The sequence below is a fragment of the Rattus norvegicus genome, chromosome 11 (assembly GCF_036323735.1).
Source record: "Rattus norvegicus strain BN/NHsdMcwi chromosome 11, GRCr8, whole genome shotgun sequence".
In the NCBI taxonomy this organism is placed as follows: domain Eukaryota; kingdom Metazoa; phylum Chordata; class Mammalia; order Rodentia; family Muridae; genus Rattus; species Rattus norvegicus.
The window spans coordinates 30,706,425-30,778,513 of NC_086029.1; the positions used below are offsets into that span (position 1 = coordinate 30,706,425).

The 72,089-nt window shown below is 42.5% G+C and overlaps 1 protein-coding gene across 4 annotated transcripts; it reads right to left on the minus strand.

Annotated features, from left to right (window-relative positions):
* Positions 1-9,609: 9,609 nt before the first annotated feature.
* On the minus strand, positions 9,610-42,868 carry C11h21orf91 (similar to human chromosome 21 open reading frame 91). Of its 4 annotated transcripts, XM_039088457.2 has the most exons (6): positions 42,483-42,497; positions 41,942-42,075; positions 37,181-37,320; positions 16,785-17,300; positions 15,742-15,804; positions 9,617-14,478 (listed from the first exon to the last, which is right to left on the minus strand). In XM_039088457.2, exons 3-6 carry the CDS (start codon positions 37,215-37,217, stop codon positions 14,312-14,314), a joined length of 783 nt encoding a protein of 260 aa, XP_038944385.1. In that variant the 5' UTR covers positions 37,218-37,320; positions 41,942-42,075; positions 42,483-42,497; the 3' UTR covers positions 9,617-14,311.
* Positions 42,869-72,089: the final 29,221 nt, after the last annotated feature.

Sequence of the window (72,089 nt, forward strand, 5' to 3'; positions counted from 1 at the left end):
TGTTCTCTTCTGTTCTTTGGCACTACAGGAAACCAAGCAGAGGGTAATTGGATAGAGCCTCCATTTCCTTCTAATTGGCATCCGGTTAGTGGTAATGACTCAGAAGAGGGCTACTTATGCCGAGGGTTTCAGATCATCTTCAGTTGTCTAACAGGGCTCCCATTTCAAATTCATTAACATGTGAAGATCAAATTTGGCTTTTCTCTTAACTTGCTTCTTGCTCAGCCTGTTCAGCCCTCTCATTGGTTCCAGCATGCAGTATAGAAATGTCTGATCTCTCGCATGAAAAATACTTGGACAGTGAGGGGCTCAGGCTTTTGCACACAGCATTCCACTTTTGTGCTGTGATAGGAATCTTAAACACATCACACACAAAACTTCAAATATCCAATTAGTAACTATATCTCCTCTACTTTAAGGAACCAGTCAGAATCAACAGTCAGAATCAAAGTCAGAATCGACAGTCAGAATCAACACGCCATCACCAGGGAACAGCTACAGATGTTATACAGGTTGAAATTTCACAGCAATGCATTTTTCTGGAAATGGAGTTTTGAGGTAAGGAGGATACATATTTATTTATGCTATACTCCTGTGAACTCAGTCGATCCTGATTGTCTTCCAAATTAAAAGAATGTTTAAGATACCCCCTTGATTCACTAAAAAGTTTGCCTTGTGTATTCCTTTCCCAATTACCTGTTCTCTGCTGGCTTGTTCTGTGATCCATCAGAGTGCAGAGAAATTTAATCAGAAATGGCTCTTGTGAGACAAAAGCAGCAAGAAAAGGAGAGGAAGAAAAGAAGATAGGAAGGAGCAAAAGAAGGAGCAGAAAAACGAGTAGTAGTAGTGGTAGAAGAGGAGGAGAAGGGGAGGAGGAGGGAGAGGAGGAGGAGGAGCAGCAGCAGCTGTCTAGGTGTCCCGGTAAAGGCAGCATATGCCATGAAAGCTATAGGGGAAAATCAGGGAACTGGGGGTGTGGGCCATGTCTGTGACTAACAAAATGTAGACTGCACGAGTATTTGTAAGTACCTGAGGAATCAGTTCATTGGCTTCAGGTCTCTCAGCATTGTCTCAGGGAATCTTGGTAGCAGATGAGGGAGAATTGCTGAGGTAGACTTGAAGGAGACTTTGCCCAATTGGTGTGACCTCTTTCAGATCAATCCACAGCAATTCTGCTCTTACATATGTTCTGTTATTCTTGAAAGGGTTTGTTATATGATTATTGTTTGTTTAAAACCTCAGTGACTTCCTAATAATAATGCTTTGTAAAAACTTTTTGATTCCTTGTTAATTTCCCATCATGCTCTCCAATCCCATCCATTTTCCCATCCCTCCATATTTGCCCTCTGCCCTTGCAACCTCCCCCACACAAAAAATAAAAATAAAAATGAAATCTTCCCATGGAAGCTATGATGTGGCACTGTGTGTCGCACAGTTTATTCCCTTTCCCAAGCAGTTTTACTTTCAAATATGGGTCCTTTCAGCCCCGATTAGGTGGCTCTGAAACTAGGAAAGGCCGAATTTGACTAAGAATGCTAAGTTTCTGTCAGCTGTTACTGCCAATCCACTTCACACAAAACCAGAAAGAAGGGTGGAGGAGGTGCGTGTGTCTGCCATAGATGGAAACACATGAAAGATGAAAAGCAGTGTGTCGATGGTCTTGAAGCAGTGAGGTCCCTGGCTTCTGCTACACTAACAGCCCTCCTCCTCGACTCCCTCTTGATATCCTGTTGGTACCCTGTGTCATGGAGATCCTGTAGCTTTGGTTCTACAGGACTGGCTTCTTCATGTGGTCTAGCAGTTCATAGATAGAACAGATGTTGGGGCGAGCAAACTCAAAACCCTGGATCTGGGCTTGGGAGGTAGCTGAGTTGGTCAACCCATCAGTGCTCTTGTGCCTGCCCACACCATACCTGGCTAGCTCTCTCATTTGCCCAGGTGAAGGACAGGGCCAGATCTCTTGCCTGTGGCAGCCAGCAAGAGGCAAGACCAGCTCTCCCACACCCATGCCATTGGGGCCAGCTGTCCTGTACCCACACCATCAGGGCCAACTCTCCAGCGCTGCCCCAGCAAGGGGAGGGGCCACCTTCCCAGAGTGCCATGGCTGGCCAGGGGCAGGACCAGCTCTGCACTCTAATGTTCTTGGGGTCAATTCATCCCCATCCATGCTACCAGGGCCAGCTCTACCTTCATTCTGAGGTGAGGAGCAGGTGGTGTGATGGTGATGGTGATGGTGGTGGTGGTAGTTTGTGTGAGTGTGTGTGTGTGTGTGTGTGTGTGTGTGTGTGTGTGTGTGATCTCTTCCACACCTATGCTGTTGAACAGCCAAAGATGGATGAGGCTACCTATCCTGACTGCCGCAGGCTTCAAAGAGCAGGGCTAGGTTCTGCAAAGTCCTTGTACATCAACATGGCCCCAGGTGGTAGCCCAGAACAGAGACATCTGTATGGCCTTTGGTGGTAACATGGACCACAGACATCCACACAGACTCCTGCTGGTCCAGGACCAGGGAAGCAGACACAGTGCTCATTAGCAGCATGGGCTGAGCCATTATCATGGTCTCAGGTGGCACTGCAGACTACTCAGATCAGGCCGTTCCTCACCACCCTCTCGTCATCTCCAGTTCTGCCTCTCTTCATAGTGCACAAACCGGTCTGACTCTCTCTCTCTCTCTCTCTCTCTCTCTCTCTCTCTCCTTTCTCTCTCTCTCTCTCTCCTCTCTCTCTCTCTTTCTCTCTCTTCTTCCTCTCTCTCCTCTCTCTCTTCTTCCTCTCTCTTTCCTTCCTCTCTCTCTCTCTCTCTCTCTCTCTCTCTCATCTCATCTCTCTCATCTCATCTCTCAACCACATACTTTGCTTGTCATAGCATAGCATCGTCTGCACCACATGTGCCCAGTTTACGATTATTGTAACTAAATGTCTCTGCTAGAAAACAAGATCAAATTAATTCTTAGCTCTTGAGACTCTAGAAAGTCTTTCTCCATATCAAACTGCCAGCTCTGGTAGTCAGACCCACACACTGGCTTATTTTGTCTTCTGAGAAAAGATCCCTCTGGAAGGGAATCCTTTCGGAAGTGGACGAAGTGCACAATCATCCTGAAGGCTGTGGGTCTACGGCCTCTCAGTTTGTCCACACAAGTACGGAGCCAAAGAGGAAACAGAAGCTCGGGGCTTACATTTCTCTAGCTCGGCTGCTCCTCTGCACATGTGTGTAAGTGCAGGAAGCTTTTCAGTCTATGGCAGACACACATCCTCAACCCGTTTTTCTGTTTTCGTGTGAGGCAGAATGGCTGTAACAGCTGACAGAAACTTAACAGGAGGCCCAGATGCTGCCTTTCCTAGTTTCAGAGCCACCTAAAGAGGGCTGAAAGGAATAACAATTACCCCCACATCGAGAGAGCCAGCAATACAGTTTTTTTATCTTGTCAGTCTTGAGGACCACTAGTGGTCTTCCAACACCCAGGACTATGTGAATTAGTTCAGATTCCCCATCCCCATCCACATCTAGAGCTTGCATGGAACTCCTACCCTACCTCGTCTTCCTGCTAAGTTCCTGCCATGCTGTTTCTCCCATGTCAAGTCACACAAAAACAGCCTACCAGAGGTGGCTCTGCCTGTCTAGAGCTGGGCAAACAACTCTAGAAATGCCTTTACAGACTCGGCCAGCATTGTGCTTTACAGATCTCTCAGTTATCTTTCAATTCAACCATTCAACGAAACTAGTAAAACTAATCATCATAAAGATTCGAAACAAATAAAAAATAGCCAATAAACTAAAGGAAAATCCAAGCACCTTCCTGCCATCATCCTCTCCAGACAGAGCAGATGGTAGACAGTAGAGATGGTATTAGCCTAGAAGAAAAGACAATTGTTCTAAACCTGACCAAGTGCCTTTGCACTGCTGAGATGAAAGTGAATCCGCCTTTAGGGGATGTGCTCGTAGTGAATCAACTTCTTGAATAGTTACTCCACAATTGGTCCCACGAAAACATTCTTTTTCATTTGTTCTGCCAGACAGAGAAATGTGGAAGACTCACAAGGTGTTCAAGTCACAGACATTTTTTCTGTCTTTAACTTAAATGCTTTCAAATCATGCATAGAGAATCGCATAGCCGCTTACAAAGTAGCTTAATCTGGCCATCTTTTGCTTGCTTCCTTATAAAGGCTCCAGTTTCTTCTTGAATGACAGCACACTTCCTTTGTGGGTGCTCAGCTCCATTCTGCTGTGCACGCAGGGCCTGGGATGGTTTGCCATTTGTACTTAACATTCATCACAGCTGTAGGACACTGCATCCTTAAGGATCAAATTCACTCCCACTTTTGACAGGTGAGAAGACAAAAGCTCAAGAGAGGCTGATGGTTGCCCAGTAGTGGCAAAGGGGGCTTATCGACGAGCTTCTGAATGTCAGGTAGCAACCCCTCAAAACTCGAGCCCACGGGAACTTCCTCTTACTCCCTTATCACAGTTCAGTTCAGCTACCTTCTCCTATGAACTGCCTGTTCTTTGCTTTGAAACTACAGATATGAGACTTTGTGACATATGAGTTCCGTGTTGGTTATCTTTCACATCCTCTATGCTGACTTTTCTTATAAACCTACTTCATTCTAGGCCTAAAGCTACTGCATTCTAGGCCACAGACTCCCCAAATTTGAGAGAGAGAGAGAGAGAGCGAGTGAGAGAGAGAGAGAGAGAGAGAGAGAGAGAGAGAGAGAGAGAGACAGAGAGAGACACAGAGAGAGACACAGAGAATGGGTGCACACATGCATCCAAGGAGACAAGAGACAGAGAGAGAAGAAAGAAAAGAAAACTGGGCTGGCAACATGGCTTGGTTGGTAGTGTGGATTCTGCTGATTTTGTCTACTTAGCCCCCGATACAAAATCAAGAGTCTAGCTGTTGAGTCTAGCCAAGCAGTGAGCTCCAGGCTCAGTGAGAGACACTGTCTCAAAAAACAAGGTGAGACGGTAGACATTAACTGAGGAAAATATCTGAGGCCAACCCTGGCCTCCATGTGCACCCTGACACACATATGCATTCACATGAACAAACACACAAGTGCATATCCGTGAAAAAAAATAAGGGATGGAGAGATGGCTCAGAAGGAAGTTAAGAGTACTTGCTGCTCTTGCAGAAGACCTGAGTTCAGTTCCCAGCACCCACATGAAGGCTCATGACTGTCCACGTTCCAAGGGATCAGTGCTCTCTTCTGTTCTCTGTGGCACTGCTACAATGTGGTCTACACAAGCAAACACTAATACACATAAAAATAAATCCATCTGCAGAAAAGAATAAATTAAAGAACTCTCATTCCTCCCATATGGCATTTGCAGTAGCTTTAAAAGTTATTTTTTTTTATCCCACACTTGAAATTTCATCTGTTGAATAAGAGTTTTGTGAATTTTCTTCTTGAGAGACAGATGTATCAAATTTCAGATTTGTTCCAGTGGAGCTCAATTTAATCAGTTTACTTTACTTAATTATAAAAAAAACCCAAACCACCTTATGTGGTGAGAATCAGAGATCTACCTTACAGACTCCGGGCTATTTATTTGAACCCTCAGTCTCCTTGGCACTGTTTAGGGAAGTTGTGGAACCTTTAGGAGGCAGACCACTGTTGGAAGAAGTCCAGCAATGAGGGTTCGCTCTAAGCTTATATAGCCTTCTGGACTTCCAGTTCAAACTCTATCGAGCCTGTCAAATCCCACACTCCTTCGTTGGGATCGAACCCAGGGTCCTGTGCATACTAAGCGAGTATTCTGCCACTGACCTACATCTGCAGCATCGTGACCTATTTCTTTGATTGAAATAATTGAAATGGGAAACACGTGGATGTCAGATGAAGGCTTCACATGATCAAACCTAAGGGCCTTTGTTCTGCAGGCAACGTTAAGTAATCTTTCTCAAAGATCTTTGAGCTGAGAAGCAGCGTTATCAGTTATCACATTCCTTTGGGGAGAGAACTCTGGGACGGTGGAAAGCGTCTGACAGTAAGAAGCTCCGTGCAGCATCAGTGTCACATGGGAATTTGATAGGTGAAAAAAAAAAAACCCCTCCAGTTTCTCAAATGATTGAGAAACGATGGGGATGAGGCCTCACTTTGACAAAACTTGAAATTAAGAGAACCACCGATTTAGAGAATCAGTTTCCAGAGGCCCAAGATAGTCAGGGAGCTAGAGTGGAGAAGCCCTGTGGAAATAATGGTAGTGTGAGTGGCTACTATTGATTGTCAGCTAGACAGGATATGCAATTCCCTGTGCACAACTGAGAAAGGGTTTACCCAGACGAGGTTAACTGAGGCAGGAAGACACACCCTACCGGAGGGGGTCACCATGCCTTGGTCTTAAATCCTGAACTTAATCGCTACCAAATCCCACACTCCTTTACTGAGGATTAAACCCAGGGTCCTGTGCATGCTAACAAGTATTCTGCCACTGACCTACATCTCCAGCATGGTGACCTAATTCTTTGATGAAAGGGGAGAGGTAGCTGCATATAGAAGTTCATCACGTCCTGCTTCTTGGCTGTCGTGCACTGTGACCAACTTCCTCCTGCCTCCATGATTGTCTCACCACAGAGGACTGTATCTCTCAATCTGTAAGGTGCAATAAACCCTTCCTTCATTGAATTGTTTTTGAAAGGATGGGTAATTTATTACTGCAGCAGGAAAGGAAGCTAATTCATGTATTAAGCAGTCAGCTGAAGAGTGGCTTAGGCATTTTGCGTCTACACTTTTAGAAGACACTCAATCCTGGTTGTCTCTGAAATTTTTCTCTTATTCCACAGATACTCTACAAACTGGGAGCCATTTAGTTGTACCAAGGAGAACATAGGCCAATCTCTCCACAACCATTACTGGTTTTATTGAATCAGCCCTTTCCTGAGCTCAGAATGTAGAAACTGAATGGCTTTAGTTACTAGTGGATGTTGGTTTGTGTCATCTTGACACAAGCTACTCAGGTGGTAAGAGGGAACCTCAATTGAAAAAATGCCTCGGTAAGATTGGCTTGTAGTGGTGCATTTGTAAGATTAGTGATTGATGTGGGAGGGCCCAGACCATTGTGGTGGTGCCACCCCTGGGCTGGTGGTCCTGTGTTTTCTAAGAAGGCAGGCTGAGCAAGGCAGTAAGCAGCCCTCCTCTACAGCCTCTGAATCAGTTCCTGCCCCCAGGTTCCTGCTTTCCATAAGTGATAAAATGTAAGCTGAGACAAACCCTGTCCTCCCCAACTTGCTTTCGGTCATAGTGTCTTATCACAGAAGTAGAAAGCCTAACTGAGACAGCAGCAGGTCTCCAAAGTCCTCCTCCTGGTAACCAAGAACACCTTTAATGGTCAAACTGGCATACTCATCGTCAAGAGATTCAACCCCTTAGAAATTCCTGTCACTTTTACTTGACTCAACAAGTAGCCATGTAATCCTGAGCCACAGTTTACACAACTCCAGCGGTTCTTAGCGGTTTACTCTCAGAATAAAACAATTCCATTAAGATTTCTAAGTAGGAGAGTACCAGGCAGAAGGGACCAGAGGTAGGTGTAGGAGAGCCTCTGTTGTAGGGAAAAGAGTAGTAGTGTAGTCAGCACTAGTGGCTTTAAGGTGGGAAGAATTTAGGCACTGTAAGATCACCTAGAATGCTCAGAAGCACGGCAAGCCAAAAGTCAAGTGGTGAGTTCAATCAGATTCATAGCAAGGACTACTTAACAGCTGGTGGGAGTGGCTTATGTCTCGTTCTACTGCCTAAGGATGCCAGATGTTTCTACTGATGACACTTGTCCTGTAGGGGAATCCCCTTAGGCAGTATCGCTGCTTCAAAAGCTGGGGTGGGGAAACTTAGATGCAAAGTGGTCAGGAGAGCAAGTATCTAGAGATAAACTTGGTACCCTATGCCACATTCCTCCAAATAGCACAACAAAAAAGGAAATTTTACTGTTATAGAACTGCAATTTCAAGGTGGTAAGAACCTCAGAAATAATTTAGACCTGATTGTAAACGTGGAGCCTTTGAACGACTTCCTATTTAGAATTCATTTACATAAAAAGGGCGCCGCTCTGCCCTCAGGTTCCCCTCCTGTTTTATCCACAGTGTTTAGAGGTCCTTGCCAGGCTCCAAGACTTCTGTAAAGATTTCTAAGATCTAACAGGTCACTGAGGAAATACCGGAGAACAATGTCATAGCTAGTTCGAAATGAGGCAGTTTGGGCAACTGAGTACGAATAGAATTTAGTTAACTCAGGCTGGGAGAAGTCAAGATGAATTTCTTTTGATGTCTCAAAGTAGAGGCTAAACAGGAAAACTTCGCTTGTGGTTTAGTACTCTTCCTGGTAACTTTTACAAACTCCACTCTCTGTCTCTATTTTCTCTCCTGATGTAGTACTATGACTCAAGAATATTAAATATTAATTAATGGAGTTATCTTTTAGATAGTCTTATGTAGCAGTCTGGCTCCCAACTTGGTAGAAAGTCCAGGGATGACCTTGTGTTCCTGGGCCTTCAGCCTCCCAAGTGCTAGACTACCAGCATGCTTCTCTAAACTGTGTTTAGGGCTAGATTTCTGAGTCTTCCAAGGGTGATTAACATTTTCCCAACCCATTCAGTGTTTCAATTCTTAGATATTACTTACCGTGTAATCTACTTCTGATCTCTTAAACAATTGTGTTTCCTAGTTTTAAATTATCACCATATAAGCATCATATAAATTACTTTAAAAGTCACTGATGAAGGACTGGTGGGATGGCTTAGTGGGTAAAGGTAGACTGACTTCATAAAGCTGTCCTCCAGTCTCCACCTGCACACCACAGCCAGTGAGATTGGTCCTCTGCTCCTATTCAAGAGCCATCTCTTCAGTCCTAAGAAAATGCAATCATGAATGCGAAAAGGCTAATTTAATACTGATTCATTACGTTAACCACCAGGATGATGATGATGATGATGATAGTTGAATAATGCTGTTTCCTTGTTTCAAATATTCTTTAAAAAGCCAACCGAAATATATATGTTGTTTTATTCATTTTTACAAAATTTTTATTTTGTGTAAATGAATATTTTGCTTGCTTAGATATCTGTACACCATCTGTGTGCCTGATCCCCATGGAGGACAAAAGAAGGTACTGGGTCCACTGGGACCTGCAGTCACAGATAGTTATTAGCAGCCACGGGGATGTGGGGAATTGAACCTGTGTCCTCTGGGAGAACAGTCAGGGCTCTTAATGGGAGCCATCTCTCCAGCCCCCTAAGGTTTTATTCTTAGTAGCTCAACTTGGAAAAAAACCCAACTAAACTGGATAGAGAGTAAGATTATATGAAAGTTTCAATGTAGGCAAGCTATTTGATTAAAAAGAAGAAAGGAGAAGTGGGGAGGAGGAAGAAAGGGAGGAGAGGAGGAAGAAGGAAGGAAGGAAGAAGGCAGGCAGGCCTTTTAAACATTGACTGGGGCTGGAAAGATGGCTCAGCAGGTAAAGAGGCTTGCCGTCAAGTCTCAGAACCTGAGTTTGATCCCTGAGACCACATACTAGGAGGCCAGAACTGACTCTTGAAGCTTCTGATCTCCACAAGCCAAATGTGACCTGGTGCACCCCACCTCCAATAAACAAATGTAAGAAAAAAAAAATCAACCAAGGCTAGGAGATAGCTACCAAAATATTTTATTCTTGTAAAGTTAAAAATAGTAGACAGACTTATCTAGTTACAGTTTCAAAGCAGAATACAAATATATAAATTGCATATAACCCAGACGATGACTCAATAAATGGTTTTTTTTTTTTTTTTGAGACAAACTTAGCTTTGACCATGGCAGCTTCATTTTCGCTTTCTAAATGTCAGCAGAGTTCATGGACTGTTGCTTATGCAGCCAGGTTTAGAGCAACATTTCTCTCTCTCTCTCTCTCTCTCTCTCTCTCTCTCTCTCTCTCTCTCTCTCTCTCTCTCTCTCTCTCTTGCACGCACGCACGCACGCACGCACGCACGCACGCACCACTACTAAACACTTTTCAAAACCACGTCTTCTGGAGGCAGCAGGACAGAGAGAAGAAAAAAGGAAATCAAACCGATCCAAACATCAATGCTAAAGCCACTACACGTGGCAGCACGGGCAGCCGGTGCGGCTAGCTTTAAACAAGCACATCTCCAGGACACTTTTGCTTCACGCTGGTAAACTTGAAATTGAGGGAGAACTACTAAATAATTATAGCTTTATTCAAGCTAAAAATATCAGTGAAAGCATTTACAAACTAAATGTTAAAAATCTTAAGGTTCTGCACCCACGTGATTGGTTCCTATCTAGGTGGGCGTGGCTTGGGGTTGCTCAGGCGACCGATGACATCAGCAGGGGCATGGAATGAAATTAGGGAAATGCGAGGCAAAGGTCACAGTCTTTCTGGTCCAGCACGAACTTCTCTTCCCCACAGAGTCCTATTACTCCAGCAGACAAACTCTTCTATACCCGGCACCACAAAGCTTAACTCGGCAAGGGTGTTTTATTTAGGGCTCTGTCCTTCAGGGCTTTTTATTTTAAAAAAAAACAAATTTTCTCAGAAAAAAATTCCGTTCAAGGTAAAACTGGAATCAGACCCAAATCAAATCACATCTCCACTTTAAGGTCATATCTTAATAGAGGGTATATAAAATTTTCATACACAGGAAGTTTTAAAAGAGCCACACATCTTGCTGTAGCTTGAACAATGGTAACAGTTGTCAGTGAATGAACTTGCAAAAAGTAAAACAACTCCTCCAAACAGTCAAAACAAAACGTGAGGAAAGGAACATTCTACCATTAAAATAGGTCATGTCCATGTAATTATTTTGCATGGTCACACATCTGAACCCTTTAAAATCCTTTAAAGGGCAAGATCTTTAAGATTCCTACTGAAGTTTGGAGCACTTTCGTTCCACATGATGTTAACAAACATGTTAAGCACAAACTGGTACACATTAACACCTACTGATCCAAAGGATGACTTCAAAAATTAACAAAAACCTGACAGGTCTCAACAGAATAAACACCAGGGTAGGTTTCTATATAGACAAACAAAAAGGTAAAAGCCATTTCTCAAGGGTAGGCAAGAGACCAAGAAATCACAAGCTACCTTTCAAGAAGGCAACCATGTTTCAACTGTGTTTCCGAAATCACTTGCCAGCATGCACACATTTTGAAATATAATCATTAAATGTTTCTGAGAATGGGCACTCTAGGGCGAAACAAACATGGTGGGCACCTGGAACATAAGGGCTTCCCTTAGGCCAATACTACATGCAATAATCACACAGAGAAGAAAGTGGACCGTTTAGACCACCAGCATGGTGTGTCAAATGAATGCCTGTTCCAAAGGCCTAACTGAGAAATTAATACGAGAGTAAGGCGGTAGTTTCCGGAGAAATGCTACAAGGATGGACAATACGAAAACTGAAGCCAGCCATGGCAGTATACATCAACAACCCCCCACCCCCACCCCATTCAGACCTGGGCAACATGATAAAACCAATACCAGGAGCAAAACCTTTGTATATTTACTATGGTGACAGGAATTAATAGCCCAGGGCCTGATAGACGCTAGGCACATAAGAACACTACTCTTTAAAGAAAATAAATCGTGTTAAAATCACATTTGACTTCTGATTTTAAAAAAATACGCAACTTGTTTAACTATGACATCTAGTGTGACAAAATTTCACTTCGCTCCTCATAGAAGCCCTCAGATGTACGAGCTCACTAGCAGTACATCTTAAATTGTTTTTAAGAAATGAAATCATGTGTGAAGTTTCTTCTGAACTTGCCCAAAACACACAGAACTAAACATAGAAACCAGTACTTGTATAAGTTCATATTCCCTAAATTGGACCTCAACTCCAAGCCCATCCTTATTTTTGCATATCTGACAATTGCATATTCAATCAAGAGAGCATAGCAAGCTAGGAGTAGGAGATTACACCTGAATCACAGTACTAGATCTCCTCCTGAGGCAGGAGAATTGCTACAAATTCCAGGCTAGTCTGGTCTACAAAGAGAATGCTAGGCTAGCCAAAGCTATGTAGCAAGACCCTGTGTCAAAACAAGCAAGCAAGCAAACCACCACCAACAAAAAAAATCCAAACAACGGGTAGTTAAATTATACAAAGTAGTATACTCCAGCAAAATCCATGTGAATGAGTACTAGTGTTACCACCGCACCAGAGATCGACTTAGCACCATTCCTTTGGTGTTCCCAGTGAAATATCTAAAAGAAATGAGTCGGAGGTCCCAGTTAAGACCTTAGAGTACGCGGGAGAAACCCCAGTTATTCCAAACTCATTAGTAAACTAAATGTTTGCCAGAGAACTCCTTAAGAGATAAGCACACGTTTTTCTTTGGGTATCACTGGTTTTTAGGACTGCACCGTATGTCTCCTATGATAGAAATACACTGAGCACTGCATGTACCCAAAACTGAATGTCACACACTCCTATGGCTGCCCAAGAACGACCTTTCCATCATCCAGACAGCTGCTCCTCTTAATGAGTTATGCCAGGCAAGAGTACAGCGCAGTTAAACTTGAAAACAGGACAGTAACAACTGAGCACTGAAACGCTTACCGGCACAACCAGGACACGCCCCCTCAGGACACGCCCCCAGCTGCTACACGTGGAACCTTCCATATTGCACACGTTCAATTTAAAGCTTCTCAAAACTAAGGCAACGCACTCACCTCCGCCCTCCGGATTTCAAATTCATCTTGGATGGCTCCAAGAACTGAGAGAAGCTAAAAAGCATTTTTCTTTTTTCAAAAGCTCCTTCCAAAAAGCTTCAAAAGCTTCTTCGGACAAAGCAAAAACAACGGGATATTGACTAGCCAAGCTGGCTTAATACATCTTAGCATTAGGAAAGGTGCTTTTTCTACAGTGACGCAGTCATCTGTTTAGTCAAATATCATGTATGCTCCATATTAAAGTCTGACCCTTGCCCAGATACAGGCTGCCAACTTCAAGGCAGAAACCATCTTTACGTATGAGGCTTTCTTTCCTTAGATTTCTGCAAGCCAAAAAATATCTACCGCACAAATACATTCTAAGCACCAGCTAAAGAGTCCATTTTAACTTTGGACTAGTTATAGCTTTTATTTTATCATTAAAACTTATCTAACATTTTGAAATAACTTATTAGTTAAGAATCTGAAATCAAAGTAGCTTATATTATGCTTTTTACTGAATTGATTTTTTTTTTTTGGTTCTGTAATCTTCTCTCCCTTTAGATTTTAAAACTTAGAAAGTACCTTTAAAATGCTTTTTCTTCTTTCTTTCTTTCTTTAGTCTTTTATTTTTATTTCTTGGATCAACTTCAGTGATGTGGATGGCAGAATTTGGACAGTTAACAGATTATTGGAACTCCATGTGAAGTGACACGCCTAATAATTTTATCTCCCCCTCCCCCAAAAGGGGGACAGGTACAGTTTGAAGATCGTATTTACAGTGGACTGGGAGCAGAGAGTTGACCTACTTTGTCCAAAACTAACACATCACAGGAAGTCACGAGAGTTAAGAGGCGGGGCTTTTACTGTTACGGAGACTGACACATAAAAAATAGGCTAGTATTTTCCTCCTAAGCTAATTGAGCATTGCTTTCCTTAGAAAACAATAATGTGCTTTACTCATTTGGACATATGCTTTAAAGAGCAGTAAATTCCCCTTTCCTATGCTGTTAGTAGTGCAAACACCTCAGCTATGTAGATTGCTTCTCCAAATACTAGCCAGAACACATTTATCTTTGGAAAGAAAGACAACAGTTATAAAAACACTGTATCGCCAAGATGCAGCGATCTTCACAGAGGTGAACATATTCACACAACGAAGTGCAAATACACACGGCCATTCAAATACAAAATTATAAAGACGATGAAAAATACCCAAAATAGCAATTTTATATATAAAATTTTATATTAAAATATTGCTCATAAATAAGGTGATATTATGAATTCTATTTCCCTCTTTAAAATTATCTCTAGTAGTTTAGGCTAACGCAAGACCTTATTAATTAGGCTTCTGTTGTCTTGACAGCTGAGTTACAATAAAAAATTGGTCAATAGAAACACTGTAACAGTGGATTTAAGTAGTCAAACACTGTAAAAGTTAGGGACGGGCATTTAGTAATTATAAGAAAAAGCCCCCCGAATGTAGCCAAATGATTAACCCTGGACTAGAGTGATCTGCTTTATTAGATAAAGATAATGAATATTATCTTATGTTTTGCAAGTACAACAACCATGAAAATGGACCATGACGTTCTTCAAATGCTTTCTCGGTCCAGATGCTTAGCAGAGCGACAGAGATGAAGAGCGCGGGAGCTGTGCTCAGCTCAGTTGTTAGTGGATAGGTGTGGCCTTGTTCCGGTCCGTCCCACTTGGAGGCAGGGCAACTTGGAACAGTTCTTGAGGAGCTGCTCGATAGCCACGTGACGGACGTGGAGCTCGGATGCCAGGGAGTCCTTTTCTTGCACCTGGTGTGTCAACTCTTCAAAAACTTCTGTGAGGATTTAAAAGGCAGTTTCACTTTTAGTACGCGGAAGGCTAATGGCTATGACTCCATCTTAAGTAAACACAGGTATGAGTTAAGTTTTAGCAAGAAACGGATTTGATACTGAAGAAAACGGCTGTTTCCTTCTGAGCCTATCAGTGTTGAGCACTCTATCACACTTCCCACAGGAAACTGTGATACCCAGTGGTGTCCACCGGGTGCAAGTTTAGAAAGACTATAAGTACATACAGCAGAAAGAGTGGCCACCACTTGAGTCACGTCTCCATTACAACCTATAAATAGGTTCAATCAATACATAATGACCTGTGGCATAAACGTTCATTAATATCCAGGTCTAGAAACTCCTCAGAGACTTGGAACAGACTTTCAAAACCCTGGCCCCTACTGGTGGTTATGTGACGGCCTCAGACAATCCAGACCTCGGGCTTGAATTTTCTTTTACGGGTAAGATCAGTAATAAATGTGACCATCTCACAGAAGCACGGTCAGAGTTGAGTGCGGCCCCATTTGTGACGAACAGAAGGCCGCAGTGGGTGTGGACTGGGAATATCAGTGCCATGTTTAACGGTTTTCAGAAGCTGTGTGCTTAAAGCTTTGCACTTCAGTCTGCTACTGACTGATTGCATACTCTGCAAGCGACTTAAAGGCCTCCAAAGAATAACTATTTGTTTTACCTAAATGGACGGAAGCTGGAAGAAATGACAAAGGCAGACTTTGTTTTTTTTGTTTTTTTTTTTTTTTTTAGAAAACCCTCATGTATTTATGGACAAAACAATGTTTTGTTGGGGAATCTCAAAAATAATCCATGCAGTGTGCTGAGGTGGGCCCACAGGGATAGAAATGGGATATTTAGTAACAGTTGCAGCTGATGACCACAGGAAGTGGTCGGCACACTTGTCTCACTATTTTTTATGGGTTTCAAATGTTCGTAGTTTATGTGGATAACCAGGGGTAGTACCATGGCCCTAAGGAACTATCAGGATGTAAACCCCAGACTGCCCAGTGCTATGACTGGCCCTCGATGAAGACAACAGTGGCAAAAGGCAGAGGTTAGCTCTCCATTCTACTTAGATTACTTTTCCTGAAGGCCCCAAAGAGATCTACCCATTGCTGTTTTGGCTCCCAAACCTCAACAGGTCTCAATGTCTAATTCCCAGATTTAAACGCTGTAGACTCTAACAGTGTCCAGTCACAGGGGATGGGTGGTATCAACATTTTTACACATGACAAGCATTGAGACTGAGTCTTTACCCTGGATTTGCTGTCGGAGCTTTGTACTCAGTTGAACTACTTCAGCAAGCGTCATCGAATTCACTGAAATAGGAAAACACAGTAACTGTTACCACACACAGCCTTGGACAGCAAGCTGCTGCCAGGTTCTTAGGTAGAGGACGGGCAGATAATTCACCAATTCAACATTCAACAGAACCCCATTTCCTTCATTGGTTCTTAAAAGTGTAGCAAATCTTAACTACAAAACCCTCAGGCGAGACACATTTATACTAGCACTGTAACACCTCCATCCTCCACAGGAAACAGGGAGTTTGAACAAAAAAGGTAGAAGTACTAGTGACTTCTAGTAAGCATTAATTACGTCATGCAGTAGGGCTTTAAAATATCTGTCTAGCAAAACAACTTTACATGAAGGATCGAGGACCTGTCTAAAGACATCGTCAAGGCCCCTTCTGGATCTAAAATAATTTCATCTAAGCCAATCAGAATCACCTTGGTGAGACTTTGTAGGAAAGGGGCAGGCAAAAGTCATTTTAAAATTTAAAATAAATGCCCATGTTACACCTTTTAGCGTTCAGTAAATTGTCAGATGTCTGTTTTAAAATCGACTCCTGTGGCTGATTAGTCATATAAGGGGTTAGTAACATGACAGTGTGTACTGGGCAATAGTTCCAGTTACATAAGCAGAAAGAACCCTGAACTTTCAATTCATTTTGATGATTTCTGCTCTATTTGGTCACTAATAAGGGCAAAATAAATGACAGTGGCAATGAAATTTGGTGTGTAATAAATAGTATATATTCAAGAACCCTCCAAAGAAGTTTTTAAGATGTCTCACTATTGTTGAGGTCAATCTGTCACTTAAATATTATGTCCACCAAATCTGTCATCCTACATTGTAATTCTGAACACACACACACACACACACACACACACACACACACACACACACAAACGTGTGCATAGAAGAAAAAAAACCAGACCAACTACCACCCAACCTTCCCTCAATAAAGGTCAAACTATATACTTATTCTTCACCTTCATTCTCACACACTACTTACGCTCTTCTCGGCTGTAGCGAGGACTCTGGGTCTGCACACTCCGCTCCGGAACAGAGCTCGTCTCTTCTGTTTTCTGTGCCTGGTTGTGACTGTGAGTCCACAATGCATCCGCGTCTTCCAGGATACCAAGCCCGAAGTCCGTGTCCTCCCTGTGGTCCAGGATTCTCTGCGTATAGCTTGAGATGCCGACTGCGCTTCCTGCTAACCCCTTGGCTGAGTACTTGGGCACCTGAGAGTCAAACTGTGGGAGTAATTTCTTCTCTGGCTTATGCCTGAAATTAAACAGGTGATGCTGGGAAGTTTTGGAACACTCCGAGTCCAAATCCAGATTCTTATTTTGGGCATACTGCACAATCCAGTTTATCTTCTTACTCAGGATGGTTTTAACTCCTTCGTAAGTACTTTTGGAGAGCTTGGATCGAGAACAATCCTGGTTGGCAATTAAATGGTATTTTTCAAAGCAGTCTTTGTGGCCTCTCAATGATTTGGTGTGTAAAAGATTAGACTTTGGTACTCCTAAAATGACAAGAGGACAATGAAAACTCAAAAAGGGTTCACAGGTTCTTGACAAAACATCAGTGTAGTGAAGTCTTGATAGAATTCATTTGCAAACTTGAAGCCTGTAAATGCTAAATGTAGCCCGATCTGTTTCCGTTTGGCTTTATATCCAAACTGTTTTTATTGATTTGCTGTATTTGTGCATGTGCATGTGTATGTATGTTTACATAGACTAGCATGTGTCCTCATGGAGGCCCAAGTTCAACCAAGTGTGTCTCTCTTGGATTGCTCTCTGTTCCCACTTAAGACAGAATCTTACTGAACTTGGATTCAGTGGAGAGTTGGTCTGGCCCATGCCCTGCCCCCATCTTTGAATTCTAGGCACTAGTATCAGGTCCCCATACTTGACTGAGCCACATTTCCAGCTCAACAGCAATGTCTGCATGTTTAGAAAAGAGTTTTGAAAAATGTAATAATTCAATTGGAATCTTAGTCTAGTGGCATATGAACATACAATATAGAAATACAGAGCATCACTGTATCTTCATGAAATACATATTTACAAAGCTTTCATTTATAATATTCAATGTCCCGCGCGCGACCTCTCGCCAGCAAGGAAACACGCCGGGGCATACGAATCCTTGCTGCAGCCAAAACTTTTATTCAATCTTAAGGAGAAGCCCCGCGCGCCCGAGTATCCGGGACAAATGCCTCACCATCGCCGGCGCCGAAGGAGAGCCTCCATTCACGGAAAGGATCCAGAAGCTGCGGGACGCGGGTGAGACTCTGAGAGACAATGTTTAGCCTTGATCTGTTCCACCTCACTCCTCTGCTAGATGCAGCGGAAGCCTCTATGGTGGTTGTAGCAGCCCTCGGGCTTTCTCTATTGGCCTTTGAGCTTCTAGCTACCGTCAGAAGGCGTCAGAGGGGGTTGGGGATTTAGCTCAGTGGTAGAGCGCTTGCCTAGGAAGCGCAAGGCCCTGGGTTCGGTCCCCAGCTCCGAAAAAAAGAACCAAAAAAAAAAAAAAAAAAGAAAAAAGAAGGTGTCAGAGGTCACATGGGAGCCGCCCAGTTGTAACAGCAAAGCGGAGAGCGTTGGGGGAAGGGCAAGGCAGCATGTCAGAAACAGAGTGAGGTGAAAGATTAGAAGCTTTAAGAAGGAAAGGTGCACCTAAGAAAAAAGGCCCTTCCAAGGACCTTGGATCCGAGGAAGCGAGAGAGTGGGGAAAAAACGCCCCGGGAGAGAAAAAGGGAGGAGATAAAAGGAACACAGTATTTTGGGAGAAAAACTTTGTCTTTGTGCTTGTAAAAGGTGTGATTAGGCTCTGGAAGCCTTGCAGAGTCATACTGATCAGACTTGATAGAGGCAGACCGCCTGAAAATTTATTCAGGAGAATCAAACAAAAGGACATCTCAATGCCCATGCACAGCTTGATGGAGTTAATGTAATTGGGTTGTGAGTGAAAATACTCAGGACTGTGTTTCACTTCCATACCATTTGTGAATGTCAGTTGTGCTGCTCAGATATCCCGTAATATATCTCAGTATCTTACAGGAACTTGGTTTCAACACGTTGATGGACTAGTCCAGGAATTGAGACAATCCATTGTCCATATCGACTACACTCAAGTGCATAGTCACCATGGACACCATCTGGTTTTTTCCCTCTTTGTCTATTGTCTGTCCTTGGTGCACCAAGATATCCCCATGTCTGTCAGTTTATGTCTGTGGTTTTTGTTTCTCGTTGTTTAAATGTTTTATGTTTCATGTTCAAAAGAAAAAATGGTAAAAACTTTATCTGCTGGTCGTTCACACCTTGACTTGGTTTTAACTCGCTTCAAGAAGGGAACAAATGAATAAAAAACAGTTTCAATCAGGCCTTTAGAGCCCTGCACCTGCAGCCAGGAGTCTGGGTCAGCTGGAGAAGCTGCCCAGGAGCTAAGCGTCTGCACGAGCTGATCTTAAAGGCGCCAGCAGCTTCTCAGCTTCTATGGTAATAAAACTGACAGCTGTTTCTCTTAGAGAAATCCCTGACTTATTATTTGACTCAACAGGTGACAAGGTGCTTCTCTTAAAATCATAACTAAAAAGGTAAAAATGGTGTTTGGTCTAAATATTAAAGATATGTGTAGCCACTTCAATTTGTTTCTGATTGGTTTTAAATGTATAAATATGCTCTACTTGCCTTGGTCATAGATTGTTGGTTTTTAAGTTATTGGATATGGTTAAAAAGGTATAATATTGGTAACAGAAAGTTGACATAAAGCTGGTAATTTGGATGGAGTCATTCTAGACAACATGTGGCATGAGCCAACCTAGGGAAACAGGTCTAAATTGAGATAATATTTTTATGGAATTCTTATTCTAGAAACCAGGCTTCTAAAAGAATTTAGGACAATGTCTCTTTGTTGAGGTACTGGAGACTACACCATCGTGCGTTCATATGTAGGAATTGGCAGTCAAACTTTGTACTAGATTGTTGGAGGTCGAATTTTGCTTTCCTACTTGTGGTTTGCCCTGAAGCTATCTATATTTTAATGCTAATTCCACTGCTCCAAGAACAGCTGCCTAGTCATGTACTCAGAAGTCAGGTGACTTTCCAAAATTGTGACTGTGCTCTGGTGTTACAAGGAGAACTTAAAGATTGTGATTAAGGATTGCCAGTGTTACATTGACTAACTCAGACTTATTTTTAATTAAGAAAAAAATCAAACAGGTAGAGATTGTTACAAGATTTATGAAAGATTGATGAGGTTTTAGAACTTGTGAGAACATTACAGCCAAAACTTTTATTCAATCTTAAGGAGAAGCCCCACGCGCCCGCATGGCGCGGCTTATATACACCCTGGCGTAGCGCATCCACACCTGATTGGTCGCTTACCCATGATCTCATTAGGCACGCCCCGGAGTGGGCAAAGACCTGGCACGAAGGCACTCTTGCACATGCGCACAGTTAACTTCCTGAAAGGAAGTCGGCTGGCGCAGCAGAGGCCAGCGCCATCTTGTAATGGCGGAAGCTATCCTGGCCTTCCACGTGGGGCGCAGTGGAAGCCAGCGCCATCTTGTGGTGGCGAATGTTATAGCGGCCCTCTACAATTCAATGACAAAAATGCTTGTTCAATGACAAAAATGCTCAATGACAAAACCGTTCAAGGGTTGGGGAGATGCTTAGTGAACACGCGCAACCTAGAGTTCAGATTCCCAGAGCACACAGCGAGCTCTGTGCACATCAGGAGACCTGGCTTAGTAAACAAAGAGTGATCTCAGAAAACACAGAACATAGACCTCAAGCTTCCGCCTGATACACTTAGGAATCTGCAGACATGTGGACCCATGAACACAATTATATACATGTGCCTCCCCACCAAGATTCTTTTTTGTTGTTAAGTATAACAAAAACATAGGTTAACCCAGGTGGGGAGCTGGCCCTAGAGTTCGGAGAGTAGGAGAATTGGCCATGTTCGTCACTGGCTGTAACACTCAGGAGAGCAGGCCCTGCACCTTGCCCAGGCAGCATAGTGGTGCTGGCCCTGGTGTGGGTGAGGATGAGCCAGCCCTGAGAGTAGGAGATTGGCAGAGCTGGCTCTGCCCCTTGCTGTGGTGGCATTGGATGGGCCAGCCCGGGCAAGGCAGGAGAGCTTGCACTGGTGGTGTGTTTGTGGGAAAGCCGGTGGGACAACCTGCTCAGATAGTTCTTAGTTCCAAATCTAGGGCTTTGAATGGATCCACCCCAACATCTACCCCATTATGGAACTGGCTGGAGTGTGTGGAGTCCCACAGATTCAAAACTACACAATCTCCACGACACAGGGCAACAACAGCTTATCTGAGAGCCCCAGTGAGGTTTCAGTATTGACGGTGTAGCAGAAGCCAGAGGCCTCGTACCAGACCAGCAACTCATTGCAATGAATATTTGCAAGCAAAGAAGTGTGGACAGAAGAGCGCACTGCCACACTACACTACACACCACAGCTTCCACAACCAGATTTTTCCTTCTCTGTTGGAAGGGAGGGTGGGTACAAGGGGAGGGGGAGATGAGTGGACTTGGGGGAATGATGGGAAACTCACAAAGAAGCAATAAAAAGTTAAAAAAGAAAACTAAAGAGGAAGATATGTGTTAACCATATTCCTTATAAAAAGTATATTTTCAAATCCACACTAATGTCCCATTCCCTCGTTTCCAATCCCCACCCTCCTACCCCTATTCCACTATTCCTCCCCAAATTTTCTTTTTAAACTCCCGTCAAGCCCCACTTAGTACTTCTAATAAATGCGTGGGCATGGCCTTTCTTCATGTGAAGAAACGGCCTCTGCAGCAGTCATCAATTGCTAATAGTTCTTCCGCTATGAAAGAGATACCATGACACCGTCTCCCCTCTCCCACCCACATGGACGTTGGTTTAATCTTGTGCATGTTGTCATGGCTGCTGTGAGTTCATGGGTTGAACTCTTATGCCCCAAACCCACCAACCAAACAAACAATAAAAGAAGACAAAGACACCATTGTACTACAGGCATCCAGTACCTCTAGCTTTGACCCTGTTTCCATCCATCTTCTGAAATGATGAAATGATCATTGATTGACATGTGACGTAGACATCTCGCTGGGACTGAGATGTCTGGTCTCTTGCTCTCTGTATTCTGACAGGTTTTGGGTCTCTGGGTTAAACAAACCTCTCTGATGAGGGTTGACAGATTACTGATCTATAGGTAGAAAGGGGGGTCTAATACTATGTTCCTTTAGCAGATAGTAGAAGCTTCGCCTCTAGGACCTAGAATCTACCAGTCACAGGCCTATAACTTACCCAGCCACAGGCCTATGACTTAAGCAGTCACAGGTTCTTGGCCCAGGGTATGAGCTTTGGTACCAGGCATGAATTCTGTCTTATAATAAGGCAGAATTGTTACTCTAACAACACTACTGCCGCTGTTATAACAGTGGGGACCATCATGCCAGGGCAGCTGTTACAGCTGGACGAGAGTATTCAATACTCTTCTCCTCCAATAGCATGCACCGTGCCTTCTCGCACTAGGATGAGAGCCAATAGGGATGAAGCCTCGGGGTTGGTACCAGACGGATGGTAACCATATTCTACAACTCAAGTGTGTGTTATCTTTAGCAATGGCATCTTACCATCAAGGTTTTGAGGGTGACCAAGAGCAATGGCGATATCCTGTAATGTCTGAGGGTCTATAGGACTTCAATGACTAGTCACATTCTCAATTGGAAGATATAAACCAGAATCAGAATATATAGATCTCTCTCTCTCTCTCTCTCTCTCTCTCTCTCTCTCTCTCTCTCTCTATCTATCTATCTATATATATATATCTACATCTACCTTACTAATGTGCTGAACTGTTCAACTTACTTGTAAGAAAAACAAAATGTCTATACTTTCCACAGTTCAATTTAACACTTATTAAAACTTAAAAAGGTAACTTTATCTTCTAGAAGAAATAAGTCACACCCAATTATCACTTGTACAGCACTAAATACATTAGCTGGTATAAATTTAACTCACAGGTACTCGTGACACACTAAAAATAATGGAAATATTTTGACTCCCTTTCCAGAGGGTTTTTTTTTTTTTTTGTAGTTTTCTGAAATATAGGATAGGTTTTTCAAATTCAAAATGTGTTTCAAATTAGTCGTATATTTTTATAATTCAAGACATATTATTAAAGTCAAACAGTGCTCCCTCTCTCTATCATGCATGTGGAGTTTTAAATGAATGCCTGCCAGAATGCTTCTGTCTAAATCTGCATGAGAATAGAGTTGGGAGACCCACCGAGGTGCTAGGTTTCAAAACAAAAAATGGATAAAACACATTTCAAGAACCAAGAAAAGTTATGCTCCTTTGTCTCTCTGAAGTTCAAAAGCTCAAGCTGTAGCTGTTTGAATTGAACTTGAAAGTCTAGTGAGTAGTAAGACAATGGGAAGTTTGCGTTTCAGTGGTAAAGGACTAGAAGTGTAATGCTAGCCAATACCAGGACCTGATCTCCTCCATACCCTGAATACAACTTTTGCTTGTTGATGGTCCTGTAGGCTCCCAGAATTCATTGTGTGGAAATGCAACTCCTCTGCTTCCATTCTCAACACTTGAACCACACTCACTCTGGGAGAGTGGAAACCTCTGATTGCAAAGGAAAGAAATGGGAGCATTTGCCCTGAGAGCTGTGCCTGTCCCATGGTTAAACTCATCTTAAGGGGGTTTCCTCTTCCTCCTCTTCATCCCAAAACATCTTAAACCCTGCTTCACTATTGCAAACCTGGGGATTATCCACATCTCGCTATACCCCCTTCCTCTACGAGGCTTTCTCTAACCACCACGCCCTAGGTTAGCTTATTACATGTGATTTTACAACTGCCTCTTCATTGCTTTTATTTCTTGCCAGGTAAGTTCTGTGTAGAAAGGGGCCATTATCCAGCTTACTCATAGGCATTCGGAGCCTTAGTGTCTGGCACTCCATAAAACGTAGTTAAGTGCACCAGGGAAAGTTAAGAGTATTTAAAACGCAGCAGCAACAATGCTACCCATATAAGCCTAATTTCACCAATTGTCACGTATAGACTACTTGACTGCCGTCTTACCCATTTAACTTAAAGGGCACTGGGAAGTGTGGGCAGCTTACTCAGAGGACAATGAAGGGCATCTTTCAGTGAAGCCATTCCTATACTTAAGTCCAGGGGGCTGGCAGTCTAAGCAAGTAGTGAATGGCATTAACACACATACAGATTCCCATGCTGTCCGTCTGCCAAGGAAATTGGAAGGTTTACTTCATTCTACATTTTAAATAGCAACTTGCGTTAAGTTTACGACAAGGGCTGATTCACAGGCACTACCACTTATCCAGGGACGTCTGATCCTTTAACAGTTTAGGTCAAATTATAATAAAAAGTTAACGTCACCAAGTTTTAAAATTCGATTTGAAAATGTCTGTAAACTTACTTCAACTATCCCATTTAATAGCGAGCTGAAAAGTAAAACAATACCATGACTACCTTATACAGTTAATTTTTAATATTGAAAAATGTCTCAATATAATAGCAATATGCCTGCCATCTTAGATAAAACTCTTAAGTGATTATGTTTTTTCAAATTTAGCCTTTTAAATTAGCATCGGAGACGTAGTCATTTCTGTTGTGAGAAGTCTCAGGATTGAAGATGTCATGGAGAGAAACTGAGGCAGTCCTTTTGAAAGGCCACCGAGGCCCTTGGTAAAGGTATAACCTTGCTTGCAGTGGAGATCCCAGGATATTGGAGGATAGCAGGAAGCATGGAATGCAGTACTGCCCCTATGCACATTGGTGAAGGGCCATCTAACGGTGCATAGTCAACTACTGTCTTACTTAGGTTTTTACTGCTGTAAACAGACACCATGACCAAGGCAACTCTTAATTGGGGCTGGCTTACAGGTTCAGAGGTACAGTCCATCCTCATCAAGGAGGGAACATGGCAGCATCTGGGCAGGCATGGTGCAGGAGCAGCTGAGAGTTTTACATCTTCATCTGGAGGCTGCTAGGAAAATGCAGACTTCCAGGCAGCTAGGACAAGGGTCTTAAAGCCCATGCCCTCAGTGACACACCTCCTCCAACAAGGTTACGCTTCCTAATAGTGCCACTCCCAGGCAAAGCATAAACCATCGTACATGCTGTGGATGCAAAGTCGGAGAAGTGGAGCTGCCGAAGCCCTTTGGTGCCACGGTCAAGAGTGAGTCCCGGATGTCGGGCGCTGAGCTGCCAGGTTTTGGAATGACACTGCTGGACTTTGGTTTTACTTTGGGGTTTTCAGGAGCCCAAACTTAAAAGAGACTGCAATTTTAAAGAGAATCTGAACTTTTAAGTGATGGGAATTTATTTAAAAACAACAAAACAAAACAAAACTATACGACTTTTAAGGCTGTACTGTATTTTATACCATGATATTAACAAAAGATCTTGGGGACAAACAAGAAGGGAAAGGTTACAGTTTAAAGTGCTGCGTCAAAGCTGACAAGGAATAGGCTGTTACTGCTTCAGCTGCCAGCTTGACAGAGTTGACAAAGCAACAGAAAACAAACCACAACACAGAACTTTTACTTAAGCCTTTCTTCTAGGTTCTGAAAACTCTCCCGATAACCCATCTGGCAGGCTGTCCTCACAGTTACATCCTGCGATTCTCCCTTTAAAATAAAATTGCCCATATCAAAGCCCACAGAGGGCCCCAAACTACTCAAATGTGAGTATTTACCCATTGCTCTTAAATTTGAGAGTATCCCTGGGCTTTTATTTAATCTGCTTACTGTGGGAATACAATGCTTCTTTCTAACAGAGACAATTTACCAAAAGTCATTTTTTGAAAAGCCATAATTGACAAAGCTCTTTATGAGCTGTCCGTCCGTCCATCTGTCCATCCGTCCATCCACCCAATCCATCCTTACGTATTGCAGATCCTATTTATGGTTAACTCATAGTGAAATCAACTAAGCAAGTGGTCTGGGAGGTTTGCCAGCTGGCCCAGTCAAGAATCCTGGTCTTGTTCCCACAGCTTTTCCTCATGAATTCTTCAATCACATTATCTGTCCACCTCCTGCTCATTTATTTACCAACTGGACCCTGTTTTGCTTTTGTGGGGTTTCCTATTAGCAGGACTGTGAACTTTTTATTTTTCTTTTTCTTAATCAGATGAGAGAGTTTAGTAATGACTTAAGTTCCAGGTTACTAATATTCATTAAAATAATTTAAGCCTTCAAATAAAAACATCATTTGTGCAGTAAAAGTCAGTAGCATTGCTTCCAAATAGTTTTTTTTTTTTTTTTTAATGGCAGTTCATATTGTGCCCAGCTTAGATAATTTCCGGGATTTAGAGTGATTTGTTTTGATAAATTCACCTTGGTTGCTAAGAGAGAAGGGCTCGCACATGTTAAATAATACCATGCTTGTTTAAGCAACTGTTAATTATAAAGATGAGTGGATGTGCCTACAGTTGCAATAGAAGAGATTAGCATGAATCAAAGGCCACTTCTTTGTTTTTGAGGAGCAGGTAACTCTTTTTGATAAGTGGAATGGAAGAGAAGCCGTATCTGGAGAGGTAGTACACTCGGGGTCCACAGCACACACATTTTGTTTGGTCTCCAAATATCTTAAGGAAAAAAAAAACCCACTACATTCACATACAATTCCTGATCGCCGTTGTTAAATGAGGTCTCTCAGTCACCGGCTTATAGAGAAGGCAGGCAACTTCGTGGAAACAGAGAACATGTTCTTCAAATCAAAACAGTCCACACCAACGCCTGACTGGATTCACATATATCTGGGACCTCAAGCCAGGTGAGGTCACTTTAACGTATGTTACAACTGTATTTTTCTGGATTGACTGGTTAGAACAATGCTTTGACACACCTAGTCTGACTATATTGCCATGCATCCGTTGAGCAAGCATTGGGCAAGCTATGGTTCAAAAAGATATTACCATTTTATTGTTGCTGAGCACTGCCGGAAGTGGAGGGGTGTTCAGGCTGTCTATCCCGTCATGGAAAAAAAAAAGGTGAGAAGGCTGGCCTGGATCTGAATAGGTCCTTCCTTGGAAAGCTTTAGCAGTTGCTCATGGTGCCTGCAGAATAGTGCGACAAAGGACAACCCCACTCTTTGACCTCTCTGATGTTTAGCTAACCCAAGTGTCACTTAGATGACTAAATAAAGCCTGCCGTGTTCAAGGTCTTTATGTTTGAAAGCGAGGCAACCCAGCATCTCTGCACTGGGTGGCAGGAATTATTGGTGATCACGTTGAGTATCACGCAGATGGGCCCCACAACCGTCCCATGTATTTGAGAACCATGTATCTGAGGAGAGACATGTAACAGGTGGTCTTGTAAGGTAGCAGATTTCAGCTCAGGGCTGGCTACCCAGGCTCAAGTTCTTGTGCGCTAAGAGGATTAAGCTGACAATCGAATCAGCCTGCTTCAATAAACGAACTATGAGGAAGAACTCGAGCAAGCCAAGAGTTCAGAGAAGTCATGTTAAAATACACCCGCGACATCAAGTACCCGAGAAGCCGTAGCAGAAGTGCGTTCACATATTGACGGCATGCGACAATTTCAAAACCAAATCAAACAGAAAAAAATCCTCTCTCCCAGTGAAGTTTACTTTTTCATCTTAACAGTTGGGAAGTTAGGAAAACACACCTACATAACAACTGCTTATTACTAAAAGAGCACCAAAAAAAAAAAAAAATCCCATATTCGATGCTACTCTCTAATTTGGATACTTTTTTTTTTTTTTAACCAGTGACATCCAACAGATCTTTCTGTGACGGTGGTTTGGCTCCATCCAGGCTACAAAATAAATACTCTAACCACCAGCCACATCGATATTTAATATTAGAGATGAGGTTAGTGTGACCTGGGAACTCAACTCTGAATTGGATTTCATTCTCACTTATTGAAATTAAACCATGCTGGTCAGGCTGCTGACCTGGCCAGGAAGACTCACCTACAGTCAACTGATTAAGGAAAGAAAGGGACTCAGAAAGAGAACGTGCGTGGAAGCCACCGCCATCTCTTTGAAAGCCTCCCTGTAATGAAGGACACCATGTTTGGAACTGCACAGGATAAAAAAAAAAAAATACTAGGTCTGCTTTTCAAGAACATTAAGACACACCACATTCAGATAATTTGAAGTGGCACGATTAAATAAAATTAAACGCTGCGAAGTTTTAAGCCAGCAGTCAGCTTTTTTCAATCCTCCGTACATGTTTTCTACTAAGTACACTTACTTCATTGTTCTAACATTTATGCCATTTTTCTATGTGAGGTGATCATATAAAACAAAATTAAGTCATTAAGCAACAGAGCATAGCTATGGGTACAACAGACTGGGCAGTTCCTACCATCCACTGACGTGGTGTGCAGGGACAGTGACTTTCAGCAAGGTTGACAGTGTCTCAATGGTAACGTTATAAAGACGAATGTTACCTGAAGACACTCTGAAAGACACTTTTATAGTAGTGACCACACGAATGGGTACAAGTCAGCCAGACCCAGAAGCGGATCTGAAACTGTGATGGTTTGTATATGTTTGTGCCAGGTAGTGGCACTATGAGGGGGTGTGACCTTGTTGGAGTAGGTGTGTCACTGTGGGTGTGGGCTTTCACACCCTTGTCCTTGCTGCCTGGAAGCCAGTGTTCTGCTAGAAGCCTTCGGATGAAGGTGTAGAACTCTCAGCTCCTCCTGCACCATGCCTGCCTGGATGCTGCCATGTTACCACCTTAATGATATTGGATGGAACCTCTGAACCTGTAAGCCAGACGCAATTAAATGATGTCCTTCAAAGAGTTGCTTTGGTCATGGTGCCTGCTCACAGCAGCAAGACCCTAACTAAGACAGAAACTAAGATGAACCGTGGTTCGGCTCCTCAGTCACTGTCTCCCCAGACAACGTTTGGACTGAGAAACTGATTTGCTTACAGGTAAGAGAGACAAAGTGACCTCAGACTACCATAAAACATACAACTCCGTATCTTTGCTGACATTTGAACCACAGACCCTCATGTTCCAGGAAAGTAATTTTAAGTGTTTTGTAACATCCTTCAATCACGCTGTTGAAAGCTAAAACTATAACCTGTGTTTCAGACCAACTCAAGCACACGCATGTGACATTTTGGCAGCAGACAATTCAGCTTCCCTTTACTTTGCTCCCAGTCATATAAATATTTCTTTTTATATTATTTCTCAATGAAGGTGAACACAGGAACCTATTCATGTCGGAGCAGTAACCTTCTGATATATATTTTATCTTCGGTGGAATAACCACATGTACGTGGTGGCTCTCTGTCATAACTACCTCACCATAATTCTAGTGTAAATTGAGCTAAATGAATAGGTTAGAAAACTACGGAAACCAACTGTTTGCCCAATGAAACAAGAACGAGTTTTAAATGACAGAGTACATGGCATCAATTCAGTAGCGTGGGAAGACATTAGAGCACATGATAAGCCTACCTTTGGGGCCTACAGCTTCTGGGAGTTTAAGCTGCATCACGGCAGGACATTAGGAAGGCAAGTGAAGGAAGGCAGTTTCAGTACCGCTAAACCAGAAACTAACCACACAGTTCTCCAGAAGACGCTTGCACTTTAAGAATGCTGAAGTGTTAAAGAGTCACCCACTGACAAGAAAGAATGCTCCTAATGTAGCAAATGAGAATACTGGATGGTAATGGCGTGGGCACTAACTTTTCTTTAAAGTACAATTCCCCTCCCCACATGCCTTCGCCCCAGAAAACTCAGCAGTAGAAACACAGATTAGTAAACACATTGGGTGATTATGAACCCCTTGACTCCTTTTGCTTTCTGTATTTTGACTATTTTGTTTGAGGAAAATAAAGCCGCTTACATTTTCAGTAGGAAAGATTCGAAACACCACGGAAATTTCCGCAGAGAAATATAATTTAGTCTGAATATGATCCCCAGCGTTCCTTAGTTCAAGACAAATTAGGCTTAGGTTCTGTGCCATGTTTCAATCGACTAAGTAAACCAAGAAAGCTGGAGGCACTGGAAGTAACAGACACATTCACAAAGCATAGTAAAACTTTCCTGACTGCTTTCTTTGCTGACATTGCATCTAGCAGAACATTTAACTTCAAGGGAATAGAGGCGACCCCATTCCCCATAAAAGTAAAATCATAACCCAAACAGAGTTTTATTCACCTGTCAATCCTTCGTGGAGAACCAAGAAATACGAGGGGCACCTGGGAAAAGTTGCTAAGTGAACAAAGCATACATGGATGCTTTCGGCTTAAAACCACCAACACTCCTGGCCCTGCAGCAGGAGGAGGGGGGTGGGGGGGGACAGATGCAGAGGTGGAACACCTAGGACAGAAAGGCCAACTTCTCAGCTCTCCAAACTTCGACATCCACAGAACATGAAGCTACGGTGTTAACGGAAGAGGGGCCCTAGTAACCCAGTAACAGCAATGGCTAGGGGAAAACGGACTCCTTCAGCCCAAATCACTCTGTTAGCACTTCGTCATATACTACGCTCTCCTACTTAACTCACACACCAGACCCATCACTTCTCCTCAGCCCTAGCTAGCACGGCTTTCTCCTCATGATCTTATTCACCATTCTTCCTCATTTAACACATACTGCAAGGGCTCAGCAATTACCATTCAAGGAGGAGAGATCCATAGCATTTAGGACACAGGGCATGAAGAGACCAAGGCATAAATAAGACTAACACAGGACGAAGGGAATGGAGTCTAGAGTTACTTTGGAGGGGGAATGAGAGGCAGGGGTGAGCAGTTAAGAAGGCTCCTAGAATCCTGGGTTTGGTAGTACAAGGGCATCTATCTATCTATCTATCTATCTATCTATCTATCTATCTATCTATCTATCTATCCATCCATCCATCCATCCATCCATCACATCATCCATCCATCCATCATCTATCCATCCATCTCAGTTATAGAAGAGGTTGCCAAGTTGCCTTAGGAGGACAGCAAGTTCAGTCAGCTTCATTTAATGGAAGTTCAAGGCCTGCCTGAAAAAATTAGTGAGACCTCGCCTGGAACAAACCGACCACCCAACAAACCAACCAACCAAAAACCACTAAAAAACAAGGGGTGGGATACAGTTCAGCAATAGAACACTTACCTGGCCCAAGTCAGGTTTAGTTCCAACACTTAAAAAAAAGGACCAGGCATGTGGTGGGGAATGGGGTATAAGAAGAATACTCTCTATGCAATAGTGATAAAAACTGCATGGTATTGGTACAGAGACAGACAGATAGACCAATGGAACAGAATTGAAGACCCAGAAATGAACCCACACACTTATGGGCACTTGATTTTTGACAAAGGAGCCAAAACCATCCAATGGAAAAAAGATAGCATTTTCAGCAAATGGTGCTGGTTCAACTGGAGGTCAGCATGTAGAAGAATGCAGATCGATCCATGCTTATCACCCTGTACAAAGCTTAAGTCCAAGTGGATCAAGGACCTCCACATCAAACCAGACACACTCAAACTAATAGAAGAAAAACTAGGGAAGCATCTGGAACACATGGGCACTGGAAAAAAATTTCCTGAACAAAACACCAATGGCTTACGCTCTAAGATCAAGAATCGACAAATGGGATCTCATAAAACTACAAAGCTTCTGTAAGGCAAAGGACACTGTGGTTAGGACAAATCGGCAACCAACAGATTGGGAAAAGATCTTTACCAATCCTACAACAGATAGAGGCCTTATATCCAAAATATACAAAGAACTCAAGAAGTTAGACCGCAGGGAGACAAATAACCCTATTAAAAAATGGGGTTCAAAGCTAAACAAAGAATTCACAGCTGAGGAATGCCGAATGGCTGAGAAACACCTAAAGAAATGTTCAACATCTTTAGTCATAAGGGAAATGCAAATCAAAACAACCCTGAGATTTCACCTCACACCAGTGAGAATGGCTAAGATCAAAAACTCAGGTGACAGCAGATGCTGGCGAGGATGTGGAGAAAGAGGAACACTCCTCCATTGTTGGTGGGATTGCAGACTGGTACAACCATTCTGGAAATCCGTCTGGAGGTTCCTCAGAAAATTGGACATTGAACTGCCTGAGGATCCAGCTATACCTCTCTTGGGCATATACCCAAAAGATGCCACAACATATAAAAAAGTCATGTGCTCCACTATGTTCATCGCAGCCTTATTTATAATAGCCAGAAGCTGGAAAGAACCCAGATGCCCTTCAACAGAGGAATGGATAAAGAAAATGTGGTACACCTACACAATGGAATATTACTCAGCTATCAAAAACAATGACCTTATGAAATTCGTAGGCAAATGGTTGGAACTGGAAAATATCATCCTGAGTGAGCTAACCCAATCACAGAAAAACACACATGGTATGCACTCATTGATAAGTGGCTATTAGCCCAAATGCTTGAATTACCCTAGATGCCTAGAACAAACGAAACTCAAGACGGATGATCAAAATGTGAATCCTTCACTCCTTCTTTAAAAGGGGAACAAGAATACCCTTGGCAGGGAATAGAGAGGCAAAGATTAAAACAGACACAGAACGAACACCCATTCAGAGCCTGCCCCACATGTGGCCCATACATATACAGCCACCCAATTAGACAAGATGGATGAAGCAAAGAAGTGCAGGCCGACAGGAGCCGGATGTAGATCTCTCCCGAGAGACACAGCCAGAATACAGCAAACACAGAGGCGAATGCCAGCAGCAATCCACTGAACTGAGAATAGGACCCCCGTTGAAGGAATTAAAGAACTGGAAGAGCTTGAAGGGGCTCGAGACCCCATATGTACAACAATGCCAAGCAACCAGAGCTTCCAGGGACTAAGCCACTACCTAAAGACTATACATGGACTGACCCTGGACTCTGACTTCATAGGTAGCAATGAATATCCTAGTAAGAGCACCAGTGGAAGGGGAAGCCCTGGGTCCTGCTAAGACTGAACCCCCAGTGAACTAGACTGGTGGGGGGAGGGCGGCAATGGGGGGAGGGTTGGGAGGGGAACACCCATAAGGAAGGGGAGGGGGGAGGGGGATGTTTTCCCGGAAACCGGGAAAGGGAATAACACTTGAAATGTATATAAGAAATACTCAATAAAAAATAAAAAAAAAGAGAAAGAAAGAAAAAAAAAGAATACTCTCTATGAAATTCTCAGAATTAATTAAAGAGGCTAATCAAGTCTAGCATGCTACATCCAAGAGCTAAGAGCTTGACCCGGAAGAAATGGCAAGAGCAGGCTCACTGGTCATACTGAGGGAGACGCCTCGGTGTCAGTGTAGTGGTGAGCGAGAGAGGAAATAAATGGTTTCTGAAGGAAAACCCACGGAGTAATGCCCTGACGGAGGAGCAGTGGTAGAGAAGTGGAGCGGAAGTGAGAGGCCGGCTTCCGGCCTGCAGCTGACTTGCCTTTGCAAATGAGAGGTACGGCTGAGAGAGCACAGCCCAAACTCTTCATTTCCTGTCCTCATTTTCCTCAGAGGCCATGATTCTGTGCATGTAATACGGAAATCACCTTTTGATCCTGGGTGGTTGGCTTTTATCTACGATCTGCGAAAAGTTGTTCATGATTTCAACCAGGACGCCTGTATCTTCGGCTGGAAGTAATTATGTCCCAGGTATTGAGTACTTTCAACTTAGATTTACTATTTCTGTACGTCTCATAACACATTTCACTCCTGGCTACTGGGATGAATCAACTACGATTTTGAGCTAGAGAGTCATTTTATGCATGTTATTAATAATTGTAATAATATTAACAGGATGCTCTGGGGTGCATGGTCCACGTGCTCGTTTTGATCACAGATTTCAACGCAGTCAAGATCAAATGTGCAGTGAGTGCCCACCTGTCTGTGGCTGCATCCAGACTCAGTGTTTGCCTGTGTCACAGGAACCTAAAAGAGTGTTCTGAGACAGCCTGCTCAAACGCACCTTTTATACTTCTAGTTGACTAAGATAACTAGACACGACTGTTAGTGCTAGCTGTACTGTGCTATTATTCTGAAGGGAAGATAAAGCTCTTTGGTTGTATTAGTTAAGACTCACTGCTGTGAGTAGATTCCAGAAAGACCTTATGTAATTTGGTAAATACAGCAACGTTTCCTTGTGGGTCAGTTTAGAAGGGAAGTCTTAAAGGCAATTCTCTAAGTTCTTCTGACATGGCCTTAGTAGGGATAGAATGACAACGTTCCTGCCCCTGGGACAGGGCCAGCATGTGTGGGTGTAGGGCTTGTTTGTGTAATAACATACTTACTTTCACGGTCCTCCTTCAAGAAATGCCCTCCCAGTTAACGTTAATGATGCCCATGATAAGCCGAGATATAGTGAGTCCAGGAGGCAAAGGTGTGGCTAATGTTTTAGCAAAATGGTAAATGCTAGGACCTTCAGGTCAGCCTTAACTAAAAACATGAGTTTGAAAATACAAAATTTCTCAACTATGCAAAAATAGAAGGATGCAATATGAATTGTATAAGGGGTTTCACAGATCTAAAGAAACAGAGGCAGCTACACTATGAGCCAGCTTGTCAGAAAGATACAAAGACAGGCAGATTCCTGAGCTCAAGGTCAACCTGGGAGAGAGGGAATTTAGTGTGGTAGAAATGGTAATTTCAGGACAAGGTTCCACCTAGCTGGTTTATACTGTTTAACAGAGGCAGGCAGATCTTTGAATTCTTCTGCAATGTTAAAAAGAAAATGTGTGCTTGCTGTCTCCTAAGAATTAAGGGGCTGGGGTCACCGGATACTGATTCACAGGACAACCAAAGGGAAATCTGGAGTAAATGACTGAATTGATATGTAAAATAAAAAGATTGGGCTTATGATATGCAAGAGATGAGCTATCTAGAGAACTTTTTTTTTTAGAATAGCTAGAAAGAACTACTTGGAGAAGTGTCTCGAGTAGAACAGAGAGAGAGAGCAGATCAGAGGGAAAGCAGTCTCCAGCAGAGCAGAGGCCATCAAAGCTAAGACCCACGATCTGATTTCGAGCCCTTTGTTTTACTGCTCCCAGACACCAGAACCCGTCCAAGCCGAGGCTGGTCCTTGGCATTCTTCCCTGTTAATTCACCAATTAAATACTTATCCATGCTTCTGCTAGTCCTTCTGTGATGGCTGAACATTCCCTGGTCGTTATGGTATCACATGGGGAAAGAAAATGGAACAGGAGGCAAACACACCATCACTGAGGCCCTGCGGCAGTAGGGTGGAAAGATTTCCATGAAGGAGAGGGTGTGAGGGAAGGTTAATGCTGAGACTGGGGCAATGATACACACACCTTTCATCCCAGTAGGGGGGAAGCAGAGGCAGGTGCCATCAGGCCTGCCAAACCTACATAGCAAAGTCCTGCCCCGAAACAAGAGCAAAGAATAAAACAGAAAGGGAGGCATGGCAAACAGTCCGCTCATCTGAAGGAACTTTTTTGTTTCTGTGAGACAGGGTACGGGTCTGTGTCTTAGGCTGGTCTCAAACACACCACAGTCTTCCCACTTCCGACTGCTGTGTTTGGAAAAATCGTCTTCACGAGCCACAAAGCTCACCTGAGAAATTTAACTTTTTAAAATGACTTTGACCGCACAGTCTTTTTGTGAAGTCATTCCTGCGTCATCCTGCAAGGTGTATAAATCTTTACCCTCTCCGTGCTTCGTCTCCAACCGCAGACGGGAGGGAGGATTCCCGTCCAAAATGACATATGGCGCAGAATAATTTACGTTCAGACATGCGGTCTCAGGTGCCCACAGATTACATAAGTGAAGATGTCTAAAATTAGCTGCAAGTACAGGCAGTCGGAGGGGAGGGAGAGAAACAGAAGGCAATCTGCTAGATACGTACGTCGAATGTACAAGGTCACAAAAAAGACCAGGGGTGAGGCTAGATGGGCTTGGGCAAAACACGCCAATGTAGTTTTACCAAACAAAACGAATGCAACGCGGTGGGAAGCAGCCTGTGGGACCAATTAGAGGCACGGGGAAAACCCGACGGGGAGTGACACTCAATAAGGAGTACCACTCAGTATCACAGAAAGGAATCTCCATCACGGGGAAGGTGCCACTGCCCTGTCAGAGGGTGTGGTCTATGGTTAATGCGGTGCGACTCTAAGGAAAGTCTAAGACACATCCTTTGCCCGGTGGCTGCAGCTGTATTAGCACTGGCCTCAGAGACCTACCTGGGTCCAAGCTCCTGTGTGTCTTTTTACTGTGTGACTGGAGGGCGACTCCACTCATTTGGGTCCCCTTCATTTTATCACACACAGATAAAGATAAAATTATTTCTGCTTGGCTAAGATGGATGAAATCTACATGTTTGCTACAACTGCTAGACCCACTTAAGAACAGTTCATAACATTAAAGGTTTCCGATTTCCCCACTTTTTTTCTTTTTTTTGGCTGCAGCTTATAACGGAGTGGGAGGAGGTGTTACTCATTTCCTGTTGCGGACGTAGATGAGCATGAACCTCTCCACACACTGAGCGAAGAGTGCAGATGAGGAACTTGCCCGTCTCAGGGCGGCTCGGGATTCCCACCTGCTGGTCTAGCTCTGGACTGTCTATCACCGTGTACTTGAAATGGTTTTGTTTGCAGACGAGAGTGGAAAGTGAGTTTCACTGGCGATGAGCTGAAATTACAGGATGTTTCCAAAGAAAAGCTGCTGCAATTAGAAAGGCTTGTCTGAACTGAACCCCGTGTGGGCGGGGCTAGGTTCAAATTCTTACCCCTGACCCACTTACAGTAGCCTATTTTCGTAAACTTTTCTCCTCAGTCTCAGTTATTTAAAAGTCTACGTTAAGCTTTAAAGTTTGGGTCACCCACGGATGTTGGTCATGGTTATTTATTGAGATTTGATGTGGGCCTATATAACAGTTTCCTGAACTATAAAGAGTGGGTATTTGTCATGTAAAAAGAAGTTGGGGGTAAGGGACATGGCTGTGTCCCATAAAGTGCTTACGAGAAGTGTTTGAACACTATTGTAAAAGCTAGGCTTGGTGGCGTGGTCCTGAGACCTGGCACTGGAGAGGCAGACATGAGAAGCCCATGTCCCACTGGTCGGTCAGTACAGCTAGTCAGTGAGCTCCACGTAACAGTATCCTCAGGGAAAGTACATTCAGTGAAAGGTCCTATCAAGGTCCTATCTCCAAAAATCAAAAATAAGGTAGAGAGAGACTGAGGAAAGCCCTGGGTCTCAACCCTTAGCCTGTACCTGCCTACATGTGTAACCCAACGTGTACAGACACATGGCCGGAAAGAAGCTGAGTTGGAAGTCTGGGGTTGATAGCTCTCCTCCTTGTGCAGAAAGACCCAAGCATTTGTTTATTTCTGCTTTACTTCGCTTGACGCATAGTTCCCAATCTCAGGCTTATGTCACAAGCTGGGAAGGCTGGGGTTACTCCAGCCATTACTTACTTATTCCGGAATAGAAGAGAAAGGCCTCTGTCAACATTGCCTCCCGTGTGGGAAGGGAGCTTTCTCTTAGTTCACCGAGCCATCTCCTGTCCTTCCGGTCATCACGTTTGAGAGTTGCTGCTCTGCATAAGATCCATGTTCTACGAAGGTACAGTGTGTACTGAGGAGGCAGTAATAAGATTGGCTATACAAATACTTTCCCCTCCCAACGTTACAGGTTGTGTCACACGGAAGGCAAAACTTTTCATTATAGTCGACAGCAATTGGTGCTCAGATCAATCTTCCCGCATTGGGGTGGAAGTCCCTAGAATAATGGTTGCTTTGTGAAGACCAGAATGCAGCCATCCTTGAAGTGGGCTTGTCAAAAAGCTGTCAAGGATTTTCAATTTTTCTTTTTCTTTTTTCAGCCTAGCTCAGTCCATAAAACATCATAATTAATCGAACTCCCAAGGAGGAGTGCCCCAGAAATTTATTATTGGGTGAGAACAAATGAAATTAAACCTAAGTAATTTGGTGGTATATTTTAAGCTTGGGACTATTCCCTGGTTTCTCTCTCTGCCTCTGTTCAGGAGACACTAATGGCTCCCCTCTCCCTTGGTATCTCTTCAGAGATGGTCAGCCGCCAAGATGGTCATCAGCCACTTTTGAGGCCAATTTTTTTTTTCAGGGATTAAAAAAAAAAAAAAGCAGTTAAGAGGGAAAGATCACCGAAAGTTCAGAGACAGCAGTAGGCTTTACACTGAGATGAACTAAAAAATGGCATTTTAAGTTGATCTTTTAAACGTGTACTTGTTTTGGTTTTACGTGTATGGGCTTTTGCCTGCAAGTATGTGTGTGTCCTGTGTGTGTGCCTGGTGCCCACGGAGGCTAGAACACAGCCTCAGGTCCCCTAGAGTTGGAGTTTGAGATGGTTGCGAGGCATCTTGCAGGTGTGGGCAATCAAAAACCTGCACTCTCTGGCTTTCTGGTTGAGTAACTTAAGCTCTCGTCCCTATGGTGAACAATGGTTAGGTAAGTAAACCAGCAAGCAGCAAGGGCTCTGAAGGGCTCTCCAGACCGTTTTTACTTGACTCTAATACACGGTGTGGCCACTACGGGATGGGACCAAGAGGAAGAGGCAGTGGTCAGCCGAAGTTCGTTGTTTCCCAGTCCCGAGCAGTCGATCTGTCTGAGCAGAAAGATGCTGGCATTCAGAATAGGGTATGGAGTAAGAACAGAAGACCTTCATCAATAAACACCACTTGTGGCTTTTAAGTGGAGACAAGGACTTTATACCAACCAGTGATGAAACAAAGATGGTAGAAAACCTCAGGACGGAGGAGCGGTAAAGGCAGTCATGGGGCTCGCCTATGCTTTATAGGAGAAAATACACCTTTTCCTGTTAGAAAGATTCTAACGGAATTTACCTGTTTCCATGAAACAAGAAGAAATTAGGGAGAATTGAGACTACATGGAGGAGCCATACACACGCTCAAGCCAGCCTTGATGGAAACCAAACTGCTTTAGTTATCTAACAGCTGTATCTGTCGCTGTAAGAGAGAAAGCTTAAGTTACTTATCTGGGAAGCAGAGTAGCCACTGCGGATCACTCCCAAGACTGTTGTCGCCTTTTGTACATTATGGCTGTTTCACTGCAGGCCCCGAAGACCTGGCTTCAGGTCAGAGCATCTACCACAGTAAACTAGACGCCCGTCAGTGTACTAATCACTAAGACTGTATGCTAAACCTCAGAGTGCCTTAGGACTAGATCAGGCCCTAGGCCTCTGCTTGTGCACCTGTCTCCTTAGCTTACGAGTGCATAAGTCGTCCTGCTGGTGAGTTACGGGCTACGAATGCCACCCTTGGGGACAGTTAATGACCGAAGCCCTTGGAATACATTTTTAGGTTTCTGAAGAACAGGACCACACTTTGGAAACCTAAAAGTCTTGTCAGTACCCACCTTCCTTTTTAAATACTGTGAAACCACAGGAAAAAAGAGAACTCAGAGCCACGCCCAGAAACAGAGTTGCTCGTAAGATCGGCCTGTGTGAGGTCCGTTCCCTTTCATCCTTTGTCTTCGTTGCAGAAATACATGCAAGCTCGTGGCTCTCAAACAAGAGGCTCATTATCACGAGGCCAGCGCTCACTCGTGTAAACAATCTAAGTACACAAAATGGCGTTTTATTCCAAATGTGTGAACTAAAACCTGGCCCAACTGTAGTGGTCCTCCCCCACTTGGGCTCTTTGCAGAAAAAAAGAAAGAGAAAAAAGGGGAAAAAAAAACTGGTTGAGAGAAAATGTACAATTTCACAGTTAACAGCATCATCACCATGCTCCAGACAAAACCATACTAAACCAGGGATGTTCTATTCAAATGCCCATCTTACCTCCCTGTTATAGAAAGAAAACTACAATACCTCAAGACACCAACAAAGGTGAAGAATTACAGACCCCATCTTCACTTTTTCCCCACTGATTTTAAAAACATGTGGAATGTGTATGTGTGTGTGTGGAGTGTGCCACAACTCACACACGGTGGTTGGAGGACAACTTGAGGGAGCTGGTTCTTTCCTTCCACCCTGTGAGATCCAGGAATTAAACTCAGGTCCTGAGGCATGGCCTTAAGTGTCTTTCTCTGAATTAAAGCCATCTTGCCAACCCTCCACTGATTTCCTCTACTTTTTTTTTTTTTTTTAACAAGACCTGGTTGGGTCTTGATATAAAAACTGACATTGGTGGAAATCTTTTCCCCATCTTCCCACAGCAATATGACAACATTAAACTAAACAAATGCTTATAACAAACATCTCATCAGTGCAGTAAAAATGGAAATAGATTTGAGAGCAAGTAACTGACACTCTACACAAACTGAGAAGGCTTTTAAACTCCACCTTTGAAACACACAGAGGATGAAACAGTTCTAATCCAGGTTGAGAACCGTTTTTGTCCTTTGGACTAATAGACAACTATTATTTCAGAAACACAGGACTAGGGTCGTGTTTACACATCAAGAGCTAAAATGCTCACACGCTGTTAAAAGGCCTCTTCAGAAAGCTAGGAAAGTAACTGTGAGAACCGGGGTCTCTGTAGTAAAATCTGTTATGGCACGATGGTTCACTTATCAGAAGCACCAACTACGGAAACCTGGCTGAACCAAAACCCAATTGGGATTCGGGAGGGGGAGGAACTCCCAGCATCTATCCCACAATTAACTACCTACTGACAGTAGATCAATGGGATTGAGGTCACAACCACAAGAACTACATGGCCTAGCTTCAAAGCCCAGGATTATCAATTAACTAGTGATGTCCCTTCAAAGTGGACTTCTTAGGTCTCTTGGGTTCCATTCCATCACATTCAAACCAGCAGTAACAGCGGGCATCCCAGAGCTATTTTGAATGACGATAATCCAGTAAGACGCTTAGTGCCATGCTTGGCACAGATGTGCTCCCAGCAAACATTTGCCTGGAGTATAACAACAGCCTGATGTCACCACACCAGCAACGGGGAGCAGGTCACCCGCCAGGCCTCAGTTTCTTCCACAGAAAACAGAGGCTGCAGTTGATCACTTCTGATGCCTCTGCCCTTCTAAAATGTAAACTTCTAGGAGGTGTCAGAACACACAGGGCAAACTGTGTTTCTGAAGAGCGGAAGTGTGCCCCCTCACTGCAGCCCGGAGAGCACGAACATCAACTCCACACAAAAATCATACTTCCAAGTCATGCTTTTAAAACTACCTGTAATCACGACATTTACTAAAGCCAAAGTTACAAGCATTCTACTTAGCCCACAGAAATTTCACGGTGCTCCAAGGCACACTATTTAGAAGCTACGTTTCTGAGTAACAAGTCCTAACAGGAATGCCAAAGTCTTTGATCATGGTACATGAGTGAATGTGTTTAGCAATAGGGATATTTTGTACCTAACAGGAAAAAAAAAGACCGTGAAAATCTTTAAAGACAAAATGAAATGTTTTGAAAATAAGACCTCAAGCATCTAGATATTTCAAAATACCAAGTATCTAGTAAGGTCTTCCTTCACTGACACCTTAGTTATAAACAGATTTTATTTTGGGGGGAATTTTAAGATTTCTCTTTAGTGTGATTCACAGATACCCCCAAAAATTTGAGGCTTCACTGTGACAGTGTGAAAAGTAAGGTTACACCCCATGTTTCTTGGAAACAAGAAACTAGTACCCAGGGCCCAATTAACTGGTACCCCACCTTCAACAAAAGGTTTAATTTCCAAAGAGTTTTCTTTTATACATTCTAACAATTCTCACCGGTATTAAGAAAATTTAAAAGTCCTTTTTTTTTTTTTAAGATTACTAAAAGTAAAGGCAGCTAATTAAAATTTATATAAAAGACTTAAGAGAAATTTAAAAAGTTAATTAAAATTCACCATATGATGGGAAAATAGAGACTAAGTTAGGTGGAAAGGAATGAAATTACATCTGCCCATGTAAACGGTCATGTTGATTCTTAATACCAGAGAGAGAGAGAGAGACTGACTAAAAATATGTTTACCAGACAATACCTGCATTTACTTCATATTAGTCAGAGTGTGCTTAACATTGTGTTTTAGAGACAAAAGTTTTCCTCGATTCATAACTATGTTAACTCTGACTTCATTTCCAGAAAACCTTAGCAGATCCTCACATTGCCACAATCTCTAGGCTTTCAAACAATTTCAGTGTTACTTTCAAGCATCTCGGCGTAATCAAGCATCTCGGCGTAAGTTGTACGAAGTACATGGTATGCAGTTAAAACCGCAGTATCCTTACCCTCGAGATTTAGCTCAAAGCAAATGTGGCAGAAGGAGAGTGTGTCTTTGTCTGTTCCCAGTTTACAAACACTGCAAATGTTGTCATCATTCAAATCAATGTTTACAAACTGCTCCTCTTCGTTCATAGTGCCCCTATGAGGAAAGAGAAAAAGGCAAGTTACACAACAGCAAGCAAGAACTTGCTTATGGCCTGCAGTACCGACAAAAAACCAAAAAAGGAGGCGTTTGCAACAGCCCCATCAGGCAAGCATCGCCATGCTTGGGAATTATAGCATCACAGTTTTACTGCGAAAAAAACACAGGAACATAAAAAGGGCTGCCCATAGCAGACACTAGTCGCCCGGGTTGCGCCGGCAGACACTGGGTCTGTCAACCAACTTCAGGCCGGTCGCCGTGGCCAGAAGGAGCCGCTGGGACGCGGCTTTGCCAACTTCTGGGGAGCGCCTGGAGGCGTTCCGCTAACTCGGTTACCCGGCTCCCGGGCTCCCCAGCGGAAAGACGCACGTGGGGACGGGGACACCCGGGAAGGGTCCGCTCACGTCGGAGACTCCGCAGCCACGGACCGGAGGGTCCCGAGGACTCCACTCGAGGATCGTGGGCTGTCGGCGCGGCGTGGGATCCGCCTCGTCTGTCCGTCCGTCCGTCCGTCCGTCCGTCCGTCCCGGCACCGGTCCGACGCACTAGAGCGGCTCAGAGAAGGACCTTTACCGTCCGGCTCCGCGGGACGCTGTTCGCGCGCCACGATCCGCACTATTGTTTCCGCCGCCGCCGCAGCGCAGACGGCATCGCGCTCCGCCCCGCCCCGGCCGCCTGCGCCACCCCGAGCCGCCCACGGGGAGAGCGGCCGGGCCAGCCCACCCGGGACCCCACGTGCCCACCCCGCCACGAGGAGTGCGGCCACCCTCCGCCCTCCTGCGCTCGCTCTGCGACCCCCTCCCCTGTGCGAACTCTCCACCCCTTCGCCTCCGCGGCGAGCATCTCGCGCCCCTCCGCGTGGCGCACATGGACCCGTCCGACCCGCCTCCCTCCAGCCCCTGCAAACTCTAGGCACTCGCGGTTTGCAGGAGTGGGCCCACGGCAAATGCTGGGGGTGTGGTGTGGTGTGGTGTGGTGGGGGTGGGGATGGGGTGGGGGTAGGGGTGAGGGAGAAAGGCACACACACGAGTGGGGAACGGATTGCTTCGAAACTAGGAGCCTGAACCACGTCCTATCTCTGAACTCCAGTTTCATGTTGGCTGACTTCCTGAATGAGATAAAGTTGATAATTCAGTTATCCCGATTTAGGTATAATCCTAGAAGCAGAGCGTCTTTTCGTTCTGATTGTGTCTTGATGAGGCGCCCCTCACCACGACGTGGTACATCCCATGCTCATCCTCCAGGCTCCGCCTCTTGTTTTTATGTCCACCCATTCCTTAAACTTTTTTAGTATGTAAATATACTTTCATCCTCTGCTGACTCCTTAAGCCCTGCCTAGGCCACAGGTCTACGCAATGCTTTCAGTTACGTTTGCTGTAGTAAGTAGTCTTTCTCAACAGCCCACAGAAGAAAAACAGGAAACTCTCATCTTGCACTTCGGTGGTGACTAACCCTTTATCGCAGTTTCTTAGAAACAAAAACTGGAGCTTGAACTCAAGGCTGCGGAAGCAAAAGCTCTAATCAACGTCTCAGAAAGGTCATCTATGCCCATGCTACTGAAGTGTGGTAGATGACTCAAAGACTCCGTGTGGCATTATTACAGAGGCAGAGTCCCTAAATCAGTACCTTGCTCCGAGCAAGACCCCCAGATTCCATTGGACCTGAAGTATCTCAGTGAGTGAAGTGTTTGTTATGGCAAACCTGGTAACCTGAGCTCTATTCTGACTGAGTCCACAAAGCTGTCCTCACTCACCATGACACATGTCCCCCCTAATAATAATAACAATAATAAATATTTTAAAGATCCCAGGCCCCTGTGCACTTTAAAATCTGGGGTGTGCTAGGTATCTTGCCTTTGGATTCTACTCACCTATTTAATAAAAGTGATTTTTAAAAAGTGTGCATGCGCATGTTTGTGCATGTGGTGGTGTATGATGCGTGTATGCTCATACCCTGGCGTGTGTGTGGAGGCAACTTCAGATGTCTGTCCTCATTTTTTATCTTGTTTGAGAAAGGGTCTCTTTGCTGTTCATGGCTGTGTCGTCCAGGCAAGCTGGCCAGCGGGTTTCTAATGATCTAGTGAATTCATACCTGCTAGGGCTTAAGATGAGCTCCCCATATGTTCATGATCTGAAGGCTTATGGGCCTTTTCAGTTGGTACTGTTTTAGGGGCCATGAAAACTTCTGGAGGTAGAGCCCAGTGAGTAGAAATGGATTACTGGGAGTGTGTCTTTGAAAATTATCAGCCTGGTCTCTAGTGCTGGCTGCCTTCTGCTTCCTACTCTTCCAGTATGTAAAACACCCACTGCCACCTGCATTCACACCAGCTTCCAAGAGGTGCGCCACCTCCCTGTTCCTTCCCTGCCATGGGATGAGCTGAAATTCTTCTGAAGTCCTGAGACCAAATAAACCTACATTGTTTTAGGTCTGGTGCTTTTGCTACTGTGATACAAAAATCATGAATACAACGATTTCTCTTTGAAAATGGAAGGGGGGTTTTTCTGTTGTTGCGAAGAGTATCTCTGAAAGGAAACCATCACAGGGCAGGTTTGAAAACTGACCAGACACTGCAGAAGAAAAGATCTGTGCTCAGAAGGAAGAGTACAGAGAGGAAACACAGGACAAAACACAGAGTGTTAGCAATCTCAGATATGACAGCACTCAAGCTAACACACATGTATGACTGCAGTACTGCGGTAGGAATAGATTTGATGAAAAGTATCAGCCATGTCCAGGAGGCTCAACAAACGTGAAGCTGGACAAAAGAACCCTAACCACATGATCAAATGAAAAATAAAAAGGAAGAGAGAAAAGTCATCAAATCAACTGATAAAAGAGATGTATTTAAGGAGAAGGAGTTGAGAGACTGATACTGGCTTCTCATTAGAAATCATACAAACCCGAAAAACCTGGAATAAAGGCCTTCAGAGGTGGAAACAGAGCTGGGCTCCTAAAATTCTGTCAAAAAAACAATTGGTAGAATCCCAGAGATGTAAGTCAACATTAGGGATTGTCTTAGTCAGGGTTCTCTAGAGTCACAGAACTTAATGGGTAGTCTCCATATTGTAAGGGAATTTGTTGATGACTTAGAGTCTGTAGTCCAACTCCCCAACAATGGTCAGCAGCAGCTGCGAATGGAAGAACAAGGATCTAGCAGTGGCTCAGTCCTGCAAGGCAGGCAGGCGAAGAAGAGAGAGAGAGAATCTTCCTTCTTCCAATGTCCTTACGTAGGTCTCCAGCAGGTGTACCACCACGCCTGGATCTGGCACTTGTTTTGTCCCAGATGACCTTGAACTCCCAGATGACCTTGAACTCAGAGATCTTCTTGCCTTAGTCTCCTGGGATGTATAGCCACTATGCCTCAAGATCTCCATGCCATGATCCAGGTCAGAAACTTGTATCTCCTACCTCAAGCTCAGGATCACAGGTGAGTGTTCCAATTCTTGATTATAGTTCATCCTTGACAACCAGGAATAGCCTCTGCAGGGATCTCGGGCCCAGTTTGTGAAGAACTACATTTAGCCAATAACCTGAAAAACTTGGGAAACTCATTTCAGCATCCTACAGACATCTTAATTTTAGCCTCAGTGGACCCAAAACAGCATTCAACTAAACCACACTATACTGGATTTCTTACCCACTGTCTCCATCAGTGTTCTATTGCTGCAAAGAGACACTATGACCACAGCAACTCTTATAAAAGAGAGGATTTAATCGGGGCTGACTTATAGTTTCTAAGATTTAGTTCATTATCAAATTGCGGGGAACATGGCAGTACCCTGGCAATGGATCAGTAGCTGAGAGTTCTACATCTGGATATGCAGACAGCAGGAAGAGTGGGCCAATGGGTTCGGGTTTGGGCTTTCGAAAACCTCAAAGCCCACCTCCAGTAACACACTTCCTCCCTCAAGGCCACGCCTCTTAACCCTTTCAAATAGTGCCACTCCCTGGTAGCCAAGCATTCAAATCTATGAGCCAGTGGGAGAAATTGTTACTGAAACCACACCTATCCATCTATGAAATAATAAATTGATACAGCCTTAGGCCATTAAACATGCCTTAATTTGCTATGCCAGTTTTATGAAATCGATGTACTGAATATATACAATTTTAGGAAAGTTTGGACTTTGTTTCGAGGTTATTTTAGTGGTATTCTGCTTGATTCTCTCCAAACTTGGTTTGAAACTCGGTTTGTATCTGCATCTAGAGTTCCTTTGTCCTGCCCTTAGAAAATGGCTTTCTTGGGTCTCTATCAGATGTTATGATGCTTAAGAGAGACTCTGTACCCCAGCTGACTAAAACTCAAACAACTCACATTCCTGTGAGCTCTAGTAGATGTTTGACTTACAGTCTCTAGTAGTTATTCTTTCTCTATTGGATAAGTTTCCCCAAGCTTCTTGGGGTCTCACCCTACACACGTTCAGCTTCATCTTCAGTCAAAGACTTACAGAAAAATTTGAAATGCTGTCTATGTGTGGCTCTCCCTTTGTAACACTGTGTATTACAAATTCCAGCCACATCACCACCACCACCACCACCACCACCACCACCACCACCACCACCACCATCACCAAACTCAATCTTTTCCTCCTTACTGCAGCATGGCCTGTCCTTATGCAGTTTGAAAATATCTCTAGGCAAAGAACCAGGGGCACTGTGTGCCTCATCCCATTTGCCTTCCTGTCTATTAAAAACTCCACACTGTATGATCCATGTTCCAGCCTTTAAAAATAGGCGTTTTGTGTACGGTGGCCAGCTTTCTTTTACGGGCTATTCTGGCCATCCTTATCTCATCCTGGCTGGAATCCTTGGTTATTATGTCTGCAGATTTTCCGTCCAGCTTCTCAGTGTATTCTTCAAAGAGGTTTTGGAGACAAATGCTGATGGCATCCTCCTCTAGAAACTCATGATGGCTTTGTGCCTTTCTCCTAACACGAGCACTTTAATCTATTTAGCAGTTAGACAGTTACACGTTGATTTCCTGTTTTTCATTAAAAAGTTTATTCATTAATTTAATAGTTATTTTCTGCTTTAAGTAATAAAATTGATTGAGAATACCTGGGCTGGTGGGAATCTCCTTCCATTCTGAGGGAGTTTCTGGAACAACACTGTAAAAATCACTGAGTAACCGCACTGCCTCGCCTCCATCCCTGACATTATAGGGAGAAGAAAGCGAGTCCCTCCAAAAGGGTTGGTCTTCAGTTCTTCATAATTCAAGAGGCAGGCTCTGAGGGACCTGAATGGCTACCTGTTCATGTAGTCCTTTCAAAACTAGTAATTTGGAAAGATAGCTCCATTGGATAAAGACCTTGCAGCTCAAACGTGTTTGAATTCTTAGAACCCACATAAAACCCAGGCTTGGTAACACGGGCCTGGGATCATTCTGTGGCAAGATGGGAGGCAGACATAGGAGAATTCCTGGAAGCTCACGTATCAGCTGTTCTGCTGTATGTGGTGAGAGTGAACAAGAGATAGGGTGGACAGCAAGGATCAAAGTGTCCTTTGACCTGCATAATGTGTGCGTGTGCACACACACACACACACACACACACACACAACACACACACACACACACACACGCACACACAAACACAAGGATAATAAACCTAATAAACTCTTCAATTTAGTGACTCACTGAAGTATGCAAGAACTGTATTATAAACAAAGATTATTTCCATATTATGCTTGATCTAAAATAGACATTACTGTGAATTGGGGTTTTGAATAGCTCCAAATCATATGATAGATAAGGAACAAAAATCCACATTAACAGTACCCGAGTCAAGTTCTTCTGTGTGTCTCTGAGCAAGCTCACTGGAGCCAACCACTCACAGCTGTTGTTGTTGTCAAGACTGCCTGCTCAGGCTCATCTCTAGTTAGGCACCAGGAAAAAGAAAAGAAGCAGAAGGGGTGGGAAAGGTCTGAGAGTAAGTAACACATTTCACTTCATCCAGGATGCAATACATTTCCTAAGAGACCATAGCAGATTTTTGTTTATATATAATCTTCACTGATAACAGGTTTGAGAAAAATAGATCTTTTTTTTTTCCTGGACTCTATGACAAAAAACAAGAAAAAAAAAAAGATATGTAAATAAGCCAGCAATGGTCACTAGAGAGGATTAACTTTCTTTCCTGAAAATGTCTTCTATCTGGGTGACAGTAGAAAACCATCCCCATGCTTCAGTAAAATCGAACACACACAGATTCCTTCTACTAACATGAAGATATTCCTCCCATGTTCCTGATTTCATATTCTGCTCACCTTCAGTAACAAATGATTGTTTACAGGGTCCCACTTTTAACGTAAAGAACTTAAAACACTCAACATGTCCATCCCTAAATGGACGTCTGTGCTCGGTAGTTTTTTGTCAACTTGACAGAAACTAGAATCGTTTGAGAGACAGGAACTTTGATTGAGGGAATGTTGCTATAAGACCAGGCTGTTAGCAAGCTTGGGACACATTTTCTTAATTAGTGATTGATGGGTGGCACCATCCCTAGGCTGGTAGTCTTGGCTTCTATAAACATGCAGGCTGAGTAAGACACAAGGAGCAAGCCGGTAAGCAGCACCCTTTATGGCCTTTGCATCAGCTCCTGCCTCCAGGTTCCTGTCCTGTTTGAGTTTCTGTCCTGACTTCCTTTGATGATAAACAGTGATGTGAAAGTGTAATCCAAACAAATCCGTTCTTAACCAGCTTTCTTTTGGTCATGATGTTTTATCATAGCAATAGTAACCCTAAGGAACACAATCTCCTTGCTTTTCTTTGTAAACTATCTCATTTTTCTCCTATAGGAAGATTGACACCTGCAGCCCCAACCTTTCTGGTAAAAACTGTGGAACTTACCCTGCAAAATAAGTCACACTTTATTTTTATCTCTTCATCCCCTCTCTAGTTCCTGTAACCCTATAGTTCACTATAATGGTTTGAATGCAGTGTTTTGTCCCTGTGAGATATTAACGCATTGTAAATGTGATTCTGTGGGCTATCTTAAGTTCATGTGTGGTGTCAACATCTTGAGAAATACTTCCTAAAGATTATCTACTGGTGCAAGGGAGATGAGAGATTTAGAACAGTCAAGTGTCCAGCCACAGTGTTAAGTTATAGTGGAACCACTTAATGACAGATACATCACAGACGTCTGCCAAAGAAACACTGCCTTGTGCTTTGTTGTGCTGAAGCCACACTGATTGCAACAGCTGGATGTTAAGCTCACGAGCCGACTCCTGAATCTATTATTTGGGCTACTACTTAATTCTCTAGGCTCAGAAGCGGGGTAAAATTTGATCTCTTGACATCACAAATGTCTCCGGAGGAAGGTGGTGGTTGTTACCAGAGGAAGGGAGCTGGATTAAACATAGGTTGTGGGCTGGAGAGATGACAGAGGTGATGACAAGTGTGTGATGTACAAGCAGGAGGTGCTGAGTTCAGATCTCCAGACGTGATGTCAAAGGCTGGGTTATGGAGGCTCACACTTGTCCTCACTGGGCTGAGGTGGACAGAAATAGGCAGATCCCTGAAGCTCATTGGCTAGCTAGCCTAGGTGAATCAATGAACTGGTTCATTGGTTCAGAGAGACTCGAGATTAAAAAAAAGGTGGAGATCAATCAAGGAAAGATACCCTATGTCAACATCTGCCTTCCATAATATACACACAAAAACATGTACAGCTTCACACATGCACCTTCATTAACCAATACACATACCAGGCAAACTGTCAGAAACCCCAACCCCAACACCACCACTACCAAACAAACAAACAAAACCAAGACACAAATTCTAAAAAAAGACGAAAAAGAATCAGTGTACACCAGTACTTTTTACACTGCTCAACTGTAAACATTGTCTATGAGAATTATGTTTCTCACTTGTATTTAGCACTCATTTAACACCTTAAAATCTGCTTTGTACCATTGAAGTTAGGCTTCACCACATTTAATATAAAATGCCTAATGACAGTGACTCAGAAAGATAGGATTTTAATTTATTTCCTGGCATTTTCTGGATGTGGATGGCCTGATCCACGAAGTCTTCAGTCATGGATGGTGCCTCTAGTTTTCTCTCTGCCACCTCTAAGGTGTGGAGCTCATTTTGTGGTAATGAGTAGGAGGCTGGGAAGAGACCACAAAGAACACATGGCTGCTGTCTTTTTAGTTCGTAACTCAAGCCAGCATGTAGATATTCTGTTTACGCTAAAGCTGCACTGAAAGGGGACATTGAGAACCATGTCTTTCTTCCAGATGCCCATGTGTCTACCAAAATCATGGCTATTTGACCAGGACAAACATATAGGCTTCTTCACTGCTCAATAAAATTTTTGACTGAATGCATCACATGTTATACATTAAAATTGACCGATAAAGACTGAAGAACAAATCTCTTATCTTAGGCCTAGTACCAGCTTAAAAATGTGTTTGAGGATAAAGTATGTATTTAAACCTCTTTTCTTTTTTAATAAACAGGACATCAGTAACCATTTGTTTGGGGGTGCTTTTTAATTTCCACTCAAATTGAACTGTGGTGGGGTTCTTTCCATTTTGTCAATCCCTTTTCTAAATGCCAGATCCTTCTAAAGTGCTGCTCAATTGGAACCCTTAGTGCTAAAGAAAATATCACTCTTAAAATTATGACTTTTCTTAATTTTAGGCAAGAATCCCACTTCAAAAGTTTGGATTACAAATATTTGCTTTAAAGGGATTTGTTGACATTATGTGTCAGCTGTGTGCTGATTCATTGTCTTCTAAGAACACAGCGAGCCTAGTCTGTGGATAAATTCTTTGTGGGCATTTCTGAAGAATCCTGGGAGTTAACTACCAAGATACTGATTTTTTCCCTATTAGACTAAATCTAGTTATTCTTAATGAACATAGTTCTCATCATAAAAATCAAGATAATTAGAGGAAAGTGTAATTTGGTGTCTGAAGTTAGAGGACATTATGTTTTGCAATACTTTACCAGAGGATTACTTTTATAGCCCATGATATAAATATAAAACATCTGGGTGTGAAATACTTATGCAAGAAATTGAAATCCAGATATATTTTAGACTGTACCAATGGTAGGCACATTGAGTTAGGTATAAAATTGAACGGTTCATTGGGATGAAAAGTTTGTGGCTGAGAGACATAGCATTGAGGACAAGTGAGAAAGAACACAATGATGTTTGATTCTGTCTTTCTCCCTCCCTCCTTCCCTCCTACCCTTTGTGTATTATCCCTCTTTGTGTAAGCACTTATACCATGTTGTGCATGTGGAGATCAAAAGAAAACATTCAGGAGTTAGTTCTTTCCTTCTACCATGGGATCTGGACATTTAACTTAGGTCATCAGATGAGCATGTGGGCTTATACCTAGAGGGAAGGGAAGGGAAGAAAGGAAGTTTAATATGATCAATTCTTGTGATAGTTTGAAATTAAGTAGTAGATACATACTCAGGATGAGTCTTCCATTATTTTTTGAGTCTTCCATTTTTTTTTTGTCTTCCATTTTTAGAAGCATGTCGCTTACTATGAGGCTTACATATCTTATTTACTGTATTAGACTTAATTAAACGTTTATCTTGAGAAATAGTTTAGAGAAGGCATGAAGAAGCAGTGACAGGTTCAGGGATTTAGCTCTGTTAGCAGAGTTAGCTGGGAGCCCTTGAATCCCTTGGGTTTAATGGTCAGGATCAAATTACATTGAGCAGGGTGGCTCAACCTAGCACTTGGGAAGTAGAAATACAAGGATCAAGAGTTTGAGGTCGTCTTTAGAGGCAGTTCAAGGCCAACCTGCAAATACAAAAGGAAAAATACTGAATATTCATGGTTTTTGTGAGATTAGCAGATTGGTTGTTGTATACACCCACCCCAAGGTCAGTTTTGGATCCACTTTTAGCTACTCTGGAATTTGAAGTTAACCTCAAGCACATTTACATCCAAGTATCCCTCATTTCTTCATCCTTGTTTAAGAATGAGGAAATCACAGAATTCTCTCACAGCAGGTGACAGTTACTTTGGGTTTGTAGTGTTTCATCACTAGGTATAGTTAAGTAGCTATAAAAGAAATAGAATTTTCATTTAAACACATGCAAACTTATAATTTTAGCAAGCATTTATGAGGAAAACAAAAATAGATTAGTTTAAAAATAGAGGAAATATTAATAAGGCCACCTGCTCTGCCTGGACCAAATGATATATTGGATTCTTTAGGACTTTTCTAAAGTGGTCACAAGCATTTCCTTGTGCTCACAACAGTCCCATGGTTACCTAGGATCATGTGCCATCTACAATTCTTATTTGTGAAATGGAAGAATGATTTACAGTGACAGTTCCCTGGTGACAGAGATGAACATGACACGGAGAACCATCAGTCATGAAAGGATACCATTCTGTCATATGTTCTCTGTTGTGACTTAAGTCCTTAATGTGTCTACCAGGAGCATTCCTAGAACTTTAGGTTCAATAGATTTCCATCGGATTGTTAGATGGATGTAGGGGGATGGGGAAATGGCTCAGCCACCAAACCAAGACAATATTGCTGATGCCAAGAAGTGCATGCTAACAGGAGCCTGATATAGCTGTCTCCTGAGAGGCTCTGCCAGAGTATGACAAATCCAGAGGCAAATGCTTGCAGCCAACCATTGAACTGAGAATGGGGTCCCCATTGGAGGAGTTAGAGAAAGGACTGAAGGAGCTGAAAGGGTTTGCAACCTCATAAGAACAACAATGCCAACCAACCAGAGCTCCCAGGGACTAAACCACCATCCAAAGACTATACATGGACTGACCCATGACTCCAGCTGCCTATGTAGCAGAGGATGGCTTTGTTGGGTACCAATGGGAGGAGAAGCCCTTGTTCCTGTGAAGGTTTGATGTCCCAGTGTAGGGGAATGTCTGTCAAGGCAGGGAGGTGGTGAGGGGTTGGTAGGGGAACGCCCTCACAGAAGCAAGGGGAGAGGGGATGGTACAGGGGGTTTATGGATGGGAAACTGGGAAAGGGGATAACATTTGAAATGTAAATTTAAAATGTCCAATAAAAATGTTGGAGAAGTAAAAAAAAAATGAGGACCCAAGTTCCATACCGAGAACACTCAAACACACAGGTGAAATAAATATTTTTAAAAAATAAGTAAAAGGTGGATGGTTCCCTAAGGCTGGGCTCTGATATCCCTAGGTGCAGGTACACAAAAATGTGCAACACACACACACACACAGAGTACAAATGAACAGAAAAGAAGGATGCAGAGCAGGAAATTCAGCCTGTTAGAGGGTTGCATTGGACAGGCCTTTCCAGTTATATCGTTCTGCAGCTATGGTTCTGTTACACCCACCACGAGGGCAACCTCTGGTTGCCAGGCATACAAACTGAGATCAGATTTATCCAAGTGGTCCATTGTGCTTAAAGGTTCTAGTCTCTGATGGTAGCATCCATCTTTTATAATAACATTTGAGGCATTGTTTTCAGAGTCTCTGTACTGAGCCTGACCATCTCTAAGAATCATACTCAGAAATCCCCAAACCATGTCTTCCCATCAAGTTCTTGTAGTTCACAGTTTTCCTCCTGCCAGATGCAATTTGTCAATTTTTTGATCATAAGAAGTATTGTCAGCAGCATCCCTCCCATCCCACTTTCCTTGGGTTTCTAGGAAGCAATGCTACAAAAGTAAGGCTGTGTTCATAAAAGCAAAATATCTGTTCATGTTTTACCTACTGGTTTTCAGCTCCCTTTATATGTTTAAGGATAGATTTGAGGCTTAGCAGAACTCTGGTGCTTGATAAAAATAAAGTGGATGACATTTAATTTTATAGCTAACAAGGACCATCTTCCAATCCCTTTATCTTATAAATAAAACCCTCTTACACTGTATTCCATGTTTACAACAACAGGTAGAGTAAGAATTAATTCTTAGCACTTGGATGCTGGTGGAGAGCAAACACAGCAGAGAATTCAGCCTGACTTTAATGCTTCCCACCGAGTTAAAGCATTATCTGCAGCAAGACAGCTCCCCCTGAAAAGTCCCTACTGCACTTAGATCTGAAAGGGTGCGTGTTGAGTCTGGATCTTTTTAAACTTACAGAATTTCCTCAGCTTAACTTCTTTCTTTGAAAGAGGTAAGGTATAACTTAGATTCTAGGTGCCGAGGCAGGTGAGAGGGTACGGTGGCAGAAACGTGTGATCACATTGCCCATGGAGTCAGGAAGCAGAAAGAGAGGACTGCTCAGTCACGTCTCACACTCTACTTTTGTTGTTGTTTGCATATATTATGTATAACAATGAATTTCATATGAAATTTGTATACAGTTAGACAGTATATTTCCATTACATTCTCCACTGCCCCGTCTCACACCCACCTAGTCCCCCCTCCTCTACTTAAGGAGCCCCCTTCTACCTACATGGTGTGTGTGCATGTGTGTGTGTAGGCCAGAGAACCACCTTATTTTTAATTAATTAATACAATATTAATATATTATATTAATTAATATATTATTATATAATTTAATATATATTTATATATAATGTATAATTATAATTAATATTGTGTGTGTGTTTTGGTTCAGGAATGCATGTGCTATGCCATGTGTGGAGTTTGAAAGAACATTTTTTGTGGGATTGAGGGGTGGGAGGGCATCTCTCCCTCACCCATGCCCCCTTATGGCAGAAAGGGGTGGGTCCAGCTCTCCAGCACTCAGAACTAGGGGTTTAACAGGGGGATCCGGATGTCAGGTCACCTTTGCTCCTGCCCCCAGGGCCAGCTCTACTGTGCCACCCAGGTATGATTCAGAGCCTACTCTCCCAATTGTTACAGCTGACGAGGTGTGTGTGTGTGTGTGTGTGTGTGTGTGTGTGTGTGTGTGTGTGTGATCACAGCCCTTGGATATCAACATGGTCCCAGGCAGCAGTCCAGACCAGGGACTTCCATATCATCTTTGGTGCTAATATGAGCCACAGACATTGTCACAGACCCCCTGCTGCTATATGGGCATAGACTCAGATGTAGAAGCTATTTTTAATATAAATATAAGTAGTAAATTAATAGAGTGGTTGCATGTCCTTATGTTAGCTAGTTCCCAGTAACGAAACGGAGAAACCAAGATTTATTTTCAAGCTTTGCTTCAATACCTGGGAAGTCTATTGTAATCCCCTAAACTAACCTGGCTACCCACCAGCCAAGACCCCAGTAATACATTCATTTATGACTTTCCATGTTTCCGAAGCACTTTCAAGAACTGTTTCTTTCTTTATTCTTGTCACAGATATGAATCTTCTTTCTCCTCCTCCATCTCCATCTCTGTCACTGTGTCTGTCTGTCTGTCTCTCATTCTCTCTCTCTCTCCTTCTGGCTGGCAGAAGTCCAGCCCTATTCTTTCTTTTGCCCAGCATTTATTGACAGGGCGAAAAAAAAATGCTTAGAATCTCAGGACTGTAGACTCTTGACACAAGCATTGTGATGCTGTGTGGAGATTGAAACAAGATGTGAGGACAGAGAAATAAGCATTTGAATAAAACAAGGATGATGTTTACACAATGCACAAAACACTTGCATCCAGACATGGTCCTCAGCAGCAGCTTGGGTCAGAGGACTTCATCATGGCCTCAGGTGCAGAATACTCATATCAGGTCATTCCTCTCCATCCAGTGGTTCCACTTCCCTTCGTAGTGCTAAAACTGCTCTGCTTCTTTTCCTCTCCATCAGTCAACCATAGACTTGCACATCACAGTGGCTCCTGCTGGGCACGGGTTGTGCTGGCCTCTGGGTGTTTCCACCCCTGCCTGTGTAGCCAGTGGCGTGGTGGGGGTTGGGCTTCTCACGATAATATTTCTAATTGAGCTTGCTGTCTATCATATGCCCGGTTTCTTATGATGGTATAAAGCTGACTGCAGTTATTTCTAGATTAATGTTCCCTTTTCTTTTGCCTTCTTAGCACTTCAGATTTCCAATCTCAGACCTTGATTCTGTCTTTCTTTGGGATGATATCGTTGCCTTGTGTAGTTTGGACCAGGCAGATCTTTCGAGTGTGTAGGGAAAGAAGACGTCTGTTCTTGAGTTGTTGCGCTATTTGCCAGTCTCCCAAAAGCTACTCTCTGAGAGCCGTGCTGGCTGACTCATCGTAGTTAAATTTGGGTTAACGATTCAAGCTTGTTTCATCTCCAGATGTCTTTTTCAAGTAAATTCTAATGCTTTCTGAGATATAGGGAGAATTTATTTCTTAACATCAATTGGCAAAAGGTGTTTCTAGAGAACCAACAAACACCACGATTTCTGCTCTAATGCTGGAGTACTAAGTGTGGCAGGAGCAAATTCCTCTGCTGTCTTTCCCTAGCTTCTTAGCTTAAGGAATCAGAGGCCTGTCCTCTTTGCATATGCAATTACTCTTCTTGTTGTTCCTCCGTGAATTTTCCTCTCTTACTCATGACACCCTTGGTTATGAGGCAGATCTGGCTGTGACATCTGTCCATCCCTTGATTATCGTCAGAGTTGACTAAGCTCACCTGTCTGCTTCAGGTGGAGTCACCATTACCCCTCACCATTCCACATGCTTTCCCTTATCCCCAAGGGATGAATGAAAGATATTAAATACCTCTGATTGAATGACCACTGATGCTAAAAAGTCTGACTAATGAGGAACTAAGAAGATAGTGAAAATGCTATTTAGCTTGCTAAATTTCGTGTTTGTGTATTTGTCTTATTTGGCCAAGAATGGGAAATGAGAGAGTTAGAACCATTTAACGAAGAAAGACTAGAAGAGCTGTCATCCAGAGGGTAGAGCTACATTCATTCCATGGGCAGTTCTCTACATTATTAAAAATGAAGACATGTGATGTTATGGCAGCAGGATAGCTTCTGTTGTTACTTTCAGACTGGGTCTCATTGTTGTGGCTGGTTTGGAACTCACTCCGTAGACCAGGCTGGCTTCAAATTCACAAAGTTCACAGAGCCTATCTCTGCCTCCAGAGCCTTAATAGCTCCTCTTCTTTTCTTTCCTTCCTTCCTTCCTTCCTTCCTTCCTTCCTTCCTCCCTTCCTTCCTTCCTTCTTTCTTTCTTGCTTGCTTTCTTTCTAGAGATCTCTTTCTAGTTTTTCACCTTCTTCTGCCTTCTCCTCCTCCTCCTCTTCTTCTTCTTCCTCATCTTTTTAGTTTCCTGGAATCTTTAGTGTCAGGATACCCTTGCAACAGTTGGAGATCCCTTTTTTGGTAAGCAGAAAGAATTGTACTATAGAATCTAGAGATGCTGATAAAAAGCTAGAAGGTCTTTGGGTGTGATCCCTTGTCAGAGCAACCGTGTTGCTTGATTAAAATTCTTCTACAGTAGGACAGGATACTGACTATGACCTCCCAGGCCCTTTCTCTCTCTGTGTGGTATATTTTCTCTCTCTCTCTCTCTCTCCCTCATTCCCTCCCTCTCTCTCTCCTTTTTGTTCAGAAACTGGGACAATAGTAAGAAAATACAATTTCTTACAATAGTAAGAAAATACAGCGTAAGTACAGTGTAGTCCGCCAAAAGAATACAACACACAATTAAAGTAAATTAACATGTTGGGGGAGAGGCACATTATAAAAAGTAAGAAGTTGGTAGGACTAGTATTAATAGGTTTTATTTTACTAGAATATAGTATATGGTCTTCTAGTTCCAATACCACAAAAATCAAAGACAAGAGTCAGTAATTCACTATATAAATGTGTTATCTCAATTAATCAGCACAATAATTATTCATGAGTTATGTACATTTTATTCTATGTTCCCTAAATATTTTTCAGCTTATATTACCTTCCATTTTCAGTTTAGAATAATATGTTTCAAGTCTTCAGTAGCCACATGTGGTATTCTCTGTAAGACATCATTTTGCCCAGTATGAGTTACTGTTAGGAAGTAGACTCTGATTCGTCAGTAAAGTGGACAACGTTACCCAGAGAGACACAGAGCAGGGACCTATCGTGGATTTCTGTATTGGGCATCTTTGATCATTTTTCCCCTCATGGATGGACATCTGAATGAAGGTCACTCATGTAGGGATGGTTCTGAAGACAATTACGGATGCATTATTGAGCCAGTTATTTCTATGCATGACTGGTACGTAATCTCAACCGGTTTCCTCAGGGGACAATACAGAAGAGACTTTAGAACTCTTCCTCCAGCGAACAAAAGAAGATACATCTTTCAAATGAATCGAACGTTAGGAAAAACTGAGCAACAGGCAGGCATTTGAACATTTGCCAGTGTGCATGGGGGTCGCTCGTGTGCCACAGGGTGGAAGCAGAACCTTTGGGGGCCTCACACCAGGAGAAACCTCTGCTGTTTACATCATGCAACCTTTTGATCCGGCTGCTGTAGCAATGTACTGAATCTGGGTGGCTTCTACAACAGACCCTTGCTTCTTATGGCTTTCAAGGGCAAGAAATAGAAGATCAAGTCTGTGGTAGATTAATCATTTTATGATGGTCTATTCTCTGGCTTTCTCTGTGTTCTCACTTGGGAGAAGGGGAAAACCCAATCTTAGGCACCAATCCCATTTAGGAGTTCCACACTCATGACTTCGCCAATCATGGGGATTGGGTTTGTCATACAAGTGTAGGGCAAGAAAACATTCAGATTATGAAAACAAAACTTGCAAAAATAGGTATTGTTATCCCCAGTTTTAGAAGGAGAATGGAAATCAGAAAAACTGCATATTTCCATAATGAGGTAACTCTTGGGACACAGTGGATCTCTAGGAAAATATGACCAGAAGCCCAGAAAAGATATAATTTACGGGATCTCAATCCCGTGAAGATCCTTATTTTAAAAATGTCATGTTATCCTTTATTTCAAAAGTTTAGAAAAATGTATAAAGTAGTTTGAGATTGAAGCCTCTTCATTCAGCTCCCTTATTTCTAGTAACTGGAACTCGAGGCCTTGGAACTCACCACACAGCAGCACATAAGCTTTGGCACAGGATCTCATGAGAATCAGATACACTGCTTTGAAAAAAAAATTGCATTTGCCATTGAGCTTAATGTGTCCTCACATGGGGAGAGAGGCCTTATAAACATCGGATGCTCGTTTGTTCCCATCATTCACTGGTGAATTTGCAGTGCACAGCTCATTTTCGCGTCAACTCTTAGCCCAATGGTTCCCCATAAACGGAAGGCACCGAACACATCACAGGCCAGACAGCTCCCATTATCTGGAATAGCCATAAGCTGCTTTCACATTAGATTCTGCATTTGAAGGATCGTCTTCATGGAAGACTAGCTTAAGCCGTTGGCTACGCAGCACGGATTATAAAATGATTATGGCTTTAGAGATGTATGTATCTGAAGGACTGCTTCACCAGCTCGTAAAATGCCTGCTTTAAAAAAAAAAAAAAACGGGTGAAATATGAGAACCTTAAGAGGTTAACTCTTTGGGACTGTATTAAAGATGTCTTTATGGGTTCTGGATAGAGAGCCATGAGTGTAACTTGCCAGGAATACCGACAAGAAGCCATTGGCATAGAGAAAAAAGGGTGAGCTGAAGATGAAGGCGAAACCTGAGAATGAGTAAGACACTCAATCTAACCTAGAAAAACACTTTAAGGCCTTCAGCCCACAGAGTTAGCTGCATTTCCTCTCTGCAGAGGCTGTTAGCTACACTTCCCCCTGCAGAGGGCTGGGGACTTGAGGGTAATCAGTGGTGACTTAGGTAGCATTAAATTAAACCACCTTCTGTGTTCTGTATATGGTTGCTTGAATTTTTAAATATACAAACATGGGCTGGGGTGCGGCCCAGCTGGTAGAGTGTTTACGTGGTAAGTGTGAAGCCTGGGTCCATCCTTAGCACTGTCTAAACTGGGCATAGTGGTGTAAGTTTGCAATGCCATCATTTCAGAAGTGGGGCAGGACGATCAGAAGTCCAAGGTCATACTTGGCTAGGTAGGAGGTTCTAGAACAGTCTAGGGTTCAGGAGATAAAATATAACTTACACAATATAGCAAGTAAGAGAAAACTCCATGTGCAGTCCTACTTTTGAGTCTTGTGCTGTTGCCTCCATGGCAGCTACCAAGTCTAATGAGCTGCAAGGAGAATGCCCTGGGTACTCACCGAAGAAGGGGAGGGGGTCCCGGTAGGTCGGACGGCTTCAATAGGTCCACTTTGCACTTCAGAATATATTTCAGCATTTCAGGGCTTCCTTAGAGATATAAATTTGCTCTTCACTGCGATTTTATGCTTGTCAGACTCATTTTATGGTAATATACCTGCAGCTGAAGGTCTTTAGCAAACCACAACTGTGGAAAACTATCTGAAATAGAAGGGGTGCGTGAGGAGGCGGGGAGAACTAAGCTAATATCATTTATATTATGTGTTAAGTAGATTATAAAGGTCAAATGCAGGTCTTTTTTGGACGTAGACTTGGGGTCCTGAGTCATCTGTTTGGTTAGAGTTTGCTCTATCCCTCATCTTGGGATGTAAATTAGGAGTAGTTAGGGGGGAGAGTGCGACGCCAAACTTCTTCATCTTGGGACCAGACTCTATCTTACAAGAAAACATAAAGTCTAACAACTTGACCTGTTGCTGTAAAAATATAAAAAATATAAAAGATTTATTATTGTCTTTTACCCCGCTAGGTCCAGCACCTCCGTGCCCCAAGATATCTGCTAGACATCTTGGCAGAAATATATCTCAACTCCGCGGCAGCCCAGTGTCTCCTGCCACCACACACTTTCCTACTCTCAAACCCTCACATAAAAGAACACACAACACAATAACCTTTGACCCAAATGGTAAGATATAATTGCCCACTTAAATATACAAAGCCCGGTACCATCCATCCCTTAAGAACATTGATAACAACCTGTAAATACACAGAGCAGAATCTTAACATCACCTGCCATGGCTTCTGCCCCTCTCCTCCTGTCTCCTCTTCTCCTCCTCTCTCCCTTAGTCTCCTCCTCTTCCTTCAAACTTCTCTCCCGCCCATCCTTCCTTCTCCTCCAATGACAGGCCTCCTTCTATCCTGTACCTGCCCCTCACCTGTACTTTACAGATTCAATGGAGAGAAGCTTCTGGTGAAGTAACCTGATTCCTGAGTAGTGACTAGGCAGCTGTCCTTGGGGCAGTGGAATTAGCATCAAATACAGATAACTTCAAGGCAAACCACAACATTGACCAACAGCTGAACCCAAGATGCACCCAAGTGCCAGGAAGGACCCCACCCCACCGCTTGTCCTTGACCCATACCCCAGAGTTACTCCCTAGCAACTTCCTAGCAACAGTTAGACAAAGATCAGTCAGATGGTTTCAGAAGTACTTTCAGACTGTGATTGAACTTGGTCTTGCTTCAGAGCACCCACCTGCGTGCTTATAATAACCATTCTATTAGATGCTTGGCAGGATGAACCCCCGTTTACTTACTCCCATTCTCTATAAAATATTGTCCCAATGAGAGTTTGGGGCTACTTCCCCAAACGGCCCTGTGGGTTGGTGGTGACTAAGCCCCAACTTAAACTTATAATAAAGAGTGGAAACTTTTAGTTTCTTTGGAAAGTAAGTTATGTCAAACGATGTTGTCCTGGGGCATGCAGCTGGAAGGATGTTTTGATACAACAAACACGTGAAAGGATGCTTGGTGAAGGAGTATAACTACGACCCCACAGGCAGTGGGAGAAGAGCCCTGAGCATTGGTTTGGTTTGCTCCTTCTTGCTGTTTTTCAATAATGACACGCGTGTATTAGTTCCCCTTAATAATGTTGTTGAGATTAACTTGTGATAACAACTCCATCAAGAGAAACTTGCCCAAGAACTGCTCCTGAGATTCCTGTGGTAGTTTGTTGGTTTCCTAGCCTTGCCTCAGGCCAGTTGGTAAGCCTGGTGGTTTCTTCAGGATTGAACTACAGCTGCCTGGAGTCTGCTTGCTCGAAGGACTGGACTGTGACTGCTGGTTCCTGCCTGGGGTCTGCTTGCCTAGAGGAGTGGTCTGTAGCTGCTAAGTCATATTTGGGGTTTGCTACAGGACTGAGCTGCTGCCAAGGGAGATCCAGCTCGCTCTCAATGAACTATTGCTGAACAGGTCCATCTCACCCATATCCTAATAACTTTTCTCTTCTACTACCTCTGCTAGGTGAGAGGCTAGAGGAGAGGTTGAAGCCGTATTAAAAGTAGGTTGTGAAAGCTTTATGCCTACAGAGATTCTAGTGTGGTTACATCACAGTTGGCTCCTTGGTGGTCTTTTGGGATTCACAAAGACTTCCTGACACAAGTGAAAAAGAATTGAAGGTGCTTTTTCCTTTTTCCTTTTGCTTCTATATTTATTCGATTTTTAACATCAATTTGTTTATTGTACATTTATGTGTACTTGTGGAAGATAGAGGACAATTTGCATGGTCTCCTCCCATGTGGGCTCTGGGCTTGAACTCAGGTTATCAAGATTGGCAGCAAGCACCTTTATCCTCTTATCCATCTTTGTGGTCCTTATTTGAACTTTTAAACAAGCTTGTATTATGAGCAGTTATGGAACTAAATATAATTTCAAAGAAAATGCATAAATTAATGGGATTCAGCGTCTCCATATTTTGACCAGCTGAATTCTCCTTTCTGGTTCTAGTGGACTTAGCTGAACAATTTGATGCAAGCTTGAGCCAATCAGCTCTGCTCTTGTGGATTTTACCTAAGAAAGGTAATGATCTAGGCAGGTGATGAAGGTCGTTGGAACTTAACACATAAAATGCCAAACAGAATAATAAAGTACTAAAAGCAGCAGTGTGTGCGTGTGTGTGTGTGTGGTGGCTCTGCACACTGTTTGGCAAACAGCTAAGGAAATGATGCAGAAGCTCAGAAGGAAGCATTCCTAGCTTATGAGAAAGATAATACAAATTTGTCTTTCATTGTCTAGTTCAGTCTGATTATATTTCCTGCCTTTGTTTATGTAGGAGATTCTGGAATGATTATTTAGTTTAAAGAGAAGTTATTTTTCACTTCTGAAAATACACGAGAGGTTTTAGAAGAAAATAAAAATTTACTGCAAAAAAAAAAAAAACCCATTGCAACCTACTTTCTTTTCTGTCTCAATTTTCTATGCCTTTTTAACTATGGAAGAAATTTATGCAATTCTATTCTATCTATCTTTCTATCAGTTATCTCTATCTATCTATCTATCTATCTATCTATCTATCTATCTATCTATCTATCTATCTTTAACATTGATCCTTTTACAAATTTGTCAGAATTTTTAATTTTGATTATTGCAGAATATCTATTTATTTATCTATCATCAGTCAAGATTCTATTTCATAAAGTATCTTGGAACTGTTGCCTGTTTGTTCTCAGTCCATTGGTGATACTAACTAACCTCTGTTTTTGAATACAATATACTGTATGTACTTAAACACACTCATACCCACACATACATATATATTCACAGTATACAACTTTCTCTGAGTCTCAGATTGATGAGACTCATTCACACTTATTAGCATATCCATTACTGGACTTGTGTTTTTTCCTTTTGCCTCCCGTCCCTAACCTTACACCTTTCATTCTCCTTGCCTTCTACTTAGTGATTATTAAAAAATCCTTTGAGTATGTGTTCCTTCATTATCTCTTTTAGTCTACTTCTAATCTCTTATCAAATCTCGTTGGCTGTATTTTCACAATCCCCCTTGAAGAAGAACAAATGAGTCTGTAACATCTCATTTCCTTATAGTCAGTGTTGGGCTTCCTGCTGCAGACTTGACTAATGCCACAGTCTGTTCTCAACAGAGTTCCCTAGATGAACTTTCCAAAACATTTCAATGCCTTTCCATTTTGTTCAGAGAAGGAGTTCAAGTCTTGAAAAATACCCTAATCCTGTTTTCCAGTTCCTTTCTTTGCTTCAACTACTGAGGTCGGAGAGCTAAGCCACATTGGTCTTTGTTGTTACTGGGGCATGGTGGGCAGGCCCTCACCTTGCTTCTTATGGTTGTTTAAGTCTCTATACAGACATTCTTCCCTTTGGAATTGACATGGCCTAGTCTCTTGGCTCTTCTTCGCCTTCCATTAAACCTAAATGGTAGAACATCTTGGTTACCTTGCTCCCGCCCTCCAAAATGAAATTTCCTTCCTTTCCTCTTCCTCTCTCAGACCCGGAAGGCCTGCCTCCTTCTCGACCAGTGATTGGCTTCTTGTATTTATTATTTTAATCAATTAGGGGAAAATTCCTCTACGAGCCAATATGAGCAAATTTTCCTCCTATGATCCTACTAGCAATGTAATGGGAACCACAAGTTCCACTGAAGACGTTCTGCATCTACCACTGACACTCTCTTTCTTAAAGGAAATAAAAACAAGTACAATTAATATGGGGGAAGTTCTTGGGATGGAGACTAAGATTTAATGCATGCTACACAGCCAGTCTACTAGGGGCTATATCCTTTGTGTTAAAATAAACTATAAAATATATTTTATTTAATCCAAATATAAAACCTATTATCTTTTAACATGTAATTAGACTTAAGAGTAACAGGCTATTTTACAAATCTTTTCATTGTACTTACAAATTCTGGTCTTAACCAGAGCCACATCTTAGTTCAAGTTAGTCACATTTTAGTGTTTCTCTTTTTGAGAAAAATGACCTTGTGTAAGGTTTCAGTCACAACAGCGTATCTGGAGAAACAAGACAAGAAAGGCCAGTTCATGGTTCCTGGAATCTTTGCTTTAGGCCAAAGATGGGAACATGTGTCATAATCTGTTTACCTCATGGTGGCTAGGAAGAAGAAAGGAACAGGAAGGGGCTGGGATCAAGATATACACCCTCAAACATAATCCAGTGACCTACTTTCTCCAAATAGTTTTCCTCAACACCACATAATCCTATTGTGTTCTAATAGTTGACTAAAAATTTTAATCCATCACTGATTACATCAGAATGTTCATGATCTTATCACATTTGGAAACCTCCTTCTAGACAAAGTTATAGTGTTTTTTCTAGCTTCATTGGTGTCTCCCAGCAATCAAATTGACATCATCATACCTGTTCCCCTAGCCGACAGTGTAGGATTTAACCCAGAGGCAATGAAGCACCAGGTCTTGAACTAATACGGTATGTTGATAATTTTGCATGGTTACTTATGTCAGAGTCTGTGTACTTCTTTAATCTGCTTGTTACATCTATTAACAAATCGATAATCTTTTAATATTCTTAGTTTTGAGAACTAGTTTCTACTGTTTATAACTAAGTAAGCTATTGACATAGCATATTGATTTTTTTTTTTTTTGTGAGGGGACATAGACATTCAAAGAAATGATGAGGACATCTGGTATCTAGGAATTACTGTTAGGATTGTTTAGCAAACATTCACTTTATTTTCACTATGGGTGCAACATAGAGCTGCCACATTAATTTGAGGATTGGCCATGTAATTTTCTGACTTAGATAATGGGTGTGGGAGAGGTCAGAGCTGTACAACTGCAATGATCATCTTCCTCTTATACTTCTATCATCACCATGAAAAGAAAATTACACTGTATTTCCCAGTACAGTGAGGATGATGGCTTAAGAAGGATGAGAATTATATGGACCAATTTTAAGATGCATGTGAGCCTAAGCAGACTGTTAAGTTTCACACAACCTGAAATTATAAAAGTAATAATAGAGTCTTTTAGTTTTGTGCAGTACAGCAGTATTGTGGCACTATCTGACTATTGTTTGGAAGGTGTTTGTCTACCCTGCCCCAAGGATTTGTGTGTTGAGAGATTTGTCCTCACTGAGGCAGTGTAAAAGGGGGTGGATCACTAAGAGGTATGGCTTGATGATGGTGCTGCTGTTGGAAGAGACCAAGTTAGTTCTGGTTGGAATCCCTGGGAGTTGCCAATAACGGGTTTTGGCAGAAGAAAAACCTTGTGCCTTCTCACTCTGGCTTTCTAACTTTCCATGTGATTGAGTCCATGTGAGGCTCTACCATGATGTCATCTGTTACGTGATGCTGTGAAAGGAGCCACACCACTGTAAAGAAGATGATAACATGAATTAAATAAAATCTCGTGTTTTACAAGTCCCTTGACCTGTGGTATTTTCAAAAATAGCGATGAAAAACCAATTAATATATTTATATAGAGATAAATTACCAAAATCTTTTGCTAATAAACAATGAATCACTGACTACCTATATTACATTGAAACAACAAGGTCCATTAAAATGTGCTACTAATTAAAGAAAGGTACTGGGAGTCTAATTAGCTTCTCCTCGAACCTGGTAGGAATATTCATACCAAACTTATAGCATCTACTATTTACTATTAAAGTTTCTACAGAGTTTAAAGAAATGTATTTATAATTATGTAATAGAAGATAGAAAGCCAGTGACTTTCTTTTGATTCTGTAACAGAAATATCAGATTTCTTGCAGTTATTGGCTGAAGAGCCAAAATTTAATGTCAGTTGAATTTTCATCGTTGCCCCGTGTCTTAGTAAAGTTTGAGCAGTGATCAAGAAGTAGGTGCTGAGAATGCCAACTGTGTTGCTGTGTGGAGTGTGGACCCCCCAGTGAGTGTGCGGGTGAGCAGAGCAGTCCTTCCCCTGTCTCTGATGATGCTCTTTCACCATTACACTTTGATTCCTGAAAGCCTTTTGAAGACGCCCCTGATGAACTTAACTGACCAATAGAAGCCATTTTGCATTCGGTCCCATCCTTTTCTTCTTCCTTGTTTCCAGGTCTGTGAGATTCTCTAAAGCACTGGGGATGACTTTAAATGCAAATCAGCAGAATGAAAGAATGACAAATCTTTCTAGTTCATAGCAGGGTTGCTCTTGTATGTGAACGCTAGAGTATGTGTAGGGTAAAGGTTGTGCAGCTAAATTTAGATCAGGTTATTCCCCCCTCCTTCCCCCCCAAAATGGAGACAGCTTCCTGAGATCCTGGATGTAATGTCCTGCTTTAGGCTGGGAACAGTTCAGTTCTGATTGCTCGAATTGTCCAAATAAAGCAGCACATTGTGTTTGAATAAAAAACAACTACTATTGTTCTAAAACCCAGCTGATGTTAGTAAAGACAAACAAATCGGATTTATTTCTGTCCACTAGGAAGATTTTAAACCATACACACCCGAGTGCACTCACATATGAAATTTTATAGCTTATATACATAATACATGTTGACAAATAAATTGTGGCTGTTTGATAACAGGCAAATAAAATAAGAATTTTAATTCATCGAGTATCAGTCAGTACTTGGTTACTTAAGTATTAGATAATATTAGACAGTACACAAAGCAAAAGAAAAGTTCTCACATAGTTTAGTTCAAGTAGAGAAATGAATTAAAATGTATAGTCTATCAAGTTGCAATTTGCATAAGAAGAAAACATCTGGACAGGTCCTTCTTTCCAGAGTGAAAATGCTACAGTTTTTGTTAAGGGTTTCCAGGAATGGTGTTGCTGAGAATGTTATTTTGGTGCAGAAATATGAGGAGTTGTTGAAAGCCTTGTATATCTTTAAAAAAACATATTTTATATGGATAGAATGACTACCTCAAAATTTTGGATATGATTGGTGTGAAGGGCAGAATGGGACATTGTGATGGAGAGCAGAACCTGAGAGGACTATTTCTTTCTCCAAGAGATAAAGGGTAGAGGAGTACTCAGGAAGTGGTGATGGATTAGAAACCAGCAGGGGACTCAGATAACCAGGAAGTCTTCCATCATTAAGGTGTACTCCTTCAGCCAGGATCAGAAGGAGGCAGTTGTAGAAATAGGTGTGTATTCAACTTCATCAATGCTCACCTTGTCTCCCTGCACTGAACTTCATCTTTATGGGTTAGTTCCTCAGATATCCATTGACTGAAGACTAAAACACTTGGCTAAAAATGGCAAATGGTTCTGCACCTGTTCGCACATACCAGAAATAGGCTCCTGAACCATCGCTTTCTCCCTTAGGAGTAATCTCAAAGGATTGTCGAGGAAGGAAACTCTTTCAGTGGACAGGCACTCAATTTATCTTGCAGTTCACTTTGCTTTCTAGTAGAAAGCCTGAGGCAAGTATCTGTACTGATTGATGGTCAGTCACTAATGGTGTAACCAGATTGTCAGGATCTAAAAGAAACAGAATTGTAAGATTGATCACAAAATATTTTGGGAAAGACATATATGGATGAAGCTTTGAATGCAGTTTCAAAGTGTGACTAAATACATCCTTTATAAATGACAGCAAAGATCACCAAGAGGGATGCGTTTAATTAACAGGTGAACAAGATGGCTCACTACACTTATGTCAGCTTTCTGCCCTCCTTAGACCCCTTAGTACTTGATCAAAGTGAACTTGGTGACACTCTTCAATTTTTTTTTTTTGAACATATGACCTTGCTGCAACTGTTAGCAATCCTTAATACCCTGGAGCTTGGAGTGTAATCCTATAGTCATCTAGACTACTTCTGCTAAGGAGGAGGCTAGGATGCTTTAGGTATTAACACAGTTTTCTTTCCAATTTTCCTTTCAGTATCATAATCCAAAGACTGAGTCTTTATGTTATTTTAATATTCTACCAAACTCCCTCTGATCAAGGTAGTTTAGCTTGTAGGGAAAGAAGCGAGGTGATTGACAGGTCAAAGGATTTCAATGATCCAGAAAGAGCTGTGGTTTAATAGAGTCTCATGGTACATCTGAGGTAGAATCTTGTGAGTTGAAAACCTTTCTATAATGTCACTTTAGTCAAGGACTAATCCAAAGTGTCATATCTACGAAGATTAAAGGTACAGATTTGGAGATGACAGGATGGAAGTGAGAGCAGGGCTGCTGGCTATCATGTCTAATAATTTACTCCTGCATGTTTTACTTCCTGTGCTCACTCTCATTGGCATAGTCTGTCATTTAAGGATGGAGTGATCCCATCTGCATATAGGATATAGGTACCTAAAACAAAGCTTAGAGTATTAGTTCATCATTTAGAGCTCTTTATGCCACCAAGTAAATAAAAGCAAGTTGGTCTGATTAAAACTATTATAGCTTTACCACACATTGGATCTGGGAAGACAAATGAACAGAATGTAAATGTCACTTTTATTTCCCTGGTGTAATTGTCATCTCAGTGGCTTACTGATGTATAAGCTCACCCTTTCAGCTTTTTCTGAAGTCTAGAAGGCTGGTTCAACTCAGTTGTCCTGGCTCAAAGTCTTCTCTAAGCTGACTGATTTAAATTGGCTTCTCTGGGCTTCTCATTGAATTGCTCTGCTTGGTTTCGAACTAACTCTGACAATTTGTTTTAATCTTCTGACTTCAATTTCCTCTGACGACCTGCACTGAACTCCAGGAACTCACAAATTCAACTGCACTGCACCACACTCATACTCCACTGACTCCAAACTCAAGGGCAAGCTGACTGACCAACTGACTGAACAGAACTGACTGACTCTTTCTCCCTGTGCCGCTCTTGAGTAGCTCTTATCCTGAGAGTCGCTTCTGTCCTATCTCTGACTCATTCTGTCAAATCTTTCTCTGACTTGTCACTTTGTCTGCCCCATCAATTAGAAGTCATTGTTTGGGACTGAAGGTGTGTCCTAAAGGATTCCAGCCAGACCTAGATGTCTTGATGTGATCAGAGGAGCCATGTTACTGGATTAAAATTCCTCTGCAACAGAACAAAAATAATATTCTTATATTTTTGGTTGTGAGCCTAGCCTTTAACGGCTGAGCCATCTCTCCAGCCCAAAAAATAATATTCTTGATTCCTCCTATTGATTCCTACTGCTGTGCTCAATGGAGTTGAATACCTGGCTAAAGAAACTGTTCACAATCAAACTAATGGGTGACTCAGGTTCATTAACCTTGAAAATGTAAGCCATTCACTGACTGACCATTCACGGCCTTGGCCATCATCAGTGCTTAATGAAGGCAAAGGACACATCCAGTATTCCTTGGGGCGGAGGAGGGGCATGGGTGCCTCCTTTTGTCATCTGAAGTTGTTGCACCAGGAAATGTCTGTGAACTACAAAAGACCACCAGGGAGCTGAATCCAATGCAATCTCATTAGGGTCTCTTTATTCAAGCTTAAGCTTAGGCTCCTGGCTAACCCTGACACAGCAGAAAGGTGGAGCCCTGAGCATAGTTTTAAACAAGTGGACAGAACAGGCAATGCAGGCAAGGAAGGGGTATCTAACCTGATGTACATGTGTTTGGGGGCATTTATGACCTTTAACACAATTGGTTGGTGCTGAGTACTAAACCATAAACTTAACTTCTACTTTCCTCCTGATTGGTAGTTGTTAAGAAGCGAAGTGCCAGGGCAGGCCTGTAACCTGGGGATGAAGATTTGTCGGGGGTGGGGGTAACCTGGAAACTGGTGCTAGGTACCGGTCTGTTAGTGTACTTGAGTTCATACTTAGGTCAGGTTCTCAAAGATGAAGTCTGAACCCCAAAAATTGATCTTTCAAAGTCTCCATGGTTTTTCAACACCCACCCTTTCATCTTGGGTTTAAATGTCCCGGAGAAACAGGAAATTATAGGAAGTACTTCCTGTCTTCTGAACCTCCACTGAAATTAGCACGTACCCCAAGAACAAAAGTCATTCTTTTAGAGTCACCTCATAGAATTTCCCTTTTCTCCAGATATAATTTATCCCATACAGTGTTTTCATAGTATTGGTAGCTTTATGATATATTCAAATTTTTTAATGAGTTTTGTATTTCTCTCACTGTGACAATTGGTCCAAAAATAATTTGTTCATAATTAGCAAATTCATAGGACTGCATATGTCTCCTCCATGGCACCTGTCTCAGTTTTCAAGCGTGAATGAGTTTCTGTGATTATTATTTTTAAGACATGTTGATGCCATTCGGTTCTCTGCTGTCTGCTTACTCTAGGAACTTTGCTCTAGCATGTTTCTAGTCATCTCATAGATACTTCATATTTCCTGAATCAATGAATGATTAAACCTTGGACAAGTAAGTTGCTTATTATTAATCAACAGTAAGCACATAGTTAGTGTTTCCCAACAGGGTCAAGAACTGGTATTTACATGTTTAAATCTCTCTTTTCCCATCCTAACATCTGCCATTAAAAGAATAAAAACCAACAACCAAAAGCGAAAGCATGGTGAATGTCTTATTTATTGGATCAAGGTTTTGTCTCATGCATGTTTCAGGAGGGTACCTGAAGAAATCATTATGAAGAGTGAATAAATACTCCTGAAAGGAAGGGAAACAAAGAAGGTGACATCGAGACAGTGGAAGACCCTAAGCAATTCATAGCCACATAGAACTGAGTACCAATAATGTTGGGTGCCTAGGATAGAGGCTACATTCTGTCAGTATCAGATATCAGGTGAGTAAGGCTTAAACTGTGGTAAGATAGTACGAAAATACTCCCGAGTGGGTAACAAGGCAAGCAAACTGGAAGTTAGAAACAAAAATATATTTTAGTATAAGGCTCAGAATATGCCCATGCAATGATGATTTGGTTAATAACTGACACACAGGTGAAGGTGAACTTATAAAATTATTATGAGCTACAAAGTTCCTTTCATCTAGTGACATTGTAGTTGTCATAATATCATAGTAAAACATATTCCTGTTGTTGATGTAAGCAAACTTGTGCTGCCATTTTACAAAGACATAGTACATACAATGACAGAAGTTACACACATATAACTTCACAACACTAAACATGGCATTACTTTGCTTTGTCTGCGTGTGTGTGTGTGTGTGTGTGTGAGAGAGAGAGAGAGAGAGAGAGAGAGAGACAGAGACAGAGACAGAGAGACAGAGAGATTGTGTGTATTATCTTCTATTTTCTATTTTTATTTTAATATGCACTCCTATTTATTTATTTATAGTTTGCTGTAAAACTATGCTAGCAAAGCCTCGTATTTAAGGCTTACCATCTCCCTTGATTGCATCTGGAGGTCAGTCAACTGGTTGGTTTATACCATTGAAGCTTATCTAGGCACACATGGCATCTGTTGCCACAGTGTTGGGGTCACTCAACAAGATGGTTTTCAGAACATGCCTGCTGTATCAAGCGATGCTCTTGAAATGTGCAGATTTTCCTTGCTCTACTTCATAAATTTATAATTTATGAGTTATAAATTTAAATTTATAAGTTGGGGATACCAACT

What these genes read in the sequence shown, in the direction of transcription:
- C11h21orf91 (XM_017598023.3), bottom strand. Translation starts at nt 42,068, where the DNA reads ATGAACGAAGAGGAGCAGTTTGTAAACATTGATTTGAATGATGACAAC. An exon ending in TCGCTACAGCCGAGAAGAGC is followed by an intron (nt 15,805 to 16,784) that starts GTAAGTAGTGTG and finishes TTCCTATTTCAG; the next exon opens with TGAATTCGATGACGCTTGCT. An exon ending in GCTCCGACAGCAAATCCAGG is followed by an intron (nt 14,479 to 15,741) that starts GTAAAGACTCAG and finishes AAATCCTCACAG; the next exon opens with AAGTTTTTGAAGAGTTGACA.